At 41.9% G+C, this 70433-nt stretch overlaps 7 protein-coding genes across 7 annotated transcripts in view; 5 read left to right on the top strand and 2 right to left on the bottom strand.

The window, feature by feature from the left end:
• LOC139203873 (arrestin domain-containing protein 3-like) overlaps positions 1-548 on the top strand; it is a 3689-nt gene extending 3141 nt beyond the window's left edge. The window contains exon 6 of the mRNA XM_070833771.1: positions 5-548. Coding sequence (XP_070689872.1) covers positions 5-259 — 255 coding nt within the window. The 3' untranslated portion in view covers positions 260-548. The remainder of the gene's footprint in view (positions 1-4) is intronic.
• A 6144-nt stretch (positions 549-6692) lies between these two features.
• On the top strand, positions 6693-11236 carry LOC139203830 (arrestin domain-containing protein 3-like). The gene is made up of 7 exons (XM_070833721.1): positions 6693-6967; positions 8007-8051; positions 8153-8213; positions 8371-8521; positions 8892-8988; positions 9070-9326; positions 9944-11236. Exons 1-7 carry the CDS (start codon positions 6706-6708, stop codon positions 10196-10198), a joined length of 1128 nt encoding a protein of 375 aa, XP_070689822.1. The 5' UTR covers positions 6693-6705; the 3' UTR covers positions 10199-11236.
• A 1124-nt stretch (positions 11237-12360) lies between these two features.
• Positions 12361-15508, top strand: LOC139204442 (arrestin domain-containing protein 3-like). The gene is made up of 6 exons (XM_070834467.1): positions 12361-12619; positions 12747-12807; positions 12898-13045; positions 13165-13255; positions 14466-14722; positions 15221-15508. The coding sequence occupies exons 1-6, from the start codon at positions 12361-12363 to the stop codon at positions 15488-15490; spliced, it is 1086 nt and encodes a 361-aa protein (XP_070690568.1). The 3' UTR covers positions 15491-15508.
• Positions 15509-19185: 3677 nt separating this feature from the next.
• Positions 19186-21267, top strand: LOC139204402 (arrestin domain-containing protein 3-like). Its single transcript, XM_070834423.1, has 6 exons — positions 19186-19476; positions 19599-19659; positions 19784-19955; positions 20115-20202; positions 20294-20550; positions 21035-21267. Exons 1-6 carry the CDS (start codon positions 19230-19232, stop codon positions 21161-21163), a joined length of 954 nt encoding a protein of 317 aa, XP_070690524.1. The 5' UTR covers positions 19186-19229; the 3' UTR covers positions 21164-21267.
• Positions 21268-24879: 3612 nt separating this feature from the next.
• On the bottom strand, positions 24880-26910 carry LOC139203622 (piggyBac transposable element-derived protein 4-like). The gene has a single exon (XM_070833443.1). It carries the CDS (start codon positions 26908-26910, stop codon positions 24880-24882), a length of 2031 nt encoding a protein of 676 aa, XP_070689544.1.
• Positions 26911-42561: 15651 nt separating this feature from the next.
• Positions 42562-47178, bottom strand: tmem167a (transmembrane protein 167A). The gene is made up of 4 exons (XM_070834536.1): positions 47112-47178; positions 45724-45833; positions 43412-43446; positions 42562-43323 (listed from the first exon to the last, which is right to left on the bottom strand). The coding sequence occupies exons 1-4, from the start codon at positions 47112-47114 to the stop codon at positions 43253-43255; spliced, it is 219 nt and encodes a 72-aa protein (XP_070690637.1). The 5' UTR covers positions 47115-47178; the 3' UTR covers positions 42562-43252.
• A 95-nt stretch (positions 47179-47273) lies between these two features.
• On the top strand, positions 47274-68950 carry LOC139203950 (DNA repair protein XRCC4-like). The gene is made up of 7 exons (XM_070833870.1): positions 47274-47319; positions 53124-53265; positions 54036-54238; positions 63960-64126; positions 64819-64974; positions 65916-66016; positions 68826-68950. The coding sequence occupies exons 2-7, from the start codon at positions 53127-53129 to the stop codon at positions 68948-68950; spliced, it is 891 nt and encodes a 296-aa protein (XP_070689971.1). The 5' UTR covers positions 47274-47319; positions 53124-53126.
• Positions 68951-70433: the final 1483 nt, after the last annotated feature.

The raw sequence follows: 70433 nt of genomic DNA, 5'->3' as shown, positions 1-70433 counted from the left end.
ACAGGTCTATCTGGATGTCAAGTACGCTTCAGACCCCGAGATCAAATTCCCCATAGTCATCCTGCCTGCTCTGCGGGGACCTGATAGGGAGGATGTGTCTGCTTATCCTACCCATGAAGCAAAGTCAGACATGCCACACGGTATCAGCTTCCTGCACAACCCAACTGCCTCAGGCCCTCATGCTCCACCTCCGTCCTATGAGACATATGGGATGTACCCCTCCTTGAACGATTTCGGTGGAAAATCCAAGAGGCTCTAATGCTGATTTAGAGGGCGCAGTGCTCTGCTTTAATCCACAGCGTGACACATTACTCTAAGTTAAGAACTACCGCTGTAAAGTATCACACAAGATTTTTTGCTCAATCCCTGTTAACCAGGCAAGAATGATGGCACTGCAGACTGAATATTTAGGATAGTTATTAGAGTCTACAGAGCAGGAATGAAGAGAGCTGATCAGCTCCTGTACTGCTGGCATGACTTGCCAGTAAATGATTTTCTTCACTTGATGCCATGATGTTGTGTTTAATGACGAATACTGAAATGTCGTAAATCATGTCACGAAGAATATGACTATACTTGCCTCTGTTAAGTAAACTATAAACACAAATAAGCACAATTTGTTGTTCTTTAACAAAATCTCTTGTCTCAGAGACAACATAGCAGCACTGAGAGACAAATCCATCGTCAGACTGACGACAAAGGACTTAAATGACCAATGTGTACTTTAAAAACTATGGTAACTTCGTAACAGGTGGATTTCTAAATATGGAATCTAATCTCTTGGCTACCAGCTATACTGTATGTAAATCAATATCATGTAAAAAGAAAGAGGGTCTGACAAACGGGCGCTTACAGATGAGAAGAGAGTGAATGAAAATGAAAAGGACGCACTAAAAGAGCTGTAAAACGTACTTTTTGATCCTATATTCATATTATATTCCGTTTTAGAAATCACACTGTAGAAAGGGATTCATAAGCCCTCAGTCATAAGATTGTTATCGATGACCATGGACATTTGACCTGTGTTTTCTCTTTCCACTGGAAAGTAAAAGCTGAATGAGTCACCTGCAAGCTGAGATCATAGTTCTCAGTGTGAGCTAATGTAAGTTTCGCTGACTTTAATGGTCAAACGCAAGCTAGAGGTCCCGTCTTTTCCTGCAATAAATTTCAGAGGTACTCCTACCTGTCAACTGATTTCATGTGAACTAGACGGCTCAGACATTTAAGGTGATAGAGATCATACAGGTGCTGGTCATATAATTAGAATATCATGAAAAAGTTGATTTATTTCAGTAATTCCATTCAAAAAGTGAAATTTGTATATTATATTCATTCATTACACACAGACTGATATATTTCAAGTGTTTATTTCTTTTAATTTTGATGATTATAACTGACAACTAATGAAAAACCCAAATTCAGTATCTCAGAAAATTAGAATATTGTGGAAAGGTTCAATATTAAAGACACCTGGTGCCACACTCTAATCAGCTAATTAACTCAAGACACCTGCAAAGGCCTTTAAATGGTCTCTCAGTCTAATTCTGTAGGCTACACAATCATGGGGAAGACTGCTGACCTGACAGTTGTCCAAAAGACGACCATTGACACCTTGCACAAGGAGGGCAAGACACAAAAGGTCATTGCTAAAGAGGCTGGCTGTTCACAGAGCTCTGTGTCCAAGCACATTAATAGAGAGGCGAAGGGAAGGAAAAGATGTGGTAGAAAAAAGCGTACAAGCAATAGCGATAACCGCAACCTGGAGAGGATTGTGAAACAAAACCCATTCAAAAATGTGGGGGAGATTCACAAAGAGTGGACTGCAGCTGGAGTTAGTGCTTCAAGAACCACCACGCACAGACATATGCAAGACATGGGTTTCAGCTGTCGCATTCCTTGTGTCAAGCCACTCTTGAACAAGAGACAGCGTCACAAGCGTCTCGCCTGGGCTAAAGACAAAAAGGACTGGACTGCTGCTGAGTGGTCCAAAGTTATGTTCTCTGATGAAAGTAAATTTTGCATGTCCTTTGGAAATCAAGGTCCCAGAGTCTGGAGGAAGAGAGGAGAGGCACAGAATCCACATTGCTTGAAGTCGAGTGTAAAGTTTCCACAGTCAGTGATGGTTTGGGGTGCCATGTCATCTGCTGGTGTTGGTCCACTGTGTTTTCTTAGGTCCAAGGTCAACGCAGCCGTCTACCAGGAAGTTTTTGAGCACTTCATGCTTCCTGCTGCTGACCAACTTTATGGAGATGCAGATTTCATTTTCCAACAGGACTTGGCACCTGCACACAGTGCCAAAGCTACCAGTACCTGGTTTAAGGACCAGTTCTTAATTGACCAGCAAACTCGCCTGATCTTAATTCCATAGAAAATCTATGGGGTATTGTGAAGAGGAAAATGCGATACGCCAGACCCAACAATGCAGAAGAGCTGAAGGCCACTATCAGAGCAACCTGGGCTCTCACAACACCTGAGCAGTGCCAAAGACTGATCGACTCCATGCCACGCCGCATTGCTGCAGTAATTCAGGCCAAAGGAGCCCCAACTAAGTATTGAGTGCTGTACATGCTCATACTCATGTTCATACCTTTCAGTTGGCCAACATTTCTAGAAATCTTTTTTTTGTATCAGTCTTAAGTAATATTCTAATTTTCTGAGATACTGAATTTGGGTTTTTCATTAGTTGTCAGTTATAATCATCAAAATTAAAAGAAATATACACTTGAAATATATCAGTCTGTGTGTAATGAATGAATATAATATACAAATTTCACTTTTTGAATGGAATTACTGAAATAAATCAACTTTTTCATGATATTCTAATTATATGACCAGCACCTGTACTTGTACTGATGGAAGGAATTAAAGAAGGCAGTGGGTGGCAAAACGTCCTCACATTTTTAAAAGATTGCCCACTCTGTAAACATCAGTGCCGATCATACAAGTATCCTCTTAAATATGTAAAAGCCTACACCTTAATTTAACAATCTTCTAAAAATTGTTATGCTTTAAACCAAGGGGCGTCCAAACTTTTTTCACTGAGGGCCACATACAGAAAAACATACAAAGGGCTGAGCCACTCACTAGAAGTGAGCTATATTGCTAACTTTAATCCACTAGAGGTGATGTATATCTCCTCACCTCTAGAGGACTAAAGTTGGCAAATGCAATCAAATGGAGGTAAATTCTACTTGATAACTGAATATGATTCAGCACCATCACCAGCTTCAGAGAGGGAAGCTTGGAATAGTCTGTGCTAGAGCTCTGGTGCTCGAATCAACAGCCTTACCTCCACTTTCTTGCCCCTCGGCGGACACCGTAGATTCCTTTTCGCTCACATGTCCCAGCTGGAGCCCCATCCCGTCGTACCTCCACACAGCTCGTCCCATTTAAGTCCCATCATGCCAACTGCACCTGGCACAGCTTCAAAAACATCCTCACCCGTGGTGGTGCTCTTTAGACTGCTAACATCAAGCAGCTCCTCCGTAATGCAAAAGTGCCACCGCGTCTGAAACTTTCTACACTCACTTGCTCTCTTACGTTTCCGTAATTCTGCCATTTTGGGTCACCTGTAGCAAACTTCTTCTTCTATTACTCATTTTAAGGAGAAGCTGCCTCGTTCAAGACAGTTACTTCCCCTAGCGGTGAGACTAAGAAGTACAGTACAGTCCAGTGCAGGTTCCATGTGTGGGCCGTGTTACAATACATTTTTAGAATTTCCTGCGGGCCAATGAAAATTGGACCACGGGCCGCAGTTGGACCACGGGCCGTAGTTTGGACACCCCTGCTTTAAACCTTTATACTCCATGTGATCCTTATATATTTCATCATTAACCCTTTCATGCATGAATTATGATAACCTCAGTCAGGATTTTTTTACTAACTGTTTTTATTCATCTTTAGGCATGAAAGATTTTATAAAGATACATTTACATGTCCAGTAGTTGAAATATAGCTAGTGATGCATGATGTACAATTCAGTGGACATATGATCAATCATAATTTCCTCCCAATATAAAATCAATACTTGTAACGTTTAGCAATTGCATGACTCCTTAGATGTTACTTGATGTCACCATATTTTTCTTACCTGCAAGGGTCTCTTTTTATAGAAGGTTTGAACAGAAAAAAATTAGCAACTTGGTGTTTCTGGCTGTCTGTCGACCATCTTGGTTTCATGAGATCATGCCATAGCATCCACTGTAGTGGCTGATGTGCAACTATGCCATCAAAACTCATGCATATAAAAGAAAACAGCTTTTGAATAGCTGTACACTGTAGTGACCTCTATGCATGAAAGGGTTAATATAGTTGATAGGAAAGCCTAGTATTGTTAGTATTTTACCATATTTACGCATGACTGTCCTGCTGGTTTGTAATAATCATAACATATACAATACATGATACACGTGTCTACATACCTTCATATTGCATCAGCACTTGAAGCAGTAAGCACAAGGTGCAATAATGCAGAAATATATACAGTAAAAACTAAAGTAGTATAACTTTAAAGACAGTGAATGAATAATTAAATGAACGAGTGGATTAATAAACCAATAAATGAGGTGAGGAGGAAATGGTGTCCTTTAATGTTTGTTGGTGGTTGGCAAGTCAACCGAGAGACGCATTACCACCCCCAGCTGGACTGGAGTGTGCAGCAAGAGCTTATGCAACAACAAAATATCTTTAGCTCAATCACTTTCTTTTAAAAACGTAATAATGCCTCAGTGTGTCTCGCCTGTTGTTGACCAGACAATGAAAAGTCATGGTGTTCTCCTCACTTTGGTGAAGGTGATTTCTCTTGATATTGATTTTCTACAGTGAAGTAGCACTATGAAGTACGGCAAAGACCTGAATGGCCTACTCTCAGGCGAGTGATGACCTTTTCTTCCGCTCGTTTCCAGCCCGCCAACCTCCCAGCACCATCGTGGCTTTGTATTTTATATAGGTGTCTCCCAGTTTGATTATCACCTGAGTTCTCCCGCCATGCTGGTTGCGACTGTCTTACCTGCACCTCTGCTTGATAGAAGCTGCAGGTGCTTAATTCCGAGTGTTTGACCAGATCATCCACCTGCTCGTTTTCCTCACCAACATGAGCAGGAGCCCATGGAAACATCTCACCTCCACTTCCACCCTTTTACATTAAGAGGAGCATTTCATTAACCCTTTCACGCATAGAGGTCACTACACTGTAAAACATCACAGCCCTTTTTTAGTTATGTCAATTTACATTTTCTCTTTAACTCAAAGTGCTCTGATAAGTTTTAGATTTTGAACTCAGCTATTCTAGTTTTTGTAGGTTAAATTTACATTTATTCATTGTCTTGACTAATTGAACATTTTGTCAAATTGACTGAACTTGCTTTATCAAGTTATCAGTTGAAAAAACAAAGGGGAGGATTCTGTTAATGATCCTGAGGCATCACCTTCATATTGTGGCATTGGCAGGGCAGCGCCGCAAGGACTTATGGGTAGGGTTAATGTGTTTTGGGGAGAACCATAAGTTAGGTGGGCATTGGGTTCAATAACATGCTGTGATTTGTTCTGTTATGTGTGTTCAATAACAAATGATTTTCTAAAGTAATACTTGTCATGATTGCCTGAGAGGTCAGCTACTTCTGCTGTCTGTGACCCCAATGGTTGCTGCAATATGATTCTGGTGCCAATCTTTATTTCTCTGCATGCAAACCATTTTCCATGTTTCTAATTCAGCAATACAGGAATGAGTTACTTGACATTGGACAACTTGCTGGTCAAAATATTAAGGAAATTATACAGAAAGTCTTGGAGGAAAGCAACTGTTAATTGTGATTAATAAATCAAGCAAACTTGCACTAATGAGTCAATATAACTTATACATCGAAGTTGAAACACATTTAAAATGTAATCCTCTTAACTTGAAATGGCAACTTATATAAATACTGAACTTGAAAGTGTGAGTTATAATAATATCAAAATGTGAGTTTGTTTGACTAGGTAAATGAGGTTTTCTTGCACTGATAATTTAAGGTTAGTTGTTGTTTTAACTCTAAGTCAAAAGTTAAATCAATTTAGACAACTTAAAAAACAATGTTGAGACAACTAGAACATTGTAGTCACATCAACTAGATGGACTTTAATTCACGAGTTGAAACAAAGGTTGTCTTCAAGTTGACTTAATTTGTGCTTTCAAGGCAGCAGGTGAACTTTCATTTGCAAGTTGAAATAACATGAAATGTCTTACAGTGTACAGTGTACAGCTATTCAAAAGCTGTTTTCTTGTATATGCATGAGTTTTAATGGCATAGTTGCACATCAGCCACTACAGTGGATGCACCTCATACACTGCTACCCAATGGGAAGCCATTGCAAGTAAAAAAAAAAAAAAAGACAGGCAGCCAGAAACACCAAGTTGCTCATTATTTTCTGTTCAAACCTTCTAAAAAAAGTTCAAATCTTGTTTTCATGCCTAAAGATGAATAAAAACACTCATAATTCATGCATGAAAGGGTTAAAATGATCTGCTCTAAATGCTGATCTGCCTGATTTTATGCTTCTTGGTGCTGAAGATGCAACAAATGTGGGATTTATTTCCCCTCACATAATGCAGAAATATACCAGATGCGTCCTCAGAACTGGGACACACCCAACGCGGAAGGCAGGAGTGGTTTTGACGTGTTTCTGGACTTCATATTTCTGTCGGACTTTCTGCACACCCTGCCCATCATGTCGGGCACCGTGAAGAGCCTCAAAGTCACCTATAACCCGATCAATGAGAAAAACACTTTTACCACTGGGGACTGCATCACAGGTGAGGTCCGGCTGGAAGTGGCCAAAGACTGCCAGATAGAGTCCCTGGAAATTAAATTCAAGGGGAAAGCCGAAGTGATGTGGACCGAGAGGCACGGCCAAACTACAGTGGTGTACCGCTCCAAGGAGAAGTACTTCAGCGTTAAACACGACTTTATTCGAGGCGCAAATGTCGGAGGTGAGTGGGTACATTGGATGAAGTGTTGAAGAACTGATCGTGCGTTATTCACTGCGGTCTGATCAGTAATCGCTTCAAAAGACACCGTCAAAAAAAGTTTTTTTTGGGCGGTACGCGTGTTTACAAGACTTTAAGATAAGAACAGGGAATTGATTTCAGAATAAAAGCATCGGTCTGGTAAACAGGATGCAGCATGATATTACAATCGTGCCATTAATGACAATGAACACACACGTGTATCTATTTTATTTGACTTAAGACTGACAGCAGAGCACTTCAGGCAGGGTGTCACATAACAGCAGGTTATGGTAATGCGGGATTTCAAAATTAAAGTCTCATAATTCTCATAAACTGTCTTCTCTCTAAATTTCAGGTTGACGTGTAAAAAATAAATAAATAAATAAATAAGATCCTGTTTCCTCCCACCAATTTTCAGACTGATAGCAGACCAGCTCAGGAAATTTCAAAATGCCCTCTAAACTCACAAACATATGGTGTGTTACTTTTCGTTTTTAGATGTAAAACTTTTAGCTTCCATCAACTAATTCCACCTTTTCTATACATGCATATGTCTATACATATACAATATACATATATGCTTAAGTTGTGGTGAGTATCAGTGAGCTGGCCTTACTGCAGCCATTAAACATGTGTGTAGAAGTTTCAAAATAAAAGCTCTCCGAAATCAACAGTGAAACGGAAATGTAGACGGGTTTAGACCGGAAAAATCAAAATCAAATGTAATATAGAGGCTGTAATTCTGATGCAGAAGTAATAAATGATGATGTGTGCAAAGTTAACTACAAAACAAATACGTTTCCCATGTATCTTTATATAAGATTGCTAAAAAACACAAACATTAGTAACTAATTTTGTTAAGGTTTTAACTTCAGTTGGTTGGAATCATTTATTTGATTGGCAGAAATCAATCAACAGGAAATTCATCTGCAGGTTTTAGTAAATGATTAATTGTCATTTATCGTGCAAAAGTGCCAAAGGTTGTCTTAGTCACTAAAGTTAGTTGCTGTTTTTTTTCCAGGAGATGACAGCCAAACATTGGTGATAAACCAGAATTACGAAACATGTAAGTATTTCAACACTCGGTCTGCGATGAGGCCAGTTCAACTTGGTTTTCTTTTCATTTTTTTTAATCCAATAGCTTTACAATTTCTTGCTGCTTTTCAGATAGAAGTGTTGTTGCCCCAGGGTGCCACGTTTACCCATTCACCTTCCAGATCCCTCACCAGTAAGTAATAATTTTCTCAATGGTTCCATAATCAGCTGGAACAGACAGAATCTACACTGACTATACAGTAGGTGTATACATTTGATTGTCTGCTTTACTATGTGCAATGCATAAAAAAAAAAAGTGCAGTCAACGCTTTTGCTTTTTTGTGCTTCAGGAATATGCCTTCCTCCTTCAATGGTAGCGTTGGTAAAGTCGTGTACTCACTGGATGCCAAGCTGAGCAGATCAATGAGGATTAACACGAAAGATTCAACTAAGATCAACTTTGTGTCAAGCTCAGACCTGAGCAGCGACCCTGGACTAATGGTGTGTGCTGAGTGACATCTTCATTCCTGACATTCTCACAGAGAAAGCAACCTGTGCAGGCTGGGGGTTGTTGGTTGGTAATAGTGCCTGAGTTACTAAATCCCAGCCTTTATTTAGTACCTGAACGGAGAGGTGCATCGAGCCATGTACTGAGTATTTGCATTCAAAAAAACCCAGGCTGTATAAACACAGCTTGGAAAATGCAAACAATATGCTTAGTGTTGCTGCTTGACTACAATTGTTATTTTAGCTTTGTTGAATTAGCTCAATTAGCTCAGCCTTGGACATTTAAGATAGCAGAATAAAGGCGCATTGAGTAAGTTTTTTGTTGTTTAAGTGTATCACATTGATCCATCTGACCTTCTTTCAGGTACCACAGCACGAGTCCAAGGATAAGAAAATGAACCTCTTCACCTCAGGAGCAGTAGCCATGGATGTGAAAATTGAAAAAACAGGTTTCTTCCAAGGTGAGAGCCCTCAAAGTGATAATGGCACTTTTTAAAGTCTCATACGAAGGGTTGATGTGACATCTGTGGTCTGTTTTGCAGGAGAGAGACTAAGGGTTCTGGCCAGTATTCAGAACAGCTCGTCTCGTGAGATCAAGCCCAAGTACTGCGTGTACACAAAGCACAGCTTCTTTGCAAGAGGGAAGAGAAGAGTCCACACGAAAGACCTCTTAAAAGAAGTGGGAGAGCCCATCCCTCCCTCTGCCAACCAAAATGTCACTCAAGTCATCGCCATCCCCCATGATGCTGAGCCCACCATTCACAACTGCAAAATCATCAAAGTGGAGTACAGACTCAGGGTAAGCATCTGCACGACCAGGAGGTGTGTGCTTTTGGGTAAACGGATCATGTCTCGAATTTAGCGACGGGGTAGTGTTGGAATTTTCTAAGAACATTTCAAGTCAAGTCAATTTTTCTTTCATAGTCTAAACTGCCAGATTTCTCAAAGTGCTTTACAGTTTTCTGCAGCATACGACACCCTCTGTCCTTACACTCCTAAACCTTGAACGCTGTTGAGAGGTCTGGCAATAACTCATCACGTCAATAAGAATAGATTTGATTATAAAGTATTGGTCGAATGGCAAGAGGGAAAGGTACGCATGTGTCTTAATAGCTTGTGCTCACTTGTTTGTCAAACTTCATTGAAATTGAAAATGGAAAGTGAAGAGATATTGGGTATGTTAATGTCTACAGTTGCTCTCTGCTTCGTATTAGAGTAATTGTAAAGCTGCGTCATTGTTGTGCTCTTAACACACATCCTGCAGGCTGGACTTTGTGCAACCAGTCCCTTTCTTATTGTTCCTGGTGTTTGCCAAATAATGTATGTGTAAATAATTAATGACGTGTAATAAATTCTGGTGCTTTACAGGTGAAAAAATACAATCCAACAATATGACCTTACCAATGTTGTCCACAGGTCTACCTCGATGTCAAATATGCTTCAGACCCAGAGATCAAATTTCCAATAGTCATCCTGCCGGCCTCTCAGGTTCCTGCTGTGGCACCACCACTTGCTGCTTCTGGCTTTGGATTTGAACCATTTGGAGGAGCAATCCCTTCAGCGTGGGGTGTACCACCACAACCACCACCAGCACCCCAACCTGTGGATGCCCCACCTCCCTATGCAGCGTACGCAATGTACCCTCCTTTGATGGACTTTGGCAAGAAATAGCAGTGACGGTGCTGTGAGGATACTCGGCAGACTCGGTGGGCTCAATAGCTGTTGCAGTAAGGTAACTTTCTGAGGTGCAAAGATGGTTGAAAGCAGCTCTCCTGTTTCAGATATTACTGTGAGAGCTATCAGTCAGTTTATCTATCGTCATATTTTGTGGCTCTGAAGGAGCTTCCTGAAGTCTGAAATAATCATCAAGGTTGGCTCAGATTAGGCTTGACACTTAAAATATAAGACAGAAAATGTATTTTTTTCCATGGGTGACATAGACTTTAGCAGATAAGGGCATTATAAGGCAGACGCTGCTCAGTTGGATTGTAGGATCCAGCATATTTTATGCTCGACTCCTTCTAGGGACTGAAAGCTTGGGTGTCGCGTCTCCTGCTGCTTCGAATGTGTTCTTTTTTTTAAATCTCTCTCCTACAAACCTCACAATTTTATGGAAGTGTAACACTGCTGGACTGTGCTCTAGCGTATTGAATCCCAAACAATTAAAGCATCACCAGCATATCTATCACTTACTAAAATATAATCTGATTTGTTTAATGTTTTTTCCTCCGCTTTTCCTCTGCTTTTCTCAGCTATTTTTTTTTATATGCTTAATTTCTCATTCTATGAGTGATGACATAAATGAATCAATGATATAAAATGTATTCTGTAATATAAATACTATGTTGTTGATGACTGAAAACAGTCTTTGTGCAGTGTGCTGTGATGAAATGGAGCCGTTGTGGTCCGTTACATTTCTCTGTCCTTGTGTTCACTGAACTCTTCTGTGGCCTTGAAATACACCTCAATCCCCTCAACCCACAGCATGTTTTTTAAGTGTTGGTGCTGGTGTGTCTGTCTGTGTCTGTATTATTTTATTCCATGCTGCATAACTGGAGGGAAGGTTAGTGTTGTAGGATTATTTACACAAAATGAATTCTGACTGTGTGAATACACGGGGTAAATGTAGAACAGTGTGTCTGGTAAACAATGCAGGTTAAACCGGTTTGTTCTGAAAACCTTCAATAAAAGTCTCTCATTTTTCATTCACTGGTTAGTTTCGCTAGTTCTCTAAAGTGGTTGTTGATCAATATGTAGATGTGACGGAAAGCATCTACTTTGATTTTTCTTTTCATTTGTGTTAATGATTTTTTTTTATAAATGCAAAAGTGTGATAGTGTGATTTCTTTAATACATGAATTTCTTTGGAAATAAGCAACGTCCTTGCTTTTGCTCTAAAATGATGTCACACTAAAGAACACCTGTTTCTATAGAGGCTTGGTTCACATGACCAGACGTCCTTAAATTCAAACATTTTAGCATTGTGATAGATTTAATACCTAATTCAAACATGCTTTGTCCACAAGTGCTGCACCCACATTTTATTTATAGCTGGTTTAATGAATTCTTATCTGCCACTGGAACTCTTGCTGCTACACAAACACAATGAGAGTGATTGGAATTTCATTTATAGTGCCAAAAGAATTGGTTCTCCACGGATCGCCATCTTTATTTTTATTTTTTGTATTAACTTCTATAAAAATTGTTTCCAAATGAATACTGTTAGTCTGTGAAGTCAGTGGATTATCCGGAGCAGACACCAACACTGACTCAGTGAAAGATTAAGCTTCTGCTGGTTAACAACTTCCTTTAAGTCATCTATATTATTTCCATTACCGACCTTTGACCTAAAATCCCATTATGTCAAACAGCACATGCAGTATGTAGGGTAATGGAAATTTTGTTGTGACTGGAAAATTTGTCACACTGAGAAAGCGCCGCATGTGGCAGTCATAAACCAGGTTAGAAATACAGGTGTGAAGTGGTTATGAAGGCAGCATGCTCACTCTGGACAACAGTGTGTTGTGCCTGCTTTGACTATGACCATCCTGTTGCAATTTAAGCCATTTTTCTTTTTCTTTTTAGGTTTGTGCTTCTTTGTAGTGAGCATGTAGGGCTGAGTGCTTTTTCCAGTCACTCTATGTGCACGTGTGTCTCTCATGTTAACTTACTTGGCTGCTCAGGTGAGAAAAACAGGTTTAACAAGATTTGCATACCTAAGAGCAGATATAAACTGCGCCAAAGAACCATTCATTGTTTACAAGGCTCGAGTTTCCTCTTGGTTTTACAGGAGATTTTGATTTTCCACTGTGTATTTCACTGCGAGGAAAAAAATGACCATCAAAAATTTCTCAATTGAATACGATGCCATCAACAGCCTCAACACCTTCACAAATGGAGACACCATTAATGGAAGAATCATCGTGGAGGTTTCCAAGGAAACTACAATCCAGTCGCTTATTTTCATTGCAAAAGGAAAAGCCCGGGTGTGCTGGACTGAACATTACGGGCAGCACCATCATCATGTGTACTGGGCTGATGAGAAATATTACGATGTCAAACATCATATACTGAGAGAGGCACGGCAAGATGGTAAAGTATTCAATTAATACAATCACTGATATATGATATATTGCAGCAAATGCAACGACATTTATATAATTAGTCATTGTTAATACACTGTTTAAAGACTTAAGAATAAAAAGTAAGTCTGTTCCAGGCACTGAAGTCATTGGTAAAGGAAGACATGTGTTCCCTTTTTCCTTCAAGATTCCTGACAGGTACCTATTCTTTACTTGATCATTGTTTTTTAGTATTGATTAGATTGTTTTATTTTTTTTCCCTTCATTTTCTAATATTGTACTTCACAGAAAAATCCCGTCATCTTTCAAAGCCTCTATAGGCAAAATTGTTCACAAATTGACGGCAGAACTCAAACAATCGATGAGGCTGACGAAAAAGACCAAAACCCACTTCACATTTGTTTCCAAAGCAGATATGGATATTCCCGCACTTATGGTAAGAAGTCATTCATCTCTACAAATACATTTAATTATAATTGTTGGCTAAGCAGAGGAGATAATTATCTAACAGCATTAATCTAGGGTGTGTGTGTGTGTGTGCGTCTGTTCATTTAGGAACCTCAGTATGGCTGCAAGGATAAATCCATCTTTGCCTCTGGAAAGATTTCAATGGATGTTCACACCAAGCGGATGGGATACAAGCAAGGTAATAGTTTAGTGTGGTAGAGGTACTCCTGCACCTGCTTTCATAACTGAACACTGCTCTCATGTCATCAAACTCATGTTTGGTAACACTTCACCCCTCCCTAGCTTGTCACTGCTACTGAATCTGTGTAACTAAAAATGTTTTTGTTCGATCGACCTTGATGCTGGCGCAGATTCATACTCTAACATGCAGACTATTTTTCTCTCTCCATCTGTACACTATTAATTACTGTGTGAGCTGTATGTAAATCGCGAGAGGAAGATGACACTACAACTAGAGCTGTTGTTCTTCCAACTGCTGAAATCTTTCTCTGGTGCCAATCAGTGGGCGCTTGAATTGGTGGGAACTTGAAAGGCAACATGGTGCATAACAACGCTCAGGTTAATCTAGTCATTGCCAAGCCATGGGAAAAAGGAGGCTGTAAATCACTGGGACATACTAATCAGCACTGGGGTCTTAGAAACAACTGGAGCTGAAAAATCCAGCTAGTATATCAGTCGGGAGGGATTGTGACTGTTTTAACTCCCATTTTTTAGTTTGTGGGATCACTATTAAAGCTCGCCTGTTAGAGGGCAATATCTGCGTTAAATAGGACGTTCTAGACTGGGTCGCATCATGAGATTTACAGCTTCAATTACCTTTCATTTATTCTAACAGCTTTTATATATTCAACTGGACCGATATTAGAATTTTTTTTAGGCCATAACACAAATACATCACATAAACAAACTGTTCGAGATCATTTATGATTGGGACTAAATACAAAACAAGCATTTACAATTGACATATGTTGTTTCTAAAATACCTCAAAGCTAATTTGGCATTTTTGTACTGCAATTTCTTGTTACTCATTGGTCGACACAGGCTCATGCACTGTTGTAGGCTAACAGCTATCTGCAATAAATTAACACCAGCCAGTATGTTGGCCTGGCAGATGTATCGATTTCTAATATTCAATACAATGTGATATTGATTTGCATGGTCGTACCATATTAAGCTTAACCTTGGATCGTATATATATAGATGAGTGCTGACCTTGGGTCATGGCAAATACTAACATATCTTGTCTATTTACAAATTCCTGTTTCATAATGAATGTTTTTTTTGCCTTTTGACTGCTTAATTCATTGATTTTGTGATAAAAATAGTCCTTTTGCTGACCACATCCGACAGTGTCGTTGGACTAACTTTTATTTTCTCCATTTTACAGATGAGGCTCTCCAAGTCACAGCTGAAATCAGCAACGGCGCGACTCGTGCAGTGAAGCCCAAATTCACGCTGTACGAGAAGAGGAGTTTCTTCGCTCAGGGTCGCAGGAGAGTTTGCACAAATGAGATCCTTAAGGAGAAGACTGAGGCTGTCGCACCCTCTAGCAAAGAGACTGTGACCAAGGTGATCACCATTCCCAGGGAGCTACCTCCCTCCATCTTGAACTGCTCCATCATCAAGCTGGAGTACAGGCTGAAGGTAAACTTCATTATATTGTGGTTGATAAATAGTTAGGAGGTAATCCTGCACTTCCTCTTTTCTAAGGCATTCTATGCTTCATTATTATTTTTTGGACCTTGTAGGACTTTTCTGTGTTCCTGTTGTCATTGCTTGAAATGTGTTATGGGCAAATGGGGATTTTGTTTTGCTGACTGATACAAAAATGACCAAGCAAAAGTAACTTTAGTACTTTCTAATAAGACAGAACACACATAAACATGATCAACACAGGAAACTCTAATGAAGCCTAATGAACTGGAACAAATGTAAGAGAGAGAAACACTACAGTAAACCAGGGGGGACCTCTAGTGACAAAACATAAGAATACGAAACAAAAGAAATTCCCACTGACTTGAACTAGATTGACAGAAACACTTAACAGTTGTGAATATCATCTTATGTCTGCAGAGTTTGAACCCAAACCTCTTTCACTGTCAACAACAATGCAATAATGTTAATGTACAATGTCATTCACAGGTCTATCTGGACATCAAATGTGCTTCAGACCCGGAGATCAAACTCCCTATAGTCGTCCTACCTGCCTCTGAGGTTCCTGCCGTGAAACAACCACCTGCCTCTGATGGATTAGGATTTGAAGCATTTGGGAACCCACATCAAGCACCCTGGGGCATCATGGCACCACAGCAACAAGCAGCACCCCAACCTCTGGATCCCCCACCTCCTTATGAATCATATGCAATGCATCCCTCCTTTACTGATTCTGGCACATATCGGAATGCATTGTAAATACGATACTGTGTGTACACACACACACACATATATATATACTGATTTAGCATTGCACTCCCATGATATCGTCAGACTCGTGGACAGTTTAAAAAAGGGATTGAAATTGATGCAGCAGTGGCAGAGATATCGTCTTTTATTTATTCCATGCATTCTCCTTCTTTGTGAAATCCTTGCTCCTACATTACCCACAATGCAAAGTGAGCTATAGTGGATTGCACCCTCTTTGCACTCCACACCTTGAGATGTTTTAAAATGTTCAAACATGTATTCGTCAGCCCCAACCAAAGATTACATACAGTGACCTCTTTAGCCACAAAAGTGTTTCACATATGCAGCAGTGACCCGCTCAGACTTGTGAACAGATTTTGGTGTAAAATCAGAGCGTTCAGTTCTCACTTTCCACTTACTGTCTAAACACTGGACATTGTAACTCCACATCACAGCTGAATCCTGGCAGAAAGAAAGTTTACTACTCTAGGAATATTACATAAATACCATATGTATTGTTTGTATTTAATATCCCTGAAAAAAGTACATAGAATATCCTGCAGTGTACTGTATACAGTAGTTGTGGTCATTGTAAATAATAACCAGATACACTTCTGACGGAGAACCAAGTTTCCGATATTAAATAATTATGAATCTTATGAATCTTCGCAGGAATAAATTATGCAAAAATATATGAACAAACCAATGAACTAGTAAATGTATTTTTTTTTAAATTTGTTTTTGTTTTCACGTTGTTTCGCTTTTTATGTCATAACATGACATCATCTAGTCATCACCCCTTCGCTTTTCAGCCAATCACAGAGCCCCCAGTTAGCCCTCCTGTTAGCAAAAGCAAAAACAACGTCAAATTAAATCAGATTCAAGCAGCTAGAGGCCGATGCTGTAAATAAGCACAGTACAAAGAGTCATTTACCTGTCATTTATTTAGCTTAACAACGCTCCATGTGGGCTAACTAGCGAGGCTTGGCTGTTACTCAGCATTAAAACGTAAAGTCAGTGTTTAGAGGAATCAGCTCAGATACTTACACAGTAAATAAGGAATCTGTAAAGTATTTTGTTTGGATATCATGGCTGGGAAGTTTTCAGCCTGTCCATGTGTAAAAGAGGACAGAGAAACAGATGGTGTCTGTCCTCAAGCTCACGCTAAAAAAACTCCCTAAACCCACAGCTGCTGACTCTTCACTCAGGATTTTTTTCAACACCTGTTTGTATGTTTTTAATTTGTAAAAAATAATCTCTACATTCTAAACTCGCTTACTTGTGATGCTTTCGTAAAGGACGTTTCTCTGACTGCTCTGTCTGCAGGTTCAGTCAGTTGGTGTGAAGCGTTTTTCCTCTTGTGGTAAAACGTCTGTAGATACGCGCTGATGATCCATCTGTTCACTTTGGAGGATCTGAATATGAACTGAAATGTAAAATGAGATGTCTGCTGTGTCAGCCTACAGAATGCAACACTGTTACGCGCCGTCAACACTGAGACTGTCTAAACATACAGTGACGCCGCAAAGGCTTATAACATCTTAGTGTAACACTAACCCTTTTGTGTGTGTCAGCAGTGTGTCATGTTAAGGTTTCTTCTGTTTTTTCAAACAATGGATGGATTAGAGGTGTTTTATATAGTTATTTAACCATTTTATTGATTTCTGTGTAAGATTAGGAATCCAACAAACCTAAAGGTAAACCAGAATGTTTTAAATGTATTCAGGTTTATCTGTGTGTGTTTAGTGCATAGACTGTATAATATATCTCTGTGATGATAGATAGATAGATAGATAGATAGATAGATAGATAGATAGATAGATAGATAGATAGATAGATAGATAGATAGATAGATAGATAGATAGATAGATAGATAGATAGAGCCATAAAAGTCAGTGAGACAGTCAAGTCAGTCAGTCAGTGAAACAATTGCACATTGTTAAAAACCTGCGCAGTGTTAAATAAATAAAACATTGTTAATTAAATGAATAAATAAGCTGGGGCAAAATATAAATAAACAAAGCACTATTGCACATTGTCCAGAGGGAGGGGTGCCTGGTCATGAGCCACTGCCCTCGACTGAGGTGTTGTACAGTCTGATGTCTGTGGGGACAAAGGATCCTCTGTACCGCTCAGTCCTCAGCCGCAGCGAGAGGAGCCGTCCACTGTGGCTGCTGCTCTGTCCCGTCAGGGCGTGGTGAAGAGGGCGGCTGACATCGTCCGTGACGGCCTGCAGTCTGCTCCGTGTGCGTCCATCCACCACCATTGCATCCAGGCTCCAACCCAGCACTGAGCCGGCCTTTTCAGCCAGCTTGTCCAGCCGCCTGGTGCTCTCAGCTACCATGTTACCTCCCCCAGCAGACTGCAGCATAAAACAGTACACGTGCCACCACTGACCACTACTGACCACGACCATCTCCTTAGTCTCGAGGGTGTTCAGTAGGAGGCCCTTCTTCTCATCACGTTCGCTAAAGGTTCTCACCAGGTCCCCATATACTCCCCTTCCTGTCTCTTCCTCACACACAATAGCTGTGTCGTCAGAATATTTCTGGCAGGACTCAGAGTTATATTTAAAGTCTGATGTGTGCAGGGCGAACAGGAGCAGAGACAGAACAGTCCCCTGTGCTGCTCATCACTGTCCCACAGACACAGGTTTGGTGACAAGGTGGTGACATTGTTTTGCAGCTCGGACCACTGATACAGTAAATAATCTTATTGTTACTTTCCACTATGTACGTCAACTCATTTACAGTAATGAAGTCTGAAATCGTACTTGAAGAAAAAATATTTTGGCCAATGTGGGAATTTTGCACAAATTCTATTTGTATAGTTGTATATAAGTGTCTTCTTCTATCCTTCCGGGCTCCTCTGTGGGCGTATATCCCCGTACTTGTTTATTTATATGTGTTGGATGCTGCCATCTCTGTCTCCGTGCTGTCAGTTGCGCCGATGAAAAAAAAGTAAAAGATTGAGTCTGTGCCATCTCCTAGTGAACAGACTGGGGTCAAAATGATCATCATCCCTAGAGAACAGCTGCCCTCCGTCTTGCACTGCTCAACCATAGAGCTAGAGTACAGGCTGAAGGTGAACAGCAGCACTATTTTATGGTCAACAAAAAGGTTGTGAATCTGAATCTGTTAGCACTTCCCCTGAGATGTTTCTTTGATCATAACTAACCTGACCTATTGTTATTCCTTTCTGCAGGCCAAACCATCTTCTAGGAAATTATGCTCTAAATGGTTCTGCGTCTTTCATTAATGCGCACAATACAATACAATATTGTATTCCTGCCAGATGAGAGTTCTGCATTGTTCCCAATTAACAGCAGCTACTGCGACATAATATTGTTCATAAAGTATGCATATTATGTGCTATTATGATTTTGTTATTGTATGACAGAGGAATTCCAATGAATTTGCTCACTGTTATAATCTTTTGTCTTAGTGCATCCATAATGTCAGTATCAATTCATTTGGCTTAATCCCGACTGCAGCACTGCTGGATAGAGTTACCTATGTGAAAGTGACACCTGCGGCTCTTGATCACATGATCGTGCGTGACACAGATACAAGTTGTGGTGCAGTCCCCTGCTACAGTGCATCTGCCCGCTCCTGCCTGATCGTTCTTCATCAACGAAAGGCCCCACATTTAACACCACCGCGGATCAGTTCAAACCTGCCTCCACTCAATTCATAGGATTGGTTTTGCTCAAAAGGAGGATCGTCCTCCTGCTTTTCAGGGTCTTGACATGACTGTAAAGCATCTCTCTGTGGATTACAACAAGGTGAACGAACGGGGCACCTTCTCTCCCGGAGACACCCTCTCTGGAAAGGTGACAGTGGTGACCAGCAAGGAAATCAAAGTGCAGTGTTTTTTGGTCAAAGCCAAAGGCAAAGCTAAGGTGACCTGGTGTGAGCAAGGACAAACCCACAGCAACAAGAAGAAATACTTTTATTTTGAACATATTATTCTTCAGGATAAAAACAAAGGAGATGGTTAGTATTCACTCTCTCTTGTGCAGAAAAAGAAAGAAAGAAATATCTTAAAGCTTATTCTATAGTGTGTAAACAACTTGATTAATGTACATTTAACAATTCTTCTTTTTATTTCTAAAAAGGATCAGAAATCATCAGCCCAGGGAGAAATGTGTATCCATTCACCTTTGTGATTCCAAAAACGTGCGTGTGCTAATGCGACCTAACCCTTCATATGGATTTTATATTTATCACTTTAACACTTACCAGCTTACCAGCTGCTGAAATCAAATAACCTCCCTTACTTGTTTGGATTATTTCCTCACAGAGATATGCCTTCATCTTATGAGGGGAAATGGGGCAAAATTACATACAGTTTGCGAGCACAGCTGACTCAGTCAATCTGGCTTGTCAACAAAACCAAGGCCGAGTTCCCTTTTCTGACCAAGTCTGAGTTCCCCTTTGCCTCCAAATCAGAAATGATAATCATCGGACTTAAGGTATGGAATCGATTTATTTTTTGTACTTGAATTGGGTTTTCTCTGTAGTTTCCCCTTGTGTGTCCTGTGATGTTTGTATGCACTAGCTTAGCTCAGTCGATCAACAGTCAGCTGATGTTAAAAGTCAGCTGATGTGAGCTCAAACTTCTTATTCTACAGGAGCAACACCATGCCACCAGGATTTCATTTTATGGCTCTGCAAAGGTTACTATGAATGTTACCACAGAGAAAGTGGGAGTGAAACAAGGTAAACAGATTTCCACAAAGAATACGTTTCTATGTAAGGTCTTAACTGCTCCATTAACTATGTTTCTTTCTTCCTTTCTCCATGTGAACAGGTGAGGCAGTGGGAGTGTCTGTAGAAGTAGTCAATGACTCAGCGCACACAGTGACACCAAAGTTCTACCTGTGTGAGAAGCAGACCTTTGCTGCTCAGTCAAAGAGGGTAGTGTACACAAATGACACCCTGTGTGGGACAGGGGACTCTGTTCCAGCTGAGACCAGTCTGACTATGACCAAAGTCCTCAGTATCCCCCCACAGCTCCCCCCCACCTTCTTCAACTGCTGCATGATGAAGCTCGAGTACAGAATCAAGGTAGCTACGTTGTGGTCACGAATCCAGTATAATGGGGTTCATTCAGGGTGATTTTAAGGTGCCATTAATTATTGACTCTCTGTTGAAAATGAGTATGGACCCTGAAAACAGCACCACGCAGTGGTTGTATGACAGGGAGGGCCAGAGAGAGAAGGAGTGGGGAGGGCTTAGAGGGGAAAGCCATCATGGCTTGTCAACACGCTGGTGCGGATGCATGTAGGAAAAGGTGTCATATTACCTGTCATACAACCTGTTCTGTGCTGCCACCAGCTCAAAAAGGTGGACAGTGTCAGTAAACACTGGTGTAGGGACTTTAAAATCAATGAAAAGTGGGGAAGATTTCAGTGAGGTGTCTATTTAATATGATGTATTATCAATATTAGGATGCTTTTACAGAATTATTGTGATATTTACATAAACTTTTGCGTTTTCACCCATGCATGGGCTGAGAACAGTATTAAAAGTTGTCTTCCTTTGGTTACAGGTCACACTTGACGTCCCTCTGGCAAAAGACCCGGAGATCAAACTTCCTCTGGTCATTCTGTTGGGTTCCCCAAAACCACATCAACAAAAACCAAAGAGATCCATCTGGTTTAGAAAGCTTCCTGGTTAAAATAGTACATGCGATCAAGAGCCAGCGGTTCGCGTGCTGTGTGGCAACGAGCAGCAGGACTCAAAATAACAATGTAGAGTAACTGTTCATCGTAGCTGCTTTAAATAAATGGATGCTTCTCATCGTACAAGTTCTTTTTGTCCACAAGGTGGAGATGGGTGTCACATCTGAAACACATTTGAATGTAATGTAGTGTAAATACTTAAACCCAAGTATTTAGAACATACCAATAGGCTTCCACAGCGTTAAACTACTCCATTACAAGTAAAAGTGCTGCATTTAAATTCTACTTCAGTAAAAGTACATACGTATCATCAACTAAATGTGCTAATAAAAGTAAAAGCACTCATTGCACTAAATTAACTCCCTTACACGGGTAGTTTAGTTTACTGAGGCAGAAAAGAGGGAAAAACGAGTTCTGCATCACAAAACTGTTTTCATTTTTGTTGAATATTGGAGATTTTCACGGTTACATAAATGAAACCATGTGAGAAATTTAGTGGGGAAATGTCAAACAATGTTGGAACTGTTAACAACTCTTAGACAACTGAGACACAATGAGAAGCCCCTGACAAGACACAGTGCTTTTTTGAAAAGGGTAACTTGGTTAGTTGGTAAGACAACTTGGTTGGGAAAGTCTGGTTTAATCTTTGAACATGCATCCTATTTTATAAGTTTACTATGTAATTTTTCAATTAAAATATTTTTCTAAAAAGCAACTTGTCCTATATGTCTTAAGCAAATGTACTCAGTTACTCTCCACAAAGCAGAATTTTAATCCTGGGGTGAACTAGCCCTTCATTAAGATTCGTAAAGAAGGGCTTTTTCTCTGAGAGGCACTAAATTTAACAGATGTGAACAATTTCCATTTAAGAAGCCATTCATCGTCTCATCTCAGTCGTGACTTTTGGGACTGAGCATTCGTACATCTCAGCAGAGAGGCAAACAATGACTCAGTACAAGCTGAGAATGAGATGTTTGGGGATTCTCACGCTCATCCTTGTGCATGGACTCATTTTGCAACAGAGGAAAGTACTGAACAAAGGCACATTCATGATTCTAGCAGTACATGTGTTACCCAAGCAGTGGTTCTTAAGTGAAACCAGGCCCACGTGCTTGACAGCGACTCAGAGATCTTTCCCTGCCCAGAAGGGGAAACATGTTGAGAGCTGAACATTTTATGGTTGGGATCCATCCTGGAAACATTGGATTTGGCTATTGTGACACCACAGAGAGCACACCCACTTACCCAGAGAGAGGGGGAGAGAGAGAGAGAGAGCGGCTTTTGGTTCTGACCCACAAACAGGGCCACAAGATTTCATGTTCATCCCACAAAACAGACAATAAAACGGACAAAGCACTACTCTCTCTATCAATGATAGAAATAGGAAAGAGTGACCAACGCAGGCTTCAGATTCTGCTGTTCCGGTGTAGATGTCCTCTGCATTGCTATTATGGGAACTGAAAAATTAAACCCACATATCAGCTCACATCAGCTGCAATTGACTTGTCTTTGTGTGTCACTTGAGTCTGTTTGAAAATGTATGAATATTTGAGTGGAAACATATAAAATGCAATTCAAATAATATGTCTTAAATGTCTGAAAACAGCTTTTAATGTATCAATTTTTGTAAGTGACTGTAATAAGTTTGATAGTATAATGACTAGGTGGGCAGAGGAAAAGTGACAGCCACTGACATAATTCAGCAGCTCAAATGCGGGGAAAAATGGAAGGCAGGCTCTTAATGTTGCACGATTGAATGAAAGAGAATAAAAATTTGCAGTGAGGTTTAATGCAGCACGACACACGGTGCATATTTAGCCAATTCTGCCTCCTACACCTGCACGAAGATATCTGCGAAGCAGCGGTGCGATTCATGTTAAAGAAAATTGAATAGAAACTTTCAGCATGGTTGGGTGTGATGCAGAACACAGTGTGACAGATTCCTCTAATCCCTGAATCCTACACCTGCATGAAGACATTTCTAGAGCACTGGTTTTATGTCATTCGGCTCATTTTTGGCAGTAGTCATGGTCTTGGCTGTGCTGTAGCAAAGCCTGCCTGGTAACCGGTCTGGCTCCGTGTACAGTGTGCAGGCTGTCAACCAGCCAGCTCCCCACACACACACACACACACACACCACAGCCATGCCTGGTTTTGGAGAAGGGATAGGGAGGTGTGGCCTCTGGTACCTCCCACCTCCGTAGCCAGAGCGAGTACCATGACAACCATGTGGGCTTGCTGGCGACACCCTGTCTTCATCGGCCACGGTTGCCATGGTAACTCCCCAAAGGGGCTCCCGCAGATCAGCGGGATGGCCGTCCAGTTGACTAACCCTCTCCCAGCTGGGGAACGGCTGAGGGAGAGCAAGAGAGCGGAGTGGAGGGGAAGGGAGGGTGTGTGTGTGATGTGTGTGTGTGTGTGAATGTGTAGGATGGCACAGCAGCGCCTGAGGAGAGAGAGAGAGAGAGAGAGAGAGAGAGAGAGAGAGAGAGAGAGAGAGACACACACACACACACAGCGTGCTAAAGTGAGAGAGAGGAAGGAGACACAGGAGACAGCAAGTCTGACCTGCTGAAGCGGCCTGTCTCTGCCTCCACACAGCCTTCAGCTTGCTACTCTCATAACACTGGGAGCTCTGACAAAAATGCACAAAATCATGTTTAACACTAACCATAAATGTTTTTAACTCAACTGTCCTCCTCTCTTGGGATTTGCAGGAACACCTTTAATCCAGCACGCCCTCGTTTAACTGTGCACACGCTGATTCACACGATCCAAATGAATCCCCCCGAATCTTTCGTCTCACTCTCACCAAGCAGACGCGAAGATCCTTCTCCCCAAAAAAAGTGCACTTGCGGATATAAGCATCACACACGCGTGTCCTGCCATCCTTCTTCCGTTTTCCAATCATGTCAGTACCACTTTTTGGGCTTGGGCCCAGTGTAATAGAGCCACAGATGGCTCTGTGTCTGTAGTGTGGTTGGAGAGAGAAATGGCATCAGTAGGTCCGTTGGCTGGAGAGAGTACTGAGGGGCTTTTTCTACTCTCTAATTGCTCCAAGCTGTGTCCCCTTGAAGGCCCAGAGACACACAGATTTTCATGTGTGTGAAGGAGCAGAGGCAAACCAAAGCTGAACCTATTTCAAAACCAGCGCAAATTCATTTAATGCTTAACAGCACTGAACTGTGTTTTTTCCTCTCTAATATGAACTATGGCGGCGCTGTCCGTGCTTTAATACCACTTAAAGAAACAGGTGATCCGGTCAAGTACATCATAATGAAGTTTTTATTTTGGAAAAGGAGAGAGATAAACTTCCCATAGTAAACATTTTCTGATCTATTGTAAGTGCAGAAAAGTTTGATTTCTTCTTTTTCTTATAAAATCCTTCTCATTATTTTAAACGTATAAAAAAAAGTGACACAAGGCAATTCTGTCAGTGTTACAGAAGGCAAGTTGCCAAAACATTCTATACTAAATTCAGATAATCTACAGTTTCTCATTTCATTTTCTGTATCATACGTGCAATAATACTTCTATCCTAAAACTAGCTCTACATAAAGTGTGTGACTATATTGTGCACTTGTAGCCTAGTGGTAACCTTTGGAATTACAAATAGTTTTACTGATTTTAAAAAAATCCCTTGACACAAGTTGCTTGATTACACAAAGGATATAAAAACAAACAAACAAAAAAAAAAAACATCAGTTCAATTTTATTTATGAAACTCAGAGAAGCATCCTCCTCGGCATAGGTGGACATTGCATATCTTGCAGCCGAAGACACTTTCATGTCTCAGTCCCTTGTTGGTGCAGTTCCTGCAGCGACGCGAGCGCTCGGACATGCGCTCCAGACGGTGTCCGTACTCTATGGGTGAGTCTGCGTGCCTCTTGCGCGCCGCCCTCTCCATGCCCCTCGCCCCCTGGTAGTCTCCAATCAGCTGCTGCGCCAGCCTCACCCGGAAGTGGCGCTGGGTGAACTGCTTGCCGTTGAAGCCCGTGGGTGGCGTGCCCCCTCGGCTCTCCCTCAGGATGATGTAGGCGTTGACGATGCACAGGTTGACGTAGAACCACAGGAAGTAGCGCCACCACTTCTTGCACGGCCTGCCCACCTGGTAGCACTCCCTCAGCTGGTCGCACAGGTCCACGCCCCTCATGTTCTCCTGGTACAAGAGCAGAGGCAGAGGCCGAGGCACCCCGAAGGCCAAACCTGAGCTCTCCGTGCTGTCGCTCTCACCTTCCCCGTCTGTCTCACGCTGCTGCCGGCCCGGGCTGATGCCCACAATCCCTGGAGCAGAGTTGGTGGAGAGGCAGCTGACCACCTTGGCGTCCCGCGTCACCGTAGCGACCAGGTTGCCTCGCTGGCACTGGTAGAACTCGCCCTGGGACAGCTTTCCGACATTACGCGGGCGCAGCACCTCTGGGTAGCCTTTGCGCCCCGGGTGGGTGGGCCCACAGGCGTATAGTCCATCCCTCAGCAGCCGCTGGAGGAGGGGCGCTGAGGTGAAGAAGCTGTCCATGAAGAGGTGGTGGTACTGACCCTCCAGGCCGCGCACCAGGGAGGTCACCACCCTGTAGCCCAGGGCGGCAGTCGCCTCGTCCTCACCGGGCTTGCCCACGTAGATCTTGGCCCTGTGGCAGTAGCCCGAGCGAGAGTCACACAGCATCCACACAGTCAGGCCCTTCCTCAGGGGCCTGGAGGGCATGTACTGGGTGGGGGAGAAACGTCCCTTCATCACAATGGCGCACTTGTCCACGGTGAGACAGCGATTGGGCGTGTACGCGTCCCACATGGTGTTCTCCACCACGTCGAGCAGAGGCCTGACTTTGAAGAGGCCGTCGTACCCGCGCTCTCCACGCACGGGCTCGGACTCGCGGTCGCACAGCTGGAGGTACTGGGTGAGCTTCTCAAAGCGCCTGGCCGTCATCGTCTTCTTAAAGCCCGCGTTGCCTATGAAAATATCACTGGCCCAGTACATGCCCGTGTCCGGAAGCTGGTTGATGCCCATGAGAACGTTCAAACCCACGTACGCTTTCATCTCTCTCACATCCGTGGGGTGCCAGTGGGGGTCTGATTTTCCGCTCCTCCTTTGCCGATAGAGGGCGTATTTGTTTGTTTGTTCTACCATGTGTTCAAAAAGAGAATCTGGGAAGAGTATCCGGAAATAGTCACGGGTGTCAGCATCGTCCCCCAGCGAGTGCTGAGGGCCGCTGACGGCGGAGAAAGGTTCGATTGAAATCACCTGGTCAGGTTCGCCCCAGAAGTCTGGAGAAGTGCAGTCCTCGTCCAGGTCATCTTCAAAGCTGAAAAAACTCCTGCGCTCCTCCTCCTCCAAATCGGAGAAATCAATATCCGAATCGTTTGAGGTGGTATCGGAGCAGTGAGTGGAGGTAGAATAATAACAGTCCTCTGCGTACTCCTCCTCGTCGTGCTTGATCCCATTACTGCCGGTGACCAAAATTATGTTGCAGCCTCCTCCCGCGATGAAGCTGGCCGCGTCTGCAGTCTCCGCCGCGGCTGCTGCGCTGGTGAATCCATTCTCCCCCTCGCCGTCCTCCTCCTCTTCCTCCTCCCGCACTCCGTCTTCCTCGTCCGAGTCTGGCTTTCTGTAAGGGATTTCAAACCACTTTACATCGGCCGAAAGATTAAGCGGAGAGTCTTGGCTGTCGCACACCGTGGTACTTTCTGTGTCCGCGCTAGTTTCCAAAATAGTAAAAAGCTCTCTCCCTTTTCTTGCCGTCGCCATGTCGGGGTATTAAAGTGCCCCTGCATGAGTCTTTTTATATAGATTTTTTCCACGCGGGGAAATAATCGCACAAACCGGTCATCCGAAATGAGCTGATGTGCACTTAACGGCAGCCTCTTCTCAAAAACTTGCTGGTCGTGGACCTATGCGGCGTCTATAAGCTTGATTCTCATTGTTTCCGCTCCTGGTTTTTCTGGGCTTTGTAGCGCAGTGTGGCCGCAGACGTCAGAAGCTGCATGCATGTCCTGCTTTGTAGGGCGTTTTGCGACTGCAGCTGGTGGGGTTGCTAGTTCGCTAGGCTGGCAGATGGCCGCTTGCTGTTCTAATGCCCGCTGGCATTCACCGCTATCAATAAGCCGGATCCCCATCTCTGAGGCCGCCGAGATACAGAAACCACTGCGTAAAACCCAAACACCAAAATCATACGCTGTCAGTCAAGTGTCAAACCTAACAGCTGGGGATGTGAAAACTTTCTAACGGCCACTGTGTGCACAGCTCACAAACTGGAAATGGCCTCGTGCAGTCGCCCAAATTTGCTTTCCCCCCTCTTTTTAAAAAAAAAAAAAAAAAAAGTTTATTAAGGCTTTTATGTATGCATCCATTGTAAAGAAATGCGTAAAACGCACACACCATGGTTAAAAAGCAAAGGTTGATGTTTCCACACCACACAGGACTCCTTATTCACCCGTTTGCCAAAGAGACTACACACTGAACTCGGGCAGAGAAGCAGCTTGTTCATTCATAAACATGCTTCTTCCCTCTGACAGGTTCCTACATGAATCTGAAGCCCTATAGGCTATTGTGGAATTAGGGACCTCCCTCTATTTTCTGAATGTGGGCAGATACTCTTGTGTTTTATTCCAGGACTGGAGGATGAAGAGGAGCTTTCCCTGATGGGGTTGATTGATCCTCTGTCACTTGTGCATGCAGTGCGACCAGTCGTTTTCTATGTTACGGCCTGATTTGAATCACTATTTTCTGCGTAAATATTCACGACAGAGAGGCCAGGTCATGTTTCCAAACACTTGTACGTTTGCCCTCTGTATCTGTGTTTAATCCCATTATGCACATGCCAATTCAACAGCTAAACTCTGCTGATGACCTGTAGTCAAACCTGTGTTTGTTAATTAACAAACACAGGTTTGACTGTTGTCCCCTGCCTTTATTTTGCAGTGTTCTCCCTCAGGTGTAACAGAGGGAGCTCTAAATAGCCTTCCTGGTATGTGATGTGAGCGGACCGTCCTCTTCAAACGCTAATCCAGCCTTCTTTTTTTTTTTTTTTTTTTTTTTAATATTCTCCTGCCATCACAACCTTATTGTAAATGAAACACAGTGTAGAATACTTTGCCTGTTGATTGACACAGTGTTATCAATCACACACAAGCAGCATATTCAGTCACAGCAGAAGACAGAGAACGTAAAAAACAAGATCTTTGGGTTTGACTTAATAAACAGCAAAGCTCTGGTCATGGATTCCTTTGCTCGCTAGGGAGGAGACTAGTTAAGTCATGTCTTCTAGTATGGGGGGATGGGCTGCAGGAAGGGTCCTTTCCAAATTCTTTTAGCTGTGGCCTGAGTCTACATGGCTGGCTGAGCACTGGGTTGCTGCCCCTGGGCCCTGCAGCGGAGGCACAATTTATGCGTCCTTCCTCACTAGCTTATTGCACAGATTCCTGTTGTCTCACTGGTATCGTATTGCCTCTCTGAGCTACAGGCCTTATTGCTGTTTGTATCTGCAGAGAAGGCACCAAAGCTGTACAAACAGTGTGCACTGGGAACCAGTACGTTGGAAAACAGTGGAAAATGAGGGAGGCTGTGGACCTCCGATATCCAGCCCAAAAATAGAAGTAAGGGGAAAAAAATGGCTCACTCCAGCGTTTCCAGGCCCCTGGAGCAGAGTACTGCAGCAGACCCCTCAGAGACTCCCGCGGTGGGGTGGAGAGACGCCGACCAATGGGGGCTCAGACGCTCTGTGTGTGTGTGTGTGTGTGTGTGTGTGCTTGTGTGTGTCTGTGCGGCTAACTCAGCTCCTCCACAGCCCAGAATCCTTTTCTCATGGATGAGTTCAGAGATGGTTTCTGTGTGTGTGTGTGTGTGTGTGTGTGTGTGTGCATCTACCAGCATGTGAGCGAGTGGTGCAACCACTGCAGCCCCTGTTAAAGGCAGACCAACCCTACTCTGTCATTCCCTGACACAGTGTATGCTGTGCATGTATGCGTGTGTGTCTGTGAAAGGCTTATTAATAGTGATGTCTTCTTCCACCGCCCATGGCATCCTTAGTCTTAGCTGATGTGAGTGGAATTGAGAAAGCTAATCATGAGCACTGTGGTGGATTTTTTTTTTTTTTTTTAGTAAGTCAGTAACTCATTTAAATCATAATCTTACCACTGAGGTTTTTAGTGTAATCTAAGTAAACTAACAGGCATTTACAGGACAGTGTAGCGTACATTAGTCTTGTACTCTATCTTCTTGTACTTTTAGAGAACCCAATTACCTCCTCAATTAATCAATGTGATGCTAATAATGACCTTGAAAACCGTTCACCTGGTTGCCCCCTCCCCTTTAGTGGCACACTGCCCTCTTGTGGTGCTTTGAGAGAAGTAACGACTCACCAGCGCAAGTGTCTCAGGATGGATATTTTGATCTCTAAAAGTCTGATGCTTTGCTATAATTGATGATAAAAGAAACATGATTGAGATCTTCTATGTCACGAAGCATAGATGTTGCTGTGAAGAGTTCAAAAGCAGCCAGGCGATCTACATCCTTCATCCTACTTGGATGTTACTGCTTGCATATCAAAAAAAAGGTATAAACACAAACAGCCTAATTATATCAGTACCCATGAGATGAAGACATATGTTGTGGTGGGCAACAGGTTATTCTACAGAGCAAGAAAAGCTACCCATAGAACTTTATTTACTTTTAACCACTAGATGGAGATAGAAGACAGAAGACAGAGTCTTCATTGTATTAAATGTCTTGTTTAATACCTTTTTTTTTTTACGTGAACAGGGTTCTCTTAACAGAGCGGTGGATTAAAATGTTCTGATTAGACTATATTCTCTGTGTTTCTGCCTCTCGCACACCAATTTGAGATCTAACTTGGGTCTCGGTTGTCAGACCATGTGTTCCTTGTTACTCCTGCAGTGCTCGACCAGGACTGACAGACCTGGTCAGCAAGACCTTGGCTCTGGTCTTGGCTCACTCTCAGGGCCTCTGGTGGGTCTGATCGAAGCCTAATTTAGCATGTGACGTACACGTACATTACGGCAATTCATCGTTTTTAGTCATTAAATTCTGTCTTTGTAAATTGACCTTATCCTCTGCCATTTTAGGGCACTTGTTTCTCACTTAAAAGCACAAGTTCTCTGTTCTGAGAGAGGGGGTGTGAGGTTTTATTGGGAAGAATACAAGTAAGCAAGATAACAAAGTGAAACATCCCAGATCCTTTAACCATCCTTTTTGTTAAATATGAGACACTGTCTCTGCAGCCTCAGCTGCTTTTCGTCACCATGTTTCATGACTCCATCAGTGTATGCGTGCACAGATGAATTTCCATCATCACTGTTTACACGTCTCTGTTTGATGCAGTTGGATATACCCCACACTGGAAGCAACTGCTCGTCCTCTTTACTTTCCTTCCAGAAAAATGAAGCTGCAAACAGCTGGTGGAGAGAGAGAGAGAGAGAGAGAGAGAGAGAGAATGGATGATAAAGGCAGATTTCTATGAGCATTACACTGGAAATAAAACACTCATAGAAAAGGAGTCTAACTCCTTGATCAAAGTGGCCCCAGTGATGCTTCCGGTCATTTTTATATTTGCTTATAAATATTGTTTAAACTGCTCGTGATCAGAGAGGTAACACACTTTTGTGCACTTCACTGACGTTGCTTTCTATCTTTAAGGTTTCAAAAGCTCAAAAGCTGTTTTGGAGGCTGTTTTGTTGTTGCTTAACAGATAATTGTCTCATCAATGGAACAGAAAATTAAAAGTGTGCAGAGCTCTGTGAGGAAAACTGTTCAATTTGAACTTCCCAGCTATAAATTACTGGGTTATCCGTTATGAATTATTGCCCCTTGTGAAACGTTTCCCTGCGCAGGACAGTTTTTTTTTTTAATGTGTCAAGAGGAGCTGTGTTACTCAGGGAATCCCTTTTTGCCACATACTTCTGCCACAGCACATGGGTGTTATTGTTGCTGTCATGTGATAAATTTCCACAACAACGCATCAAACACCACAAAACATGGCACAGTTGGAGATTGCGCAAAAGTGTTTTATCTGCTACATAGAGAGAATGACCGGAACCCTTTTCAGACAGTAATAAATGAATATAACAATTGTTTTGAACAATGTGTCACTAATTCTCCAACATTTGTCTGTAATTCACACCACCCTTTGCATTCTTGGGAAAGTGGGCTTTGCTATTGGTGTGAAACGTTATTAATGTTGGAGGGACAGTTGCTGCAGAGTGCTGATCACTGGCCTTTTGCTTCCAGTTTAATTCTCTGCTGTGATTTTATTATTAACAATAAATCATGTGTTTGCGCCGGAGTCTCCCAGATTACAAAAACTGTTTTCATGTTGCCTTTAATTAGATCCAAATGGCCTGGATGGGAAAACATCAACAAATGGATTGTGGGTGCACAATTATTTGTCAATGCTGTAAGTAACAAACAATGCATTCGTTTCACTGGCAGATGTTTGCGACTCACATGGAAGATCCACAGTGCGTCGCACTAACTCGGCATATCCAAGAATCATTCACAGTTGTTTTATCAACAACTCAAAACCAAGGCTAGGGAAAGTGGCAGTAAATTTTCAGTTTTTACATTTCTTTGGGCTAAACTCCATGATTTTATGTTTCCCTCCCCTTGGTTTTGCATTTGAGCATCATTTGTGGACACGTACTGTGCATAATGAACTAGAAATGCATCAGCAAAGTCTTACTCATAATCTGGTATCTGGGATATTTGGGAAAACGTGCTTCCCTTGAATGTGAAAAGTAGCACATTCATCCCTATGACGAACTGATTTCTCAACACAGGGCCACAGTCACAAAGTGACACAATCAACACGCTGCCTTTGTTTCAAATCTTTCGTAAACAGTAGTCATTATATTCTTTAGAATCTGACTCGTATGAGCTTCCCGGCACTCATATGTGATTCTGCAACAAGCATGGGAATGTAGTGCACTGCCAGGATCAGGTTAAACCACAACTATGCAAAAAGTTCCTACGTTTGGTGATTCTTCCTGTCGTCCTCCAGTTACATCTCTGCTGGGTGACTTTGTTGTAACCTTTTGGTTTTACGCACTTGATTCAGGGTCGACCAAATGTCACTGACCAATTACATCATGTTTGACGAGAGGCAAACGATGATGCACATCCTAATGTGAGAGTAAATCGCTGTGCAAGGAAGCTCAAAAGTCTCTCTTTGTCTCTTTGTGTGTTTCCTCTTCCTCTGGAGAGCAAACCAATAGACAGTATGGTCTTGTTAACACTGCCCCCTCACGTTAGAGCAGTAGAGGGAGGAAGTGACCACATTTGGACTTGGTACCATCCCTTCATGCACACTTCAGGTCACAGAACAAGAGGGGGTGTGTTGGGTGGTGCATGAGTGTGTGTGCAGGGGACACTCTCTCTGTAATCCTGTTGCACAACTACAACCACTCTTCTAATGTCATATTTCTAGGTACTTCCCTCTGTAATTAGTACCTCTTACTGGTAAGTACCTAGCACGACCACGGCTTCTATATTGGATGTTACAATGAAAAGAGCCATATGTATTAGAATTCTTTTTTATTCTAAATTGTGTCGTACTTGTGTTGCCTGGACTCAATAGCTGGCAATGATGGGATGAGTTTTAGCAGGAAGAACAGACTGTGAAAGACACAAACTGGACTTGACCAGCATTAAATGAAAAAGTGTGTTTTCAGGCGGATGCTTTAAGGGCACGAGGATCCGGTCCTTTAAATGGATTTGACTAATGAACAGACCTGTGAATCTGAATCTAAACATTCTCACGACTTCAGCAAACAAAAAAAGAAAAGACAAATATTTCAAAGTGAGGAAACTAAGAACCCGCTGTTAGTGTTTGGGTTGAACACAAACTATTTCCTGAGCTCTCTGTAAACCAAAGGAGGTTATTTTCACCAGTTATCATGAGTGCAGAGTTTTAAGAGTGGGGGTGCTTAAGTGAATACCATCTGCATGGGGCACTGTTTATTTCAAACTGTCAAGCAACACCTCCATAAGAGACAAACGACAATGTGGTATGTATTAAATAGTTTTTTTATTCCCAGAAAGTTATGTTGTTAGTATGAGCCAAAGGTTATCAATGCGGTTGTTTCATGTTTCTGTTTTGATGCTTATTTCTACAACACGGAGACAAAGAGCAGAAGAGGCCCACCTGCATACAGTACAAGTGCTGAGGCATCTACAACCAGAGATATAAAGGTGAGAGGTGTTTTTGGCCTTTCAGTACATATGACCTCAGTAAAAACACGGATTGGCTCCCTGACTGTTGCTGCTGTGGTGTCACAGGAACGAGCAGGGAAGCCTGGGACTACCAGACGCCATCTCCCGCTCTCAGCCTGAGTCATGTCTGAGAGGCCAGGAGGGGACAGAGGAGCCTTTGTAGCGCTCTCATTTCACACATCTACAAAAACGTGTCTCATCTGGGCAAACTTATTTTTCTCCTCACTTGAGCGCATGCAGTATTCGCAGAATGATGCTCCTGAACAAGAAGTGAGGGACGTGGAGACACCAAAGATGAGGAGCTTTCCGTCAGTTGACCCATTTTCCCCCTCGCTCACACCCACGGACAGAAAAAATGAATGCTGGTTAGGAGATGTGGAATAATACACAGTAACAATTTAAGTCATTAACACTGTGGAGCTGAACTAATCTCTCATACATCAGCAGAGGGACAGAAGATAGTAGCATGTAAATATGGCGTTGCTGATGGTTTTGTCTTGTTGTGTTTCACAAGTTTCTTATTTTGTCTTTCTATGTTTATTGTTACATCCGATTCCGATGTATTGGATCATATTGTCTTCAAAGATCTGCTTTGTCTGTGATCCGACAGTAACACTGGACACCAGAAATCTGCACATAGATCACCTGGTGATACCTTTTCCGCTCCAGTCTTGCTCAGTCTTGCTCAGTATGAACGTGTGTCAGCATTCACAGCTGAGGCAGAAGACGTAGAAGGCCTCTGTTGACACATTTGGCTTCAGTCCAAGGCAAACACTTAACAATTGCCGCCCAGATCTGATTTGATCCATGAGAGGTCATTCTACAGTGTTTGTGCCAGATGATCATGTTAAGAAAATAAATAAACACAGTTTACGCTTTGGCTCATGACTCATGCTCTTGCTTGTGTGACCTGACAGGCACGCGCTGAAAGGTCGTGTGAATGAGATTCATTTTGTCGATAATTTGTTCGGCACAGATAAACAGTTTGAGGAAATAAAGCTGCCAGAGTGTGAATGATATTTGTTAAAACCCCCTTTGTGTGCCTGGATGAGAGCTCAAGTAGTGAGGCTCCACGGATCAAATATACAGTAGAGTAATGTGATTAGGATAAAGTATCTAAATAAGGTGTCTCAGTCACACTGTGAGTAAAAATCTGCATTTTAAAGGAAACATATTATGCTTGGTTTCATGTTCATACTTGTATTTGGGGGTCCCACATGAATATGTTTACATGTTTTAATGTTCAGTTTAATACTGTGCATACTGCTTGTTTCACCCTCTTTCTGAATTCTCCGTTTTACTTCCTCTGTCTTTAAAGGGACAAATGTGTTTTGGAGCCATTGTGGGGACATTTCTGTCACATTTCCATCCAAAATAAGGTAAATCCGCTGGACATGGAGACTGTTGTGTGGGGTTGTGCAGCCAACAACGCGATGGTGGATAGCGAGGTGGATTCAGGTTTTCCGTAGGTAGGACTGTCAGCCTGCTGATGGGCTGGAGGAGGTCACATGATTAACAGATCCGAATCTAAAATGGAGTGATTTTACACAGGTTTATTAAAAGGTGGCACAGAAGAGAAGGAAAGATGATGGTCTTTTCTCATAGTTTGAAGGTCCTTAGACACATGAGGGACAGATTTATGCTGAAAGACATTAAAAAGTGCATAATGTGTGACCTGTAAGGATGAATATAATTCATTAGTGGGGCTGGGAGACATTGTTTTCATTGAAGAACCATAGCTCAAAGATATTGAGTTTGTTGAAAAGTTTGTTGAAACAATAGGCGACTGGTTAGGAGTGCCTGATTTGGGAGGAAAAATAATGAGGGAAGAAAAACAGATTCAGCCAGATACAGAGTATACAGTCTAAGTGGCACACCACTTTTCTTTTGTGGAATATTTTAGTGTTTAAAAATCACAGCCAATATGTTACAGCAAATCTGTGCTCATTGAATTCAAGTCACAACACTGCTGCATTCTCTGCCCAACACTGCAATTACTCAAACCTCTATTTCACTAATTATGAGATGCTGAGCACAGAGACACACTATTAGTATAATACCGTCTTGTGATACCTCATTTTCATCTCCGTCCAAACACGCAGGTGGTGAGTCAGTGAGTCGCTTCATTGTCTGCCTCCCCTCATGCTCCACCCTGCCAAATTTCATCCTATAGATCCAGCCCCTGTTCTCATCTTAACCTAACGACACTGCTCCAGTGTACTCAGTCAGACATTTCCACATGGGTCAACCCCCAACAATGAGCTGTATTGGTGAAGGCAAGTGTCTCAGGTGATGAGAGAGATGGTGGAGAGGTGCCCCCTTATCCCTCTATGCTTTGGGCTACAACACTGAAACTCGCAGAGATGCTCTGCAGGAAGGTGGAAGCATCAAAACCATATACAGGAACAACAAAATGGACACGAGCGATATCATAGAGGCACTATACAGGACACTCATATTGGTCCTTTTTAACCAATCATCTGAATGATTGCACACTGGACCAGTGCAGCTGATACATGGAGGCTGAGGAAAACACTCTCATGTAGGTTTCGCCCTAAAGTCAGCGGAGAAGTTGGACTCATTGGCTCATATATGAGCATGATGATTGCACTAATCTTGGTATACGGTAAATAAATGATTGATTATGAAGATAGTACCACCCGCTGCATGTTACTCAACCCCTTTTCACAATTCGTTTACAGACAACAAGCAAAACAGGACTGTTGTTGCTCAACAGAGAGTTATTCAGCTCAGCAGAGTTTGAAAACTGTGTGTTTGTGGCCCCGTACAACATCACCGATTTGTTGCATCAGTGATGTTTCCATCATTCAGCCGCGGAGCATTTACTGTAAATCAAGCTAACGTGTCAAAATGTGGTGGGCCAATCAGTCTGCAAATAAATGTTACACTCTAACGAAAAAACATTTCTTTTGTGTTAAATTTTTCATCTGTCTTATGAAGATGTTTACGGTCGAAATCCCCGCGGACGTGCTGTGCAATCTCTCATAAAACTGATTATTCATGTTATTATTTCTCTATTTGGTTACACCCTAAGATGGGCATCCGACAGAATTTTCTAACTAATGATTTCAAGCTAGTTGGCAGGTTTACATGGGCCAGATGTGTCCCGCCACAGCTTTGGGAGTAGCACTGCTGTCATAGGTGCTGTTGTGCCAGGACGCGCCTGGGTACGCTAGGCATTACTCCACCATTACTGTAGTACAGTCCCAACAGCAACTGTAACACTGTGCTGCCTCAGGCTCAGACCAGTAAAGCAGATGAAACACTACAAGACAAGTTAGAGCAGCAGAAGGCTGATGTGGCCCTGTAGAGAGGATCTTAGATAATAAAGTGAGTTATGGCTATGTGGGAGAGCGGTGATAAATCAAAGATGTTTACCGGGAGTCTTGTGGAACGAAAAAAAAGTTAATTGCACTATACATATGATTTTGAACTCCCCTTCACTTCCCACACTGAGTGTCATTTAATCCCTTTAGTGATGGTTGAGGATTTCAGCAGTGCCAGAATTTATTTAGTGTCTTAAATGCGATGATTGTTCAATTATCATCTATTTCCACATGGCAGAGGCCTGGATTGCCACTCAACATTACACAGCCACTGGACTGAAAATGTTTTGCAATTTATGGCGATTAGGAGAGGATACAGGAAAATGCCATAAAGGTAGTTTAAAAAAACACTAATCAGATGTATAGACCGGACTTCTCATGCAGAAACGGGAGGAAAGCTTGCAAAATTAATGGGGTGTTAAAGACTCCACTGGTGCTCATCCAGCTAATGTTTGGCAGTCTCACATCTCCTGAATGAGCCTTTTCTTTTCAAACCAGACAACTCCCTTTTAATATCTCACAGAGCTTATATGATTTCATTCTACAAAAAAAATAAATAAAAATTGTTCTGCTTGGTCAAAGTGGTGGATTCAGGTATGATTTGAGTGCATGTGTAACCTGCTGGTGTACAATAAACCTCCATTTCAGTGCCTTCAATTTTCACTCTTGTTTAATGGACAGTGATTGCCCATTTGTGCTTTGGAAAACTGAGGATTGCTGGTTTCGCAGAGGTGAAGCCTGGACTTTAGGCTCGATGAGGCAGTCTGGTAGAGGAACTCTTGGCTGGAGAAACAGGTGCTCGTGCTTGTGTGTGTGCCAATGGGACTCTGGATGTTTGTGCTGACCACATACCTGCTTATGTGTGTGTGGAGTGTCTGCAAACAGTGCGAGGAATTCAACATGCCCACCATTGAAGTCTGATATCGCTGCTCTTCGTCGGCAGGCTTCACTCAGCTGTACAAGTGCAAGCTGTTACAGTATGTGTGCCGTTCCATCAACTGCATGTTCCCTATGGCAGCTCTGAGAGATGAAGTGGAGGCGTGCACGTCCCAGTCATGTCTGGAAACCTGCCGGCTGGACTCGGGTGGACATCTGAGCTCCCAGAGTGGAAACAATGCTTGGTGTTCCTGGAAGTGATAGAAGAGCTCTGGTAGTCTGAGACACCAAGAGGCCAAAACCGGTTTTGAATACACTTCATTGCAAAATCATACGCCTCATCACTTCACTGGAAGATAAGACAATGACTAAAGCCACGTTGTAAAAATTGCCAGTCAGTCAGTTCATCCAACAGATCATCCAACAGTTAAACTGACTGTGCTCACAGACAAGTAGAGACACTGTACAAACCCAATGTGGCTTTGATGTGCCCATTATTGTTAATACAGCCAGAACATGTCAGAACACCTGAAATCACCTTTTCCCGTCATATTGCGTGGGAATTGTTTCCCGCAGAATTTGAGAGCTGCGACTACACGAGTTTGAAAGTCGTCACGTTTGTACTTAAGGCTGTAATGACAAGTGATTGCTCAGCTTTGTCATGCTAGAAAAGCAAATACGCAAATGCATTTGTAACTTCTGGTGAGCACATTTCTTACCTGCCTTCTTCCACCAAATGAGTCCATTAAATAATCAGAAATATAAAAGGTATTGTACCCTAATCATTTTCCTGGTTGGCGTTGTCTTTATAGGATCGTTGCCTCCCACAGCATAGTCCCTAGCCTTTCAGAGCAATATGTGCACCATCATTTCAGAGGACTAATAGAGTAGGAAAGCAAGTGGATAAAATAATAACAACTTACTAATGACCGACTTGCCAGTGCAGGAAAAACACAGGTGTAATTAACAACATTCCCGGTGGCTCTTCCATTTAGGTGTGCCACTAAGCCGTGCAAATGAGCCTTTAGCATAAACAATGTCAGGGCTGAGGCACTTGCACGATTTAACGCGATACAGCTGATGTTAACTAATGTTACTAATTACACCTGTTTGACAAATGACGCGTCCGTTTTTTCAAGTCTGTGACTGAACTGTATCACCTCTGCTGTCATGACAACTGCAGCCTGACCACCTTCATCAAAAAACGTGGACCCAAATTGTCACATCAGGACTATAAAGCTTCGACTCCCCCCTTTGTCTCATTTGCCTGGGTATGAAGTCAAATTTCAAAGTGTCTACATTTTCACACAGCATTAATTCAGATCACAGTAACTTTATATCTATTTCTACCAATGACAAATTCCCGCTGGCACAGACCTTGGGCTCTCCAGCTTGGTGGAACTGCCTTGTTACGCAGAGACAACTCCTGCCTCAGGCTAATGAGCATGGAGTGAGATGTCCTCTGAACAAACCGCGAATGCCACCTTCAAAGGAGACATGCAGTGCCCCAGTTTTTGTGGCCACAGGGAGCTGTCTGCCAGGACCAAGTTTAAAATTTTCTCTTGTTACCATAAACTCTCTGGTAAAAGATTACATGTGGAAGGAGTTAGAGTGCCCTGGAAGGCTCGGGTCTCAGGGTGAGGCAACATGAGCAAACGTACAGTGCTTAACCCGTCCAGTGTCCAGCAGAAAGTCATTCACGCACACTGTCATCAGGCTCGCCGACCCAGACTTACATGGAGGATATTGGTGCCTTTCAGCCGGCAACAGTATTCTTGTCGTTTGTTCCCTCAAAGGCTGCAAACAAAGGTTGCATGTTCCTAATGAGGAAGTGAGGACAGAACAAAGGCTTTACAGTATGAATGCAATGTCAAGCAGTTTTAATCTATCATACTGTGGCCTTTGTAATCTTCTGCGTCTAAAGGGGAGTTTGGGCTTGTGGAACCACAAGCAGCCACAAGAGTGAACTTGCCCTCCTGGGTATCAGTAAACTAAGAAGCCATGAGCTAATAAATAAATAGATACACAAGAAGCAAAATACGGGGTCATGGGGAGGTTGATCGCCGAGATACACCACTGGTATAACGACGACTGATCCACATTTTCCCCTCCTCTTATTCTGTCTCCCCATTCATCTTTCGTTCCCTCCAACAGAGGCAGTCAGTGTAGTGATTCAAACAGGCTCCACTGATCATTTAAGGGGTCATGGTCCGTTTGGACACTTCTGGTCTGCTCAGCGGGAGGTGGTAGAGACTTTATTAGCCTGATTAGCCTTTGAAGTCCTCAAAACGACTGCAAGAAACTCTGCGGCCTGATCAAAGGAGGGAAAGAGACAAGGAAATTAGAATGATGTGCTTTAGGTACTCTTCAGCTGGAGCTTTACAGAATGAGATGTATAAGGCATAAACATTTTAGATTTGAGTTTGACAGTCAACTTTTTACAACACAGCTGACTTTTCCACAATTATTTATGTAAATGAATGATGTGTGAAACACCACGCTGTGTTAAATGAGGTGTTTTGGATTAGATGTCTAGATTTCATGCCACCTCATGCTGTCATATCTTTGGCTGCCTCTCTAATCCATTCGAAGTAGAAGCTAAGAGGGTTCAATGATACAGACTCTCTGGTGTAAAGTCAAGACTCATTTGTGAAAGGTGACAAACATTTTGCGTAGGATATGCATGAAGAATAACAGGGCAGAAATACTGAGGTCCTGAGGACCAACCACTGCATGTTTTGAACAAATGCAAAAAAATTAACCATGTAGTTCTTTTAAGTTTTCAGGTTTTATTTATTGGGTCCGCTGTTTCAAACCCTTCTGCTCAATGGGAATCCAATTCTGGTGGGTGCAACATTGATTTACTTAGTTGTTGACATAAAAGTAGTCAAATGTAAATAAAAAAATAATAATTAAAGTAATATGTAAAAAAAAAATACAGGTATCAGCCCATGAAATATCAATTAACAAAATAAAAACAAAAATAAAATATGTTGGCTGTTGGCTAAATGGGGCTGTTAGCTTCATTTTTGCGGATCACCTGGGCTATCTCATCTTTCTAAGGGAACTTTTTTTATTTATTTATTTATTTTTTACAGAGCCAGATGTTCTTTGCAATGCAGAGACAAATTGCTTCACACAGTTAAACATTTCGTTTGGACAGTTTTGCTGCCAGCCTGGAAGGAGTCAAGAAAAAGAAACAAAAACTTTGAGGATGAAATGAATGATGCTCAAAAGAAGACATATGAGGCAAAACTCTGCCACGCTTTTCTCTATTTTCTCATTTTGGCATCCACTTGAGTAAATTTGGATCAGCCAACTCAAACACAGAAATCAGGACATGCATTAAGTCACTTAAGAAACAACAGGAACAGTCCAGATGTTGATTTAGGCATCAAGTCACTGAGCCAGCGCCAGATATTCTTCTTTGTCATCGTAGCTGTGCCCACAGTTTACGAGAGATTTAAGAGTAATCAGCTTTGATTCAGAAAGTATCATTTTAGTTTAGGACTTTGTCCCCAAAAGGCCCAGGAATCTGCGGTTTCCAATCATCTGTTTACACCCTCAGTATTTTGTAGCATTATTCTTAACCACTGCACAACAAATGATTCAGTATTCTCCTCATGTTTATTCATTTTGTGGGAATAACCAGAATGGGGCTGCTAAGTGACTTCGGGTCATCCATGTCGTTCTCCTTTCATCATCACCTGAGACATTAGCTTGGATCATTGACCCGCTGATGTCCCTCCAGTATCTCTGCTTCCCAAGATAGAAGCAGATGACTGAGAGCTTCCTGCTCCTCTGTGTCTCAGTGGATCTGCGTCACTCCCTGATAATCACGACTTTACCGGCAGGCTTCACTTGATGCTTTATCTGAGGCGGGGAGTGCCAAAACAGATGCACACCAATATGGTATCCACATTGCCAAACAAGGGGCTGTGGTCGGGGGTGTTCGGATCTGGGCACTCATCGGCGATCAGGCTATCAAAGGTGAGTGTGTCATCGAGTGGCCTCCTTAATTTAAATCCTCTGTACCACACAGAGGAAAGAACATGCGTGTGGGATTGTTTTTAATCTACACGATTTTGATTTGCTCCTTTCAACTTTTCATTCCAAACCCATGATGTTATTGTGCTATTTCCTTAAACAGTATTTTTGTTAGGATTTGATATTTTTTTTGGCGCGACAATGTAAATGAAGTCAGACGTTGTGTTCCGAAGTTAAAACCTGTCCCCAGCTCTTTCACAGGAATCGCAATTTAAGCGCATTACATGCAGTATTTGTAATAATGATACTTTATTCACAGATGTCCACGGTTGAAAGATGAATTTGAGAGGATTTGTCATCTAAATTGGCAATTACACAGGGTTGTATCTTTTCCAAAACACTTTGGATGTCCTCCAGCCTCCTGAATGTTGTCCAATGTTTCAAAGAACTTCAAGGCATTATGTTAAAAGGTTTTCTTGGCGTTTTCAGTTGTAGACCAGCATACATTACTACATATGTGGAACTAAATACTAGACAGATACATAGTGATGTGTTGTTGTGTGTAAACCCTGTGAAGATGACTGTCGAATGCAAGGTTATAGAAGAGGTTGTCGCCAACTTCTTCTCACTGAAAAATCCTGAGGGCTACGTACACTTCAGATGTGACCTAATGCGCGAATACTAAAGGACGTAATTTCCTCTCAACCTAAAACGAATCAAGAAACTTGCAGTTGGTGCAATCTTACAGGTACAGCAAGTGCAACCGAGTCCTTCGAGAGGAAAGATTGACAAAAAGTTTAAAGGTTAGCATCAATGTGTATTTTGCACGTTTGAACTCATCATAAACGGAACTTCTACCTTACAGTGCGGCATCATCACAACAAATACAAACAGGTGTCCACAGCAAACACTCATCGAAACGGTTGAGTTTAAATGACAAAAATCGACCTTCTCAAACCAGATGTTCAAAAAGCTTCTTTAATAAATAGCGGCAAACTGACTGACTTTAAAAACATCAGTCGCTCACTGAGGCAAATACGCAGGACAATTGGACACTTGTAGAGCTATGCTATCATTTTGTTTTCTGTGGACTATGATCACCATTTCTAGATACAACAAACAGGGCACAGGTTACAAAGAGGGTGCTGAGGTGATTATAACGAGTCGCACCTCGTTACAACTGGGTCGACAATGCGAGGGTCCTTTTGGTGGCGAATTTCAAACAGGCTGATCTAACCGTGACAAACTCAAAAGGGGGAAAGAAAAATCAGTTTTGAAATGCTCAGACAAACGGTGTTTTCATTTGATCCCACAGGTGACGGCAGAATGAGAATTCTTAAATAGCAAATATCAGAAAGCATTGGCCCCTCCACACACTCGTATATCCAGAGTAAACATTCCACATGAGCAAACACAGTTACAGACCTGGAGGTCCGTGGAGGGATCTTGACACACTCTGGGGCTATCAGCTCACCCCTCCCCCCTACAGAGACACATTTTCTCCCTCCGTGGCTACGGTGAGTGGTGACGGGTCTCTGTTTTTACATTATCTGAGTGACACCCATTGGAGGTCCTGTGCTTCTAGGATCATACTGTCTGTGCCTTGTTGTCCGTTTGCTTCCACGATGTTTCCATTTGTGGTCTTCTTTAGACTGCTACTGTAGAAACAGTATACTAAAAGCCATGATGATGCAGCAGCAAGCCACCCAGGGACTCTTCCGTTCACCTGGAGAAAAGAAATAATAAGGATTACATCGTTTAGCAACACTTCATTGATGTTATGAGACTTAATGTGACACAAAAATCACGCTTACCTATTCTGGCACACTTCCAGAAAATTCCTAGAACCCTAAAAGATAAAACAATCGGGAAAAAAATTACAAGCGGGAATTATCCAAGTCTTTCTTTATTTTGCTGGTTTGTAAAAGTTCATTGTCCTTTAACTGCAAAAAAAAACCAAAAGGCAGAAATGAAGCTGAAAACTACAAAAAGAGGCTGGATGCTGTGTTGATATGTCATGATTACATGAGATGAATGTGATCACCTTTCTACAAAACCCAGGCAGCCATCGCATGCCCATTTCCATGTAAGGAGTGCGCACAGTGGAAGAGATGGGGACAGCCGGAAAGTCTCACTATCTCAGCTAGTGACAGCTGAGGCAAATGTGGCATTCCAGGCCTTCACTGATCTGATGCCTGTCGACCTGGGTGAGAGAGAGTGTGTGTGTGTTTCTTCAACTTTCTGACTGACCAGATGGTGTCAGCATACCATTGGGAGATTTTCCTTTACTAGCTTAGAATAGCTCTGATTTTAAGTTACACTTTTTGTCAATTTGGGAAAAAAATGTAATTCACAATGTACATGTTTTTCTATGCAAAACATAAATTCTTTGAATATGCCTGGAGACGGTATTCGCCTCAGACTTCTGGGCTATTCCTTACCACACAAGAATCACAGGCATAATATGTGGCACCGAATCAATACAAATAATGGCTCATGCCTCAGTCAACGAATCAACTGAGAGGGAAAACTATTAAATCATCCCATCTGCCACACTCATGTCTCATGTGTTTGTCTGAAGAGGATGTCCCTCCCTGCTCAAATGCTGGTGTCTATGTGTGTGTGTGTGGCTGTTCCTGGGCTGTGCCAGACTTATTAGAAGTGAATCATGGAGTCTGTGCATCCAAGAATAATAATGTTCTTGTAATGATGAAAATTTGGGCCTTCTGCTACTTAACTCGCCTCAATGAGGAGCTTTTTATTAGTTGAAAAAACAAGCAAGTATCCTTAGAAGGTACAGTGAGTTACATGGGGATGGATCATTTAAAAGTGTAGGAGTTATATACATACACTCCATCATTACGTAGAGCACAATCAGCTTTATCACAGAGCATTTCTTGTTGGCAAATACAAGATTTTCTTCCGCAGAAGGAAAATCAACTGTCCTAACAGATTGAAATACACATGTGAAGTACTTAGAATCAACTGCGGACAATCAAATCATATGAGAAAACTTGATAGTGACGGGACTTTAATGGATGGAGCAGAATGTATTGCGCTTACATGAAACAACCACATGAAATGATTTGATGTGATCTTTTTCAGTGTCCTTATTCCACCCTGGAGCTTAGACTTAGTGCTTTGTTCCAAATCCTTTCATTCTGACTGCTTCTAAGGATGCCAGAACTTTCCCTTCCTTTTGTAGAGGAAATGGTAACATTAAACTGCATCATGCCAAATCAGTACTGTCAAACTGTGATCTTGCTCATTTGGCAAAAAAAAAATTGTACGTCCTCATTCTTTAAGTAGTGCGTTGTTGAGCGAGTGTGAGAGGGCAAGTGGCAGAACAATGATGGCGAATGTCGAACAGAGCAGAAGAAAAGGAAGCTAAATTTATGACTTGTTTCACATACATCTAGACAGTTGGATTATATTTCAATTTCTGATGAATCTGAAAAACTGGTTGGTTATAAAAAGAAAGGATGATCATTGAGCAGCTGAGGTTATTAAAGCAAAGTAGAGGCGCAAACTAGACATCTTTTCAGCTAATGAGAATACGTTTCTTTTGAATGTTAATGTGCAAATGCTTGGTAATTATACAGAAGGGAGTGAATAAATATGTTGTTTCTTACATATTACAAATAAATGTCAAAAGCTGTAAATTAAGTAATTTAAGACACAACAGGCAAACATAAATAATCCTATCTGTAATGATTCTGGGTTCATTTTGATAATTGTAACAGATTCCAACACAGGTGAATACGGGCGACGTCACATGCTCCTGGACATCAGCACTGCTGCTGGAAAAAATTCTAAGGGAAAACACTGACATCGCATGTGCAAATACTAATAATGAGATAAAGAAATGAAGAATGGACAAGCTTTTCGAAAAATTGTTGAAAGTGCTGCTTGTTGGTTCACTGTTGAAGCGTTGATGGAAGTAACACGGCATGCTACTGATGATCAGTGTAGTAACACTCACTGCTCACACAACGACGTGTGAGCAGTTTAAAATGACATTATGTCCCATTCAAACAAAGACAGTTACTCGAGCGAACAAGTATTCACTGGAGAAACGTGAATGACAGCTTCACTGTTAAGTATCTCGAACAGTATGTGATCATACCCGGTCTTGTTCTTGTCTAGCAGGCTGGGAGCCATTGCTCTGATGTAGGCACAGGTACAGATCAGGAGGAGAATCACTGTTAGCAGTGACTGGAAGTTGAAAATGGCCGACTGCAAGATGAAACAGAGTGATATATTCAGCACACTCACTATAATTCAAAACACATCAGACTCCATTGCATATTTGTAATTTACTATTTGTATTTTGTGTATTAAAACATAACCGTCCAGCTTTTCGCCACCTGTCTGTGTCCGCTAATGCTCTTGACATGCTAAGCAACTCTAAATGAGGATGATCATAAAATCATAGATTATCAAACCATAAATCTACCCTGGAGTGTAGCGTTGCTGGCCGACAATACTGCACACCTCACAGCCAAAGGCACAGGTGCTCACTGATGTATAATTTGCAATGATTTTGATGCAAAACCTCTTCTGGAGCGGTTTGTACTCACAGGAATATTTGCATTAATTGAAAGTATCATGAAGTATCACTCTGGGATGATCTCATGCATGCCCTTAAGTAGAATTTGTTTTTAAAATATCATATATCACTAACATGGTGATAGACTTGTCTTTAAGGATTAATTGACAATATTATACTATATTTTGCACTACTGGCACCCCTGCCACAGCAAATCAGTACTATCATATTACCATGATTTTGTCATTTGATTGTATTGTACAGAATTATTACACCAGGACCGCTTTGAATTTGAAATGTAGTTTTTATTAGTTTTGTACATGCAATCATTTCCCCATCTTCCCCTGCTGTGCATGTTTGTGTTTCGTCCAAGATGAAAACAAAACCTCTAATAACTTGTCTGTTTGTCTTTCAGACTTCCGTTAAATGGGGTCTACAGGGGATTATTAAGTTCCTGACTATCTCACATATGCCTTTGTTTCACGTATTCCCGTAATTGCAGGTTTATAAACCACAACCGCATGATGCAAATCCCCAACATGTAGCTGAGCCACACACCATGACCCATGGTGCAGCTACGTGGCACACAACTCAAAACATTGCGATGCTCGCACCAATCGTACCGATCAATTAGCGCTACGTTAAGCTTTTGGTAACATACGACTCCCGCTGATACACCGCTGCAACTTACGTGACTGTACGAATCTGTAATATAATGTTATTTAAGAAGAGCAACATTATGTGTTAGCCAGATTGGCTAAAGTTTAAGCTTATGTTGGCTAGCAGTTGCTAGCTAGGTGGCTCGGCATTTACTATACGCCCTGCTTCACACCGAAATGCTAGCTTTAGATGTTGTCTCAATGTATTACCGACACATATCAAACGTAGAATACGTGTTGTAGATAACGTTTAGAATACGCTCTAAAAGAAAAAAAGCACTTAAACAAGCTTAAAAACAAGCTTACCATTTTTTGTTGTGAGTCAAAGCCACATCACACTTCCTGCTGGAATTTACATAACGTAACCGAAGAGGTAACGTGATGACGCACCGCGCCGCAAAAACGTCCGTTGCTGATTGGCTGAGAGCGCAAGAGTTGAAGGTTGAAACTTCTGTCAAGAAGTGTCAACAGAGAGCTCCGCCTGGACACAGCAGCACTCAGCCCATACAATACTGTAAGTATGTCGAGGGAATTAGTACAATAAGTGTTTTATCCACTCCAAAATGAGAGTGAATTAACTCTGACTGTTTGAGAAAACCACTGCTGCAAGTGAAAGACTCTCCGCCTTCCTGTTAGTGGATATCATCTGTTACCATGCTCCACCATAGTGCACCGGTGAAGGTATTAAGCTAGTTACACAGCACCGAGCCAAAGCTAGAAGTTATTCTAATATTATTTTAGTGTAAGTAGCCTGTGAATAACAAGAGAAACACGAGGTAAAGAGTGGGAAGTGAACACATGTGTCATAAAGCAAATAAAGTGCTCAGAGACTTAGCTAGTGAGTAGCTGTATAGATGTGTGATGATTAGCATTTACTTGAATTTGTCTATTTTACAAAAATAGTAGTTGAACACATTGATCTTAAGGGTTGATCAGAGTGGAGATCACTTATAACTAGGAATGGACATTTGTCTTTTTTTTTTTTGACATGTAGACAATTAAAAAATGATAAAAACAGTTCTTGATTTGACTGTCACTCATAGGTTGATAGAATAATAGATCTGATTCTGTCTGGGTCAGACTGAAATATTTGTGGTCCGCTTTTCTTTAAGAGTTTTCACAATGAAGTCACCTCCCTCCAACCAGCCACAACAGCATCTTGATTGCATTTAACCCATGTATTATAAATCCCCCTCGAGCCCTCTTTCCCAGACACTCCTAGAGAGGTCCTCATGTGAGAAGAAATCTGTCAGAGTGTAAACCACACATAAATCATGTCTTACATACTTAAATACAAGAGAGCGGATGAAGTGTAAAAAGAGACTAAGTCTTCGAAAAAGGAGAGTCTGGTGTAAGCTTTAAACAAGCTCACGTTCCTCTTAATGTGATTAAGTTTTATAGTTTACAGTTCAGGCTACAGTGCAGTACATGCATACCTGATTAGAGCAGTCAAATCAAGGGTTGATCCGCGTCATCTTTTTCTATTTGTGTGAGAGAAAACTTCACGTCAAATTCATTTGCATATCATTCGTAGTTCGACGCCAATAGTAGAGCTTTGTTCAAGCAATGGTGAATGTTTGTTTTCAGTTTTGATTGTAGGGACACTGATGATGGAAGCACTGCAGCGACAATAGCACTTTTGGCCTTCAAACAACGCATGCCTTCTTAAAGTCTAATAGGCTAATTACACCTCCACTGTTGTGCTGTCACAGGTTGTGTTGTGTCAAGGTCTCTATGCTCTTACAAGAACCACAGTCCACACTGAGAATTGCCTTAATTTTTGTGACTGAGCATGATTAAGGTTTTCACAACTACAGCTTGTTCCAGTGTGCTGAATCCAGGGTTATCAAGACGTTGTATACAACATTATACGAAAGAGCTGAGGTCGGGAGGACTTTCAGGATAGCAATGTACTGTATGTTTGTTTAAAATGACTGGCTTTGGTAAGTTGGTATGATCACTGTGTGGCTGCGTCTCACTCCTGTTTGTTCCAGTATCTTGCATATTACTTATTAGAGTTATAATAATTTTTCCAGTTTATGTCAAGGCAGCATGTTTACTCTGAGGATTTGAGAGACAAATGCAACTATGATGTTTTGACCACATAATCTACCAAGAGGAGACATTGCCAGTGATGTTAAATATAGGTGTGAAACAGAGGGAGCGTGACCCTGTCACAGTACCACTACATCACCATGTCCTTTGTACACAGCAGGAATACAGTCGTATGAAAAAGTTTAGGCACCCCTCTGAGGCTGCATAATAATTTACTCTGTCTGCACAGAAAACGATCACAGTGGCATGCCATTCATTTTGTAATAAAAGCTAAGTAATGGGGTATTTTCCAGACAAAGATTTTTAGTGTAGCAATATTAAGTTGTATGAAATTGTATCAGATGTGAAAAATAGGCTGTGCAAAAATTTGGGCACCCTTGTCATTTTGCTGATTTGAATACCTGTAACTACTTAGCACTGATAAATTGGAACACAAAATTGGTTTGGTGAGCTCATTAAGACTTGAACTTCATGGACAGGTGCATCCAATTATGAGAAAAAGGTATTTAAGGTGGCCAATTGCAAGTTGTTCTTCTCTTTGAATCTCCTCTGAGAGTGACAACATGGGGGCCTCAAAACAACTCTCAAATGACCTGAAAACAAAGATTGTTCAATGTTACGGTTTAGGGGAAGGCTACAAAAAGCTATCTCAGAGATTTCAGCTGTCAGTTTCCACTGTGAGGAACATAGTGAGGAAATGGAAGACCACAGGCACAGTTGTTGTTAAGGGCAGAAGTGGCAGGCCAAGAAAAATATCAGAGAGGCAAAGGCGAAGCATGGTGAGAACGGTCAAAGACAACCCACAGACCACCTCCAAAGACCTACAACGTCATCTTGCTGCAGATGGTGTCACTGTGCATCGTTCAACAATTCAGCGCACTTTGCACAAGGAGAAGCTGTATGGGAGAGTGATGCGGAAGAAGCCTTTTCTGCGCACACGCCACAAACAGAGTCGCTTGAGGTATGCAAAAGCACATTTGGACAAGCCAGCTTCATTTTGGAATAAGGTGCTGTGGACTGATGAAACAAAGATTGAGTTATTTGATCATAACAAGGGGCGTTATGCATGGCGGCAAAAGAAGACAGCATTCTAAGAAAAACACTTGCTACGCACAGTAAAATTTGGTGGAGGTTCCATCATGCTGTGGGGTTGTGTGGCCAGTGCTGGTACTGGGAATCTTGTTAAAGTTGAGGGTCGCATGGATTCCACTCAATATCAGCAGATTCTTGAGAATAATGTTCAAGAATCAGTCACAAAGTTGAAGTTACACCGGGGCTGGATATTTCAACAAGACAACGACCCAAAACACTGCTCAAAATCTACTCAGGAATTCATGCAGAGGAACAAGTACAATGTTCTGGAACGGCCATCCCAGTCCCCAGACCTGAACATTATTGAAAATCTGTGGGATGATTTGAAGCGGGCTGTCCACGCTCGGCAACCATCAAACCAAACTGAACTGGAGATGTTTTGTAAGGAGGAATGGTCGAAAATACCTTCATCCAGAATCCAGACACTGATTAGGGGCTATAGGAACCGTCTAGAGGCTGTTATTTTGGCAAAAGGAGACTCTACCAAATATTGATGTGATTTTTCTGTTGGGGTGCCCAAATTTATGCACCTGTCTAATTTTGTTTTGATGCATATTGCACATTTTCTGTTAATCCAATAAAACTCATTTCCCTACTGAAATATTACTGTGTCCATCAGTTATTTGATAAATCAAAATGAAATAGCTGATCCAAACACCTCATGATTTAGAAATGAAAATAATGGAAATTGTCAGGGGTGCCCAAATTTTTTCATATGACTGTATCAGTACAAAAGGTGTCCATGGTTAAATTACAGTGGTTTTTCATACCTGGTCTTTATGTTGGGGCATCCATCACTCAAGTTATGGACACAATTCACTAATTCTTCCTCTTGACGTTATTATAGTACAGTTCAGACAGATTTTTTGACACGTTTTAGCCTTAAGGCTTTGATGTATTTAAGTACATCCTTTATTTGCTTTTTGTTTATCAAGTGTCTTAACATCACCAATACCTGGAAAGAATATTGATTAAAAGGCAACGGCATAGCCTGATGCTGTTAAGGGCAGCGCTGCTTAAATACCTGGTTGATCATGGTAACAGTGGCCCAGCCAAAGAGTTCACCTTTTCATCTCGAAACCATTGTATTGGAGGAAGTCTGAGGGGAAAGTCCAGTGAAAGGACAGTGAGAGGACTGACCTAATTGTCAGGGCCCATTAAAGAGACAGTTAACTGCCTTGGCTTTTTCTACTCTGTATGAGCTCCTCATTTTAGACTCAAGATGCATAATTAGAGACTGCCTCTGTGACTCATTTGCCTCGTACTTCCTGCACACTATTATGTCTTGCACTTTTCAAATGCGGCAATGCTGAAGAAATGACAATGAAAAGGTCGAGCAAAAAACTACAGAGGGAGTAAGAAAAGAGGATAAAAGCTGTGTGTCAGCTGTAGGGAAGCTTTGGTTGATGATTTAAACATCCCAGTGACTGTCTTTGCCGATCAAGCAACTGAACAGGAAGACTTTGAGATTGTCTTTGAAGGTTAAGCGCAGCTCTCCATTCCTGACAGACAGCACTGTTTATTTAATTGGAGTGTCTTTCTGTCATTACCACAGGGTCATCGTCCCTGCACAACAGATGTTACAGTAACTAATGAGTAGCTGGGCTCACTTTATGAGGTTAAAGTTGAACCCTTCAGCTCCCTCATCGTGTTCAGCCCCTTCGCCCAGCCACACCCCTTCTTGAAGCACAAAGGGTCAACTTTAATTTGTTGCAAGGTTCTTTGTGCGTGTGCATATGGCCATGCACTGGTGTGTGCGCGTGTGTGGAGAGGGTCTGTGTCTCATGTTGAATAACCTTGACCACCTGCTCTGTTGGCGTATACGGCAGGGGGATGCAAAAAAAAAAAATGCGCTGTCACGTCCTAACTTATAGCACAGTGTCCGAAAGTGCTCATTTTCATTTTTTCGAACATGTCCAGCTTGGCTAACTGCCAATTTAGCTGTCCTTTTCCCTCCATCTCCAACACACTTTGCCCTGTATTTAAGCAGGGAAGATATCCAACTCACCTCTCACCTCACGTGGAAGCAATAATCACATGTTCTGGCCTGGACATCCGTAATCAAGTAAAAGTTTCTCAAGCCTTTAGAAGAAAAAATTCTGTGTCGCCAGTAAACCACCAGAGCATTTCAGGATCAATCTCATGAATCATATTGTAATCCTTAAATCAGCATCTTTTGTAACTGATCTGTTTAACATAGGCTGCTTCTGGCATGAGACTTAACTTTAAGTGCAGTGAGTCAGTTAGACATGACATTCGTCTGAGGGCAAGGTGACATTACCAAACATGCTTGCTCACTGCACGCATTGAAAAACAATGATTTAGTGTCACAGTATCAGGTAACTCTAAGAGCATGGATCCCACAGATTTTGCATTGGTCACTGTGGTCTGGCATGGCCATGGATGAATTAGCTTTAGATGTGTTAGGCCATGGCAATAGATGATTGACAGTATGTTCCAGTATGGCATATGTCCTCCAAACTATTTACCAAATATGTCTGAGGTGAGAAATGGTCCATGCAGCTGTGGAATTAAGGGTCATTATTTATCTAGAGTGTTTCGAATTTATCTGGTATATTCGATTATCATCTTATATGTGATATGGCAGGTAATCATATCATCATATTGAAATCTTCCTTGTGCGTTTTTAGTAATTTAACATTATTTAATCAGATTCTAAAAACATTCAATTTGCATCATTGTTGCTTACACAGTAGTTTGTTATGCAACCAGATGTTTCCATACTACTCATGAGATGTAGTTTGCTTGTATGAGTCTGCAGTATTCACACTCACTTTAAGAAATGTATTTGCTGTAGATCTTCGGACCTTTTTCATAATGTTCTTCTGTTTGTCTTTAATTAGCTTGCTGGTGGTCAGGAAGTCCACACTCCCACACAAAAACCTGCCAAACTCTGCATGGTTCCCCTGACTCAGAGAGACCCCCCCTGAACACACACACAAGGACATTTATTAAATCTGTGCTGTAAAACAATGAGACACAACCTTACAACATAGAACTAGATTCATTGAGGGGTGTCTTCAAAGGAGGTCCTGGGACTTAATGCTAAGAGCGAGCCTACAAAAAATCCTGAACATAATGCGATGGGCTTGTTGCTGAAAAAATGAATCATAATGGGGTTTCTTAATTCCAACCTTTGGTTTTCTGCAGGTCATGAGTGGTACAGTCCGACAGATCACTGTAACTACTGATCCAGCCACACCCTACTTCCTGCGCGTGGACTGGACCGCAGACCTGGGTGCTGGGTTCACATTAGCTCTCACTGATGGCAACTCAGCATGGATCGGAGAAGGTAAAGCTTTCATTCAAGCAAACGGTACAAAAACACATTTGGTAGCAAGGACCGTTTGAATTATTAACAACACAACAGCCTCAAGCCATGCGTGTTGTGATTGAACCTGCAATTTTCGGCCATTGACCAGACAGGGTTGTCACCAGCTCCACCATTCATCACACTGTCCAAACTGTGTGGGCACCTGGCTGAACCCCATCTCATTATGTTGTAACTGTTGGTCCTTTAAATAGAGGGACAGCAGTGACCTTGTTTCATCGTCCCTATTCACTCCTGTGCTGCAGCTTACAGGTGTATAAAGTAGATTAAACTCGACAAGGCTTGTCTTTGTATGTGCATGTCTGTGTTCAGTGTGTCTGTGTGTGTGCGGTTACATATGCACATCAGTGCATTTTCTCTGGAAGGACACCTGGAACATAACTGCTCCCTAGTTTTCTATTGCTGTCCATTTGCAGAGTTGACAGGCAGAGATGGGGCTGTGACAGCTATGTGCCGGCTTCTGGGTCGTCAGGGTTTCTGTGTTTGATGTGCTAATTGGGACCCTCAGCCCCGCGTGAGCAGCTGTGCAACAGCTGATGACATTCCCCTCGGTTCCTCTGCATGCTTCCTTTTAAATCTGCTTTCACGTGCATCCACGCATTACTACATAATTAATGTTTATAGTTTTGCTCTGCTGTCTGCCATCACCTCTTTACCCTCTGTCCGGTTTATCCCAACTGTACGACTTTAAAATGACACAAAAATGAGAAAAATGCCTTTTTTGTGTCCAGTTTCAGAAGATGAGGTGACGAGTGAGGCCAATGATATTGGAGTCACAAGGGAAAGATATGTTGAGGATCTTCTTCAAGCACTAACAGGAGGCGAAGGAGGGCGAGGAGGAGGAAAGAGAGGAGGTGACAAGGCGACGTATTCTTTCCACCTCACTCCAGATCACTGTCATCTCTCATATCAGAAGATCTGTAATGACATCTCGGTGAGCAAAAGCTTTGGGTAGATTTTTATCATTACCATAGATTTTAATAGTGTTGACTGTTATCAGTCTAGCTAACAGCAGAGTGGCTACAGGTCCTTAAAAAGTCTTAAAGTCACATTAACTAATAAAAGACCTTAAAAAGCGTTGAATAGTATTAAATTCTGATAGGGAAGGTCTTAAATGTTTATTTATTGAATGCTGTGCGCGTGGTCTAAAATTCACCCCAAGAACAAAATAACTGAAGATTTAATCTTTGATGAAGTCAGTTCAGACTATAGTTCAAATGCCTCTGTTATCCTGTCATGGTTCGGCTACATTCAACATGTAACGTGTGCCTTCCGCTCACAGAGTTTATGTTTTTGCTGTTCATATTCTCAAATTTTGTCCCCTCGTGACCACTGTAGGGTCTGCCTGGATGGCATGGAGGAGCTATGCCATAGCTAGTTAGCTAGCCTGCAGACTCTCTACTTTCTCCATCTGTTATTTTTTAGTATTTCAGAGCGAGTCCAGTTCATGTTGTTGCACTGTCAGCTGGAACTGGCTTCAACTGCCTTTGGGCAGCTGTGGCCCAGAGGTAGAGTGGGTCGTCCATCAATGGACAGATGATGAACCCCAACTTGCTCCTCAAGCGTAGCTTCAGCGCGTGAATGTGCTTGAAAGAATAGTCTCCTCCACCTTCGATTCCTCCTGTTTGAATGATGTGTGAAAGGATGAATAAGGATGTAATGTAAAAAGCGCTTCGAGTAGTCAAAATGACTAAAAAGGCGGTGTACAAATACAGACCATGTGACCATTTGCATTGCACAATCCTGCGGAATCCTGTGGAAGGCTAAATAAGTGTGTGTAGGACATATTGCCGGTAACTTCACAAATATTGGGACAAAAGAGGAGCTTTAAAAAGTGGCGATTATCAGACCAAAACACATTCTAACAACAGACTGTTTGTAGGCTAAAGAAGACAGGATTGCATTTACCTCTTTATTTAAAAGCCAAGTTTAAACTATAAAAAACAGAACCTCAATAACAATATAGGGCTCTAATACTCTTCTAGGGCTCTTCCACCTTGTTATCACCTCATTTCAGACTCTGGCTGTTACACAGTTGCAGTCATTTGATGTCATTATTATTTTTTATCACCAATAAATTTTATTTGGGCAGAAGAGTAAATACGCCTATATTTTCACATTTGATGGTTATTTCTATTGTAAAATTGGAATTAAATCTAAATTAAGAATGAAAAAGGCTTGAAAAGCCTTAAATTTAGTTTGCTGACACCCTGCTAACAGAACCTCTATATTTTATGGTTTTGAAGTGAATATAATAAACTGAACACACAAGCAGCAGGTTTAAGTCTGTATTCAGACAGCACTGCATACAAAAAAATCACCCCCTTCGTGTATCTCAATAGGACAGCTGCATTGGCACATCAGTAATGCCAATGCAGAGCTCTCTGGCGAAAATTTGCATGGATACAAAAGTTGCACCTGGCTCGACTTTTACTGCAATACAATGTCATCCAGTATGTCGTCAAAGCAAATACATTCAAGTATTAAAAGATACATATTGCAATGAATGTCACTGCAATGTGCTGTCTGCGTGTAGAGAAACCATCTAACTTACGAATTTATGCTTAAAGCCGGCCTTTCTGGATTATATTTAATTGTCTCACCAGAACTGCTTACTGTACCTCTCTTGTCGACATATGGCACAAGGTAGGAATGGGACAGCAGCGCTGAAACTGCTGGCACTGCAGCCCTGTAGTTGGATGATATTTGCTGAAACAGGTTTTCGGTGCTTTGAATCATTTCAGGGACACGTCATACACACATATAGTAATGAAGCATCTAAGAGAGGCATAGCAAACTCATTAACTGAAGTGGGCAGTTGGAAACGTTGCAGAATCTCTTGTTAAAGATCAATTTTGGAAAGTTATCATTCTTAATTCTGTAGATCTGTCAGTAGTCCACCCCTGGACTCCACAACATCATGCACTTCCCTTATGTCGCTGTTCCCTCAGGATAATTGCATCTAACGACATGCAACAAAATAGAAAGGAAGTCTCATTTTTTACTGGGGGCTGTTAAAAAGATAAGGTTTATAGTTCCCCTACATGATAGCAGAATTAGAAAGGCCTGGCTGCCTTCAGGCCACTATGAAAAGAGCCACAGATAGGAATCGTTTAGTTTGTTACCAGTCATCCAATAGCAACAGTATAAGGTATAGCTGTCTAATGGCCACAGCTCAGCTAAACATTTGGAGAAAAAAGGTTTGGTGAGTGAAAGTTTGCTAAATTGTGAGGAGGCACGCTAGCTCACGTGAATATAAACAAACAATCACTTCCCCACGTAAAAGTACATCTAGTTTTGAACTTGAGCTGCAGTAGCCGACAAAAGCTGAGAACGTTCAAAGACATTTATTACATAGTGTGCTAAGGCGATTCTTACATAGTTCACGGAGAGTGACAGATTTGATGGAGTGCAGGTCATGGCGCTTTCAGTGGATTTTTGGTGGTATTCTTCCAAACTGTAGGAGGATGCTGTTGCCTCCAGGGAGCAGGTCACTCGGGGTCCTGGGACTGCTGTGCAGGTAGAGGAGACCAGAGGGAGAAGGCCAGGGGGTTAGGAACACTGTAGACACCGTAAAACCCTGATTTATGGACAGGGTCGTCCCCATCTAACAATGTTAAACAACAGTTGATTAAAGCCTTTTTCTTTTCTGTCTCCAACTCCCCCTGGCTTTCTTTGTCTCTATGAGTGAGGGCTGTGTATACAAGTGTGACCTGTGTCTGCACGCGCCCTTGTCCGGACATGTGCAGACATACTGTTGGTTTTAGGAGGCTGTCAGCCTTCCGATGCCATACTCGACAAAATGTTTTCTTGTACAGTATGCGACTTTGTCTCATGTAGTCATTTTTTAAAAATTTTTGTGGATGCTGTCTTTTTCAGACCCAGAAGGTACACAAGATTTCCCAAAATGTAGCTCAATGTAACTGTTAATGCACAATAAAATGATTGACTAGTGTCACTGCCAGGGATGTTGTGGGAATTCTACTGGGATTTGAATAATTGATTAATAGATTTTACTACATTTACTCACTGAAACTTATTCTGACTGCATGTGATCACCAGTGAGTGACAAGCAAATAATCAGCAGCCATCATTTGACTTTTATATTCCCACATTAAAGAATTCCACTGACATAACTCTCTACTTTCTTACTCTCATTTTTTTTTTTTTTTTTTGATGAAAAGTTGTTGCCAAAAGGAGCAGCTAGACCACACAAAGTGATCGACACCGGCCCAAATCTGTCCAACCCCAAGTGTGCTTTTCAAAAAAGTAATCCATGCTCACATTGTGATCGCTGTGTGCAGTATGTGTGTGGCAGACACAAATCTAAGAATCCTGGGGGACTATTTGCATTAAGTGCAAACTACCACTCTTGTCTAACACCTGCTTCTTTTCCCCTTTTTCTCTCCCTGGTTTGCATTTTTTTGAACACGTCAAAGGTTAAAAAGTGGGACATATTTTCCCAGCCAGATAATTTCAGGGTGCAGGAATGACCAAAAATGAGGCGAGTTTCCTTTGGGAATGGAAGAAAGGAGGTTAGAGACAAAACAGGTGGTGAACTTAACCTGACATTAATATTTTATGAATATGACCCCAGACGTTGTAATGATGAATGTAATTTGGGTGTTTGTTGTTAAAACTACTACTAAGCAGGTGTTTTACATGGTTGAGTGAGACATTATCTCCTCCTTAATGTCTGTTTAAGTACCAATCTGTCATTGGTGGAGAAAATAAATATTCCAGTGCCGACACTTGCTTATGCAGACACTTTCCCTCCAGATCCCTGCAGATTGAAGAGGCTTTAATAGGTCCTCTGTGCATATTTAAGACTGCCTTAATTTGGCTCCCAATTATGACAGAAGCAACTTAAACTATATATGTTTTTAGTTTAGTGTTTTTATGTTGGCCTAATTGTAACTTACCCACATACATTGATTACACAATTGCACTGTGGTACTTTAGCCTTTAATGTGGCTTACTTTATTTTGCATGAATCACTTCTTGCCTTTGTTGCATTTAAAAAAAAAATACATAATGGAGGACTGTGACATGTGGAGTGCTGCATGATGGTCACTCACATGTTTAATCAGTTATCCAGAGACTTCCTGTCAGTTCATTAAATGTCATTCTGTCTTTGAGTGGCACTGAGAAGCTCGTCTGTTACTTCAGACCAGCCTCCATCCAGGGAGCCTGGGACTCTAATGCTCAACAGTTGTGGTAATTGAAGCCACAGGATTCTGGATGAGTCTGTGTGGATGAATGTGACACTGATTGTTCCGTGTTTTATAGTTGTTTTATAGGTCTCTGAGGGCTCCAGCTGCACAGTGTGACGCCAGCCACACTTTTCACTGGAGTAGTTCATGTTTTCTCATTCTGATTGAATTATGGCAAATTCTGAAGTGTGAAATTATGTGTACTCTACTTGTGAACGTGTTTGCACAATTACAGCCAGCGTTTGTCATCATTATTTACAAATACCAATATTTGTACACTGTGTGTATGATCTTTTTTTTTTGTGTGTGTGGGCTGTTTGGAACTATTAGTGAAATACAGTCTATAAAGTTAGGAAGGAACTGATATAATGGACAAAAAGCAAAAACCTTAAACCCAGTAATGATAATAATGCATGAATAGGTGAGCTATTTGGTTTCCCAGCCACTACTAGCATTTATGTGGTTATCCATTTAGCTTGTTTTCCACTTCCCTTTCTTCATGTATGCAGATTTTTCTAGTTTGAGATAACATTTGCAGAGGTTCTGTTTTTTGTCTTTTTTCTTCTATTTTCATATTTAGCAGCTGTCACGCCATCACATCACATCATTGAGCCATATACCAAATAACAAACATCTCAAGTGTTTTTAAATGTGGATGTCTAGTTTACTGTGAGATTCGCTGTAGTACTGTAGTGTTGGCTGGAGAGAAATAAAGAAGACTACAAACTGGAGATAAGATAGGATAAGATAGGATAAGAGATGATGCCTGAGGCATCAAGGTTTCCCAGTGTAAAAGTAGTTTAAAAAAATCACAATTTCCTGGAGCCCAAGGTTATATCTTTAAATTATTTTGTCTGACCGAAACCCGAAGAAAAAACAGAGAAAAGCACCAAATCTGGACATTTAGGAAGCTGAAACCAGCAAATGTTCTCAAAATAGTTTGGTGAATTGATTAATTGACTTATCTTATCAGTGCTACAGTGGAAATATAGCAATATAGGGGCTCCCTTATGTGATTTTTCACTGTGTCCTCTATTTGCTTATACCAAAGAGCACCATCTGCCTATGTGTGGCAAGTGATCTCTTTAAAGCATTGGTTAATGTGTTAACACTGGCCATTTGTTGATGGGCCCAAACAGAATTGCCCAATAAACCCATTGTTTAATTTTCAGTCCCATGGACCAAAATGCTTTTACTGCGGTTTTAGAAACAAAATGAAATAAAATCTGCAATCATTCAAACATCAAAAGCAAAAATAAGGACAAATTGGTTACAAAATGTTTGGCTTTTACAGTACTTGTAGTTCAAATTTTTGTTTTGCTTTTAGTGTCTGGGAAATTGTGGTGCAACTGGAAGCCAGATTTATGTCCCGACTGCATTGAAGAAGTCTGATCCACCGACGCATCTGTCCTGCTGTCACCACCAGCAACTTCCACCTCACAATAGTTTACAAATACCTCTGAACCCAGTATTCTCGGTGCTGAATTATTTTGACTATTTTCCTCCACTATCTGCTCTCAAGCTGGTACTGTGCCCTCGCATGCCTCGTCTTTATGAGAACATTCATGTTGTCGGGGAGCGATAACATGCCGCCCCTCACTTCCTGCTCTTTATCTGGGCTCACGCCTCTGCACGGCGGACGAGGGAGCTGATGAGACAAACTGATCTCTGCTCAGTGCCCACACTTCCCACACTGAGAACCCTTGCCCACCCTTGAACACTGTCTCTTTGTCATCATGTGCACAGTGCTCACTCACTCACTTCCCTGTCCCCTTGTACATGATAATGATTTTTAAAATGGAAAAAAGGTGACATGGTCACTAGATTTTTGCCCTCATATAAAATGAGATCATGATAAACATTTTTGTCACCAAATGATATAGATGGATATGTCAGAGGTCTTTAATCTTTACATTTCAATTGTGCCAATTTACTGTAATATTATTGATCACAAGTTATTGATTAATGAGGGCTATTGTCCTCTGATCCATGGGAATAAGTAGTGGGTTCTCTTCTCCAGCAATGTGTTGGAATGTGTGATAAGGAGGGCTTTGTGTCCTGTGTGCCCACAGTGTGTTATGGTATCATTTTCACTGAGACTGTGTTCTTTTGGCTTTGTCCTCCACACCTACGCCCTCCCTTCTCCACGGGCTCGACCTTATGGTCCGGCTAGCAGTCTGGAGGCACACACACAAACAAACAGCTAGACCACACACACACATTGGACCATGTCGGACAAACTTATCCCAAAACCAAGATTTTACATTCACATGTTTTGCTAAATCTAGTTTTTTCTCTCTTTTGATGATGTTGTATACACAGTACTTTTTTCCCCCAATTTGTTTTTTTGAGTAACACAGTAGAAAAATGCAGCAGTGGGTCGTGGATCACAGACAGGCAGTCTGACCTCCCACACCTTGGCAGAAGCTGGCATAAATGTGCAGGCTGACCTTTAACTTTATCTCTGAATCTCAGGGGAGAAGCAGAAGCTCAAGAAAATAAAGAGAGCTTTTAGCATTATTCGTCTTTCAACGAGAAACTTAGACCTTTAAAAAAAACATGTATTACTATCTTTCACTAAATTGTAAAAATGAGCATGCTGCGTACCTACATTATCAGATTTATATCCTGTTTATTGCATCCTTCCTCTTTCCATGATGCACGGTAAACTTTTAGTGACCTGGAATTCACATGTTTACTGCAATGGGTCTTCCTAGAAACCCTGAAAGTAAAGGCAGTGAAACACAACCTTTGGTATTTAAAAGAAAGAGCAGAATAAATAAACAGCAGCTGAGCGTCATTTCCAAAGGTAATTCCAGTAAATAAGGGTTGTGCTTCTAGCAGTTTAGATCTCTGTATCTGGTGTCTTAAGCTGGTAATGTCATGTTAACATGCTGGTGCGGAAGATTTATGGTGCCGTTTGGTAAAACTTTGATGCTAAAGTTTGACAAAGCATGAGTCATTTTAATGGAGTGAGACCTGTACAGTAAATGTAGGACATTACAACATTCTTTAAAGAGTAGAAATATTAGTGAACTCAGCATGTCAGAGTCCAAAGCCTTTACATTATCCTTTATCACTTGGCTGATTTATTGCCAAATGACTTTCCTCTGGAAGTACAGCGGAGATTCAGGCACAGGTAGAAAGGGGTTGAGGAGGAGATGGGACGGAGGTTTGGGGTTAACATCAAAGCTTTCACAACTGTCACACCTCGTGTGCAGCTCTGCATGTGTGCACATGGATAGTAATGGGTAGCCTACTGTAGTGTGCAACTTGGTGTATCTTTGAAGTGGCCATTCTTGGGCGTCTGCCTACGCTGGTCTCACCGTTTCCTGTTACTGGTGGACCATCTTGCACAAACACCGAATTACAACGAGGCTCTGTCAAGTTGTCAATGACTTATGAAGCTCTGTGTCACACAAACTCGTTCTAAATCCCCGAGAGGAGGCTGCACTGGATCACAGCGACATCCTGATGTTGCTCTAGACTTTTATGAGTTCTTGGGAGCCTCACCGTCCTTAGATCCCTGGGTGGTCTCCTCTGTAGCCTGATCCTATTAAGCTGACTTTTGGTAAATCACTGATTTCCTTGTTATGATCACTCTGGACATCATTTGCAGCTCTGCCATCCTCGTCAAAGGTCAGGGGATCGCCAGAGCTATTAGTTATTAGGATTAACATGGCTAAAATAATTCTGATGTCAAAACAGTAATATAGTTAATTTTGTAAAGACTTTTATGCACAAAATACTGAAGAAAATGTGTGTTGGGGGATGTCATAGAGGAGACAGAGACAGAAAACAAAAAGTGAGAGAAAGAGACAACTGAAAAGCAAAGGACTGATTGAAACAAACTAAGGTAGTGAAGCTGTGGGAGCGATATGAAGCGAATGTCCACTCACTGCAACATGTTCAGTTTCACCAGTGGAGGGGAAAACAGCTGTGTGGCCTGCCGGGACAGCATCAGCCCAGGACAAAAATGACAAGTATTTTATGAGAGCTTTTGAAGATGGCGGCTTTATTACAGTGGGTCTGTGACCTTGACTCAGCCCAGTGAAGATTTAGCACCTCATCACCTTCTGGTTTCCCAGTGCATCACCAGCGGTACTTCTGTGTGAGCGTGTGTGCGTGTGTGCGCACACGCGTGTGCATGGGAGAATCTCCGAGGTAACAAGCAAACAAAGATTGTTTAGCTATTTAAGGATACCTTTGGTGCGGCAGCTTTGATGAGCTGACACTCCCTCCAGGTCCAGCGTTATTTCTGTGCCTCCAGGCATTCTGTATTTAATTATAGCTCTTTGATGTAGATTTAGTCCTATTCTGCCCATTTAAATTTGAAGGGCTTCGGTGAAATTTAGAAAATTTAACACGTCAGCTAAATGTTTGAAAATTTCTGCATTGGTCTGCTGTCCGCTGCAATGCCTGAGCAGTGCTCTGTGATTTACTGCCAAAATGCAGACCAAATGAGGAATTTCATCTGAGGCCTGCCTGTTATTCCAAAGAGTCTCCGACAAGAAGCAACAGAGAGGAAAGTGTGTGCTCACTTGCGTAGTTTACTGCTGACCAAGAAATTCATGCTGTATTTCTCCCAGACAGAGGACAACACCTCGTCATCTTAAAAAGTCTCTTACTTCACAGAAAATGTGATGTAAGGGTTTGCTGCACCTGTATATTGCAGACCTTATGCTGCAAAATCTCACTCATTTTTCGCTGTAAGCAGGTTTTTTGGAAGCTCTGTAGATGTCAGATGTGATCAGATCGTTGCCTTAAAGCCATTAATCTTTTCTTGACTCTCACTCATTGTCAGGATTGTGGTGCCACATGTGCTTCGACCAGATAAGTTCCTCCAGCTACTCTAGAAGATCCCCAGGTACTCCTGAGGCAGCTAGGAGATGTAGTCTTAAATCTGTCCTCTTGTCTCTTCCCAGTCTGGCGTGCTCAAAGGTAGAGACCCAGAGGTTATGCTTGCCATGTGTCATGAATGACCTTAACTGTCACCTGTCAATGCAGAGGAAGAACGGTTGAGTAATATGGTCCTCCCACATTGCTGAGCTTCCCAACTGTTGAGACAAGATAAGATAGAACTTCCCGAGGGAAGCTGTAGTGCAGGAAAAAGCACAAATATAAAGAGTGCAGGTATAAAAATATAGACAAACAGAGAGAGCCTATATAGAGTCTAAACAAACAGAACAGAATAGAGCTAAAATGGAGGCTGGATCCACCACAGCACACCATGTCACCTCTCGGCATGCGGTAGTGGAGTTGTAGTCTGATTACCACTGGATGGAAGGATCCCTGTGGTATGCTGTGGTGCATCATGGTAGTTCATTAATTATAAAACCAACCAACCAGCAGAGAAAACTGTATTTGTACCATCATGGTTTAGTCTCATTAGATCCTGCTCTCTCTCTCATTTTCCTCCTTCCCTTTCCCTCCTTTCTTCAGGTGCACTTAGGTTCTGTGGAGCTCCAGCCAGCTCCAGACCCTGTGGGCCTGAACCGGGAGATGATTAGCCAATCCCTAAAGCGCAGCACAGATCTGGAGTCAGAAAACTGCCAGCTGCTGGGGGAGAACCGCACATTGAAACGGGAGCAGCAGAGAACACTCAGAGAGTAAGGATGAGGAGGAAAGAAGCCCCGTGTTTTTGCTGTTGGATTAAAACGTGTGTTTATGACGGAATATGTGAAGGAGAGCAAATGTCAAGTCCAAACGGAAAATACCCTGACAGAATCTAATTATTTTCCTAAGATTTTTAGCGCTGTTATTTGTTTGTTGTTTGTCTTGTTTGCATGCAAGCTCTCTTTGCTTTTTAAGTCACGTTGCCAGCTGTTTGTGTTCACAGCATCACCCAGTATGACATCATAACCGGTCGGCCATTTGAGGGTATTGAGGGCTCCACCCAGTATTGCAAACTGGCCTTGTGATTTCTGGGAACTAACTTCAAATGATTCACTTGTGCGTCTGTCATTTTACACATCCTTGGTGCTTGGCTTCTTTTCAAATAGTGTTTTCTATGTAATTGTTTATCTGCTTGTTCACTCCTCGGCCAATAAATGGAGGTTTGCCAGAGACGGAGGATGCGTGTGACTTGTGTCTGCACAGGGTGGAAGCATCAACAACATTCTTCTTAGGAAATTACTCAGAATGCAAACAAACAGGAGTCCTCAGCTTTTAAAACATGTATTTGTCTGTCTGTGTATGCATTTGTACACGTGTGTCCACACATAAATGCACATACATACAAGTGGGAGTCCATTTGCTTGTTTTTGCACATACATTGGTGTCTGTGTGTTTTTCTCACCAGGCTGGAGCAGCAGGTTCAGGATAAGGAGATGTTGGAGAGGGAGCTGTACTCACGTTTTGTCATGGTGCTGAACGAGAAGAAGGCCAAGATCAGAGGCCTGCAGGATGCTGTCCGCCAGCTCCAACAGACCAGTGACCAGCAGGATGGGCGACGAAGGTCAGCCGACTGACTTTTGCATGGCTGTCTCTAATTCTGTTAGCATAGACACTGATTTGTCTTTTGCAATTATCTTTTGCATTTCAGCCTATGTGATTTTTGATTTACGAGGCATCTCAAACAACTATTTTCCTGAAGCAACATGTTGCTGAGTCAGAGTGAGAGTGGTAGAAGACTGCAACTAAGGATGACTGTCACTATCAACTAATCTGCCTAATCTCATTGTTTGGTCCATTAAATTTCAGAAAACTGTGAAAATACCCATCACATCCGATCCCATTCCTAGAGCCTGAGATGATATGTTTTTAAAACTGACATAAATTAATCAATCAATTTAAAAATTATTATTTGTTTTTTTTGTCAGTTGCCAAATCTTTGTATCTAGTCTTGTTTTCTTGTAAGCACATGCTAGACTACTTGTTAGATATTGCACTCTATTGCTTGGCAAGTAGTCAATATGGATAATTTACTGTGTAGCACCGCATTTTTTGTATTGAGTGTACATCAGCACATTCGGGTCATTGCTTTAGTAGCATTCTTGCAGGTTTTGTTTCAAAGCAGGTCAGCACAGTGGTGTCAGATCTGCGTATGTGTTTGCCACACCCTCGGCTATTGTAGAACACAGGCGGCGGTGGCTACTGTTTTTTTTACAAGCCCATATTATACCTTCCATTACTGCCGGCTACAGTGTACGAATGGAAGATTTTACTCATAATTGTTGCTCATGTGTCTGGCTCTGCCATCGTCCCTTGTGCTCAATAATATGAAAATATTGAAAGATCATTACCCAAAGGTTTTGCCAGCATGGTAAGATGAGAAGCTGTATTTTTCTGAAGCATATTCATTTTTGTTAACTCAGTTTTTCATCTTTGTTTTTCCACACTCTCGCTCTCACATTGATTTTTTTCTTTTCTTCTTTCTAACTTGTGTCACTCCCTTAGTGACAATGACACAACTCGTGGTGAAGATGACAGTCAGGGCAGAAGAGAGGAGACAGTCCAGAGCATCCATCCATCTCTGGAGCCAACTATCCTCATCACAGGTGTGTGTGTGTGTGTGTGTGTGTGTGTTGGGAGGGTGCACTGCTCCGAAACCCATAAAATAAACCAGTCTCTGCCAACTCAAAATGAATAATTTGTTATTACAAATGAATAATATAAAAAATGTGTTTTCATCTCTGCCTGCATGAGAATATTTTGCAAGAACAACATCAATGATAATAACCAGAAACATCTCCTTCCCTTTTAATTACTCAGAATGAAATAACAACCGGTTTTTCTCAAGGGGTAAGGCAGAACCTAACAAAGGCAGTCCATAACAATGAGAACTGGCAGTTAGCTGTGTGTTTGTGAGTTAATGCGCAAATGTGTGTGAGTTTGATGGGTAATGTGACAGGGTCATGATTCTAGTGCTGCATATTAAGCATAAACACAAAGCTACCAGCAAACATATGCATCAGTTAGAGAGGGTAGAAAAAAGGGACCAAGTAAACTAAATGAACACATTAAGATGTGACAGTTTCAGAAAGTAATTAATTAAGTCTTAAGAGGCTTCCCTCTGCCTTTTATAAAGATTTACTGTTACAATGACATGCCTTCAACACGCTGTGCTCCAAATTCCACTTACTTACACATACACCATGTCTTGGTGGAGCAGGGCGTGCAAGTATTGAACATGGCAAGTCTTCACCCATTCCCGGTACTTATTGTGATGTCATAGGTCACGACATGACTCAGTGTTGATGCAGTCTCTCAAGTGAAACTCTTGAGTTTTAGCTTTTTTTGAACTGGTTTTACTGTCCAATAAACCTAACCTTTGAATGTAATTGATTATGGAGTTTTAATGTGAACTTAAAAGCACACACAAGCAGAGAGTCTACCCTCGGGTAGCGGGCTTCTTGGAAACACTCATCAGTGAGTCATGAACCCACCCAGTTAAGTCTGCTCTGATTGCTTCAACACCCTAACCCTGCCGTGAGGTGGTCTTTCCCTTCCTGCGTCATGCAGAGCAGGCGTGATGTCACATCTGCTGAGTCATACCCCCCTGTAGTACAGCACAGCAACCTGCTGGGATAGCCCACTGATCGCTCTCTCTAAATGGCCGTGTTTGTGTTCACAGCCAAACTCGAGCCCCCCCCCCCCCCCCCCGAGAGGATAACACAGTTGCAAAACACACTGATGATGCAGTGGCTTCAGCAGGTTCTGCTGTCTGGCTCTCATTTTCTACACTTTCTCTCACTCACACACACGTACACAGACCCTCCCCGTCACGCTCCCATCCTGGCGTCGGTGAAGATGGATCTTGGAGTTTGTAGATTGCGCAGTTTGGGTCTTGGCTTAAACACTTTGTTGTTTTACAATCCAGAAGGGTTTTACAATGCTTTCTTGTGTTTTCTCTTTTCTTTGTGCCTTGATCAACTGGTCTCCCTATTCTCTCGTTTTTCAGAGCTTTTTAACATCAAGGGTGTATTTTCCAAAATTGTGGTGGTATTTACACTGATTCAGCTGTCCAACAAATCAGTCTCTGGGTGTTTCTCTGTTGGCCATAAGCACAGCAGTGGAAATGAGCCATGAATTCATGTCAGGGGCTGTTGGAATATGTTAATGGATGCTTAATGTATTATTACTCTTTCTTGTTTATATTGTGCAGTCTTAGTCTGGTAATCCCAGAAACAAATTAAATTATAGCCACTTTCACAATGATTGGAGGACGTGAAACATACGTTATGAGCAACAGCTATCTTTTGAGTTTACACATTCAGTAAACACATGCAGTGAATTTGAGACCACACTGACATTTGTTATTGGAGTCCCCACCCTTTTGGCTATTGCGAAGATTGACCCAGATCAGAAACTCCGTGCACAAAAGTAAATTTATATTTTATTTGCAATTAGAAAACTACCTACTCTTGAGCTGCGCAATTCCCCTTTGACGTGCTTGCCCCCGGTTAACCCTTGTGCCTCAGGGTGTGTTTTGATATTGCTAAGGTCTGATAAGAGAGAGTAATGACAGAGCGGAATAAGAGACAAAAGAAGAAACTCTCTCTTTGACCTGTTCCCTCCAGGTTTACCATCTGATTGTGACAACATAGGAAGCATATCACTCACAAAAAGGTGACTGAAGATAAAAGAGACAGAGGTGGAAGAAGGAAAATGAAGGAGGCAGTGTGACTTAAAGGACCAGAGGGTATCTGAGACGGTCTCAGGTACGAAAGATTGAAATACATAAAAATGAAAGACATTGCCTTTTTAACAGTCAGACGGGCTGAATCGACTTGCTCTTCATTTATTTTGCTGCGAATATCGGCAGCATTAATCTAACCATCCGCGTTAAAAGTTTTTATCACCCAATCAGGCAGCTAATCAAGTCCTCTAAGTCTTTCTTTTTATCTAACATAACTGCTTAATCTGTCGATCTTTGAATTCGAATAGGCTAGCAGCAGTGTTAAAGGGCAAACAGGTGTGTTTGTATAATCTGTCCGGATATAAACAATTGTATGCGAGTGTGACCGGGCTTGTGTGGAATGCCAGATCTCTATTCCTGATAAAGGTCACAGGACTTCAGGTGTGGCGTTGTCCAGGGTTAGCAAAGGTTATCTGAGCAAATAGACCCTGACACTGCCACAAATGTGCCACGAATGACACTGATGGAGAATCGGTTTGGTTCTGAAACCACCTAAACAATCCCAAAAATGTGGAACAAGACAAGACATTAACGTGTATGCAGGTGTATTAGTGACATCATTAATTAATTATGCGCTAAAAGTAGCAACTGCAAAGTAATGATGTAAAAAGACCCACCATATCAGAGTTGGTTTCCTCCACGTTCACCTCCGTATAAACTGTATGCAGGTCGTAATCTGGTGTGCCATGGCATTCCTGTGGACCGGACTTTTTCCGACGATGAAGATGAGCAACCAAGACGGAAGCAGAGATTGCTCCACATCTCGAGCCCAGAACCTTCTGAGCAGGAATAAGATTGCAGGTTAGTCAGATAACCAGTGCATCCAGTGCTTCACCATATTTGGTATCATAGTTGTTCTTGCCACTGCCCTCCCCAGATCACGTACATTTTTTAGCTCATGAAGCTGTTTTGTGGTCTCGCCTCAGATACAGTGGCAGAACAATGATAAAACTTATCATTGTAGGAGTTCAGATGGGAGAACATAAGAGAAAACATATATATTGCAGATTTTTGGGGTAGCTCATATTAAGATACAAGCCATACAATCTTTCCAGTCTTCTTTCACTTCAATGATAAGCTGTTCCATGTCACTCCAAACCAAAGTTTAACAATCCAAGAAAATCATTTCAAGCTTAGTTTTATGGCCCTGTGAAACAGTTTTCCCTTCTCCCTCAAATTTCATTCATGACTTTTTTTTCAGCTCTTGCAGACATACTTTTGAAAAAACACCACAGTAACAGATGTGGGGCGCTCTACTGAGTTTCTGCGTCCCATTCTTTCCAGTCTTCCTATTAAAGAATGCTGAATCATCAATTTGTCGTCATCATCGGTGGTACAGAAAAAACCACATGTACACACTTCCCAGCATCCAACAGTGTCAACTCTGGGCCCTGCGTGTTTTACAGTATTGATTGCATTACTCACGGGGGACATACAGTACTCTTCCTCTGACCACAGCACCGGCCTTAGATGTGGAGCTGGTCTCCAGATGCTAAAGAAAAGTTGCAGTTAATACTAAAGGGTTACATGCAAGTGACACATTTTAGGTTTTTAAAAATGCAAGTCTCAAAAAACAGCCAACACACACAATGTTTTTTCATATTTAGTCTAAGGCACTGTTCTTAAACTCTTCTGATTTCTCCCGGGATCATGAGGAGGATTAACAATACATTTCTATGCGTGTGAACATGACTTTATAAAAATGGACTCACTGGTGGGTCTGACAGAGTTTTAGAGATTCATCAGCTTCTGTTAGTGTTTGGGCTTTCAGAGGTGTCTCCTGAACATCCGGCTCAAACATACAATGTTGTGAGGTCTTTCCACATTCAACAGCTGCGTGTTTTCTTGTACCATACTGAGTCACTGCAAGAGAATGACCAGAGGTTCTTGGACTGCTGCCTTTCAGGACTACAAATGAGCCTAGACAAACATTGCATCTTGTCTGCATGCTACTGCTGCAAAAGAAGCGTCCGAGCAATGTTTGGTCGCACGTATGCGCTACAGTCAGGAAATGCACAAATAAGTAACTTCAATAAAACGGATTCAATTCATTTAGTCCACTCTTTCATCCCTCTCTAGGCATCAAACGTCATTAATCTAGTAAAAAACGATACAGATCGCAGTAGCCTGCAACATAGTTGTAATAGAGCACGTCAGATCACACGGAAACAGAATAATAAGACAATAGGGGCTGCAGTTCTGTATTGAGAGAAGAAAATAATCTTAATTCTAAATCAATCTTTAATGTCAAATTATTGATTTTAGTATGAAGTCGT

The sequence above is a fragment of the Pempheris klunzingeri genome, chromosome 7 (assembly GCF_042242105.1).
Source record: "Pempheris klunzingeri isolate RE-2024b chromosome 7, fPemKlu1.hap1, whole genome shotgun sequence".
NCBI lineage: Eukaryota > Metazoa > Chordata > Actinopteri > Acropomatiformes > Pempheridae > Pempheris > Pempheris klunzingeri.
The sequence above is the reverse complement of the archived record's forward strand: the minus strand, read 5'-3'. Positions and strand labels throughout refer to the sequence as shown.

Bases quoted from the DNA above. Each gene is read 5' to 3' on its own strand.
- LOC139203830 (XM_070833721.1), top strand. From the start codon at position 6,706: ATGTCGGGCACCGTGAAGAGCCTCAAAGTCACCTATAACCCGATCAAT. The intron at 8,989-9,069 runs GTGAGAGCCCTC...TCTGTTTTGCAG, and splicing joins AAAAACAGGTTTCTTCCAAG to GAGAGAGACTAAGGGTTCTG. The intron at 9,327-9,943 runs GTAAGCATCTGC...TGTTGTCCACAG, and splicing joins AAGTGGAGTACAGACTCAGG to GTCTACCTCGATGTCAAATA.
- LOC139204442 (XM_070834467.1), top strand. From the start codon at position 12,361: ATGACCATCAAAAATTTCTCAATTGAATACGATGCCATCAACAGCCTC. The intron at 12,620-12,746 runs GTAAAGTATTCA...AGTCTGTTCCAG, and splicing joins GAGAGAGGCACGGCAAGATG to GCACTGAAGTCATTGGTAAA. The intron at 14,723-15,220 runs GTAAACTTCATT...TGTCATTCACAG, and splicing joins AGCTGGAGTACAGGCTGAAG to GTCTATCTGGACATCAAATG.
- LOC139204402 (XM_070834423.1), top strand. From the start codon at position 19,230: ATGACTGTAAAGCATCTCTCTGTGGATTACAACAAGGTGAACGAACGG. The intron at 19,956-20,114 runs GTATGGAATCGA...CTTATTCTACAG, and splicing joins TGATAATCATCGGACTTAAG to GAGCAACACCATGCCACCAG. The intron at 20,203-20,293 runs GTAAACAGATTT...CCATGTGAACAG, and splicing joins GAAAGTGGGAGTGAAACAAG to GTGAGGCAGTGGGAGTGTCT.
- LOC139203622 (XM_070833443.1), bottom strand. From the start codon at position 26,910: ATGGCGACGGCAAGAAAAGGGAGAGAGCTTTTTACTATTTTGGAAACT.
- tmem167a (XM_070834536.1), bottom strand. The intron at 43,447-45,723 runs GTATGATCACAT...TTTATCTTTTAG, and splicing joins CTAGACAAGAACAAGACCGG to GGTTCTAGGAATTTTCTGGA. The intron at 43,324-43,411 runs GTAAGCGTGATT...TCTTTTCTCCAG, and splicing joins CTGGAAGTGTGCCAGAATAG to GTGAACGGAAGAGTCCCTGG.
- LOC139203950 (XM_070833870.1), top strand. From the start codon at position 53,127: ATGAGTGGTACAGTCCGACAGATCACTGTAACTACTGATCCAGCCACA. The intron at 64,975-65,915 runs GTCAGCCGACTG...TCACTCCCTTAG, and splicing joins CAGCAGGATGGGCGACGAAG to TGACAATGACACAACTCGTG. The intron at 66,017-68,825 runs GTGTGTGTGTGT...AACTGTATGCAG, and splicing joins GCCAACTATCCTCATCACAG to GTCGTAATCTGGTGTGCCAT.